Here is a 60,948-nt window from a genome sequence, read left to right as displayed (position 1 = left end):
CATCTATTACACTGTTGATACCTCTAGTGTCTCGGTAGCTGGCTATTTTTTTTCCCTTCTGTTTTTTGGTTTTTGTTTCTTTGAACTTTTGAAGGGAGAAAGTGAGGGAAAACTGAACTGAATATGGGTCATGTGCCAGTTTTCTGCAATGGATTTGGATTTTGGAAGAGGGTCTGGGATTTTTTTTTTGTCCTCGTGAGAGGGGAGCTGGGAGACACCAAGTTCCGTCCAATCAGTCATATAGATAAAAAATAGTGTGATATGAAATTTGGCTTGTAGACTGACTTAGTTAGTAAGTCAGTTCTGACTGGAGGTCAGTTGCAAGTCTTTCAAGTTCCCCGCACCTCACAAAAGCACAAAGGGACCGGTTAAAACCAAATCCGATGCGACTCGGATCTGACCCAATCAATCGGGTCGGATTGGAATCACTCAGGATCCGACCTGATCCGACCCAATCAATCGGGTCGGATTGGAATCACTCAGGTGGAAAGGAGAGAGCGACAATACTTGAGAAGCCCGAGCGGTGAAGGAAAAAAAAAACAGAAAAAAAAAAGAAGAGTGGCGGAAAAGAAAAAGAAGAAGGGAGAGCAGCAAGCGCGCTGAGGCAGCCACCAACCTCCGTACTGTCATCATTTTTTTTTTTTCCAGAAATTCAAAACAGATTTTTTCTTTGTCTTCCTCGAGTGTGGTTTTTCACATGGAGATTTAACAAATTGAGTTTCTATCTAAAGTTGTGTTGGATGTTATAGAAAGTTATACTATTCATTGGTAGAGATCTCATTACATTCTTGGGTTTATCAAATTTTGGTGGTTTGGGTAAGATCATTGTTACTCTTAGAAAGGTGATACAAGAGTGTTTCCCAATTTATTGAGCGCTCAAGTTTTGGGCATAAACTTGAGTATTGTAAATTCTATATTTATTATAGTGGATTGATCGAAATTGCCCCGTAATTTTTTTCCTCTACACTGGAAGATTTTTTCACGTAAATTTGATGATTTTTTTTTTGCTCTCCAGATGTTTGATATACCTGTGTGAATATTACTTTTAGTTGATTTAGTAATTTGGCTTAGTTTATTCTGCAATATCTTTGTTGTGGTGCCAAAGGAGCTGCTGAACTCTTTCTTTTGGTAAGGAAATAAAAAATTTATTGCTTTAGTTCCAAGGGACTTCAGATATGGCATTAAAAACATATTATTCTGAAATATCAAGAGGAGGTTTAATTTATACATGAATGTGTGTGTAAAACAGTAGACATGCACAGCTCTGTCATGCCATGTATGTGCAGTTAAGCATGTCAGTATACCCAAGACAGAAGGCCAGGTACTTTTAGCCAGTGACAGACCAATTAAAAGTAAATCTAGATCATTTTCTTCAAACACACAGAAAGTCCAAGAAGAAGAAGAGGTGTGGAAACAAATCTCATGAAAACAGAAATACTTTACTTGTTAATCCAATTCCAAGGACTCTTTCTTTTGTACATACTTATTAAAACAGATCTTCAACTGGAAAAACATGGGATAGAAAAAGAAACGACTCCTAAGTAATGACTACCAACAATCCTTATACATCCAAGCATTCACTCATCGCTATTCATATACTTAATTCAGCATGCAACCATCTTAGTTCCCATCATCCCCTTTACATCACCACCCTTATAATCTTTGAGCCCGTCTTTGGACTGGTATGAACTCATCACCCCCGGGCTTGTATCAGTTTCCTCTATTCCTTCTCCAATTGTTGGAGCAACCGTTAACATATTACACAAGCACATGGACTCTCCTCAGCAGGCTGAATCCAGTAGTACACAGTCACAGGATGTTTGTAATCCTCGTATGCTTCTTTTTTCTTGTCGCCCTCCTTCTTCGGCTCCTCTTTCTTCTTCTCTTCTTTGGCTGGTCCGACCGAAAGAATTTCGGGGTACCAGCATTTCTTTAGCTTGCCCACAACATCAACCGGGTCGACCTCTCCGGTCACCGCCAACTTCTTCTCTTTCATGTCTATGGCGAGGGAATCAATCCCTGTTGAAGGAATGGAAAAAGCCATTACTTTTTATAGTTCTTTTACTAAAATTCCTGGTTTTAGTTAGGCAATTTGAAGCAAGAAAGCTTTTAGGAGCACTTGTGGACTTGGTTACTTATGAACTTTAGAAAGCTCTCTCTTTCGAACAGATTTGCAAAGATGAAAAGATATGAATTGATACCCTGGAGTCTGGAGACTCTTGTCATAGCCTTCTTTTTGGCCTTGTCATCATGCAAATCCAATTTCAACACAATCTTCTGCAATTACCACAAATAGTTAAGTTCATTAGTTATAAACTCGATAAGAAGAATCAAAAATATTTGTTCAAAACTATGGAAATAAGAGATTCGATAAAGAAGAGAGAGAGAGAGGGGGGGGGGGGGGGGGGGGGCGAGAGAATAACAAGAGAATCCCACCAAGAAATATTCTTTGATTCCAGGAGAAAAGATCAAAAGCAAAAAGTTATAAAGGAGAGAGAAGGGAGGAGACCATCAGCCTGCAAAAGACTCCTTTTGGTATAGTGGGGGGGGGGGGGGGGGGGGGGGGAATACAAAATTCATTCATTACTCTCAAAATGAATTTTGTTGATACACATAACAAAGATGTTACCTTCTTGTCTGCAGACATCTTAAACAATCACAAATGAAGCAAGAAGAGAAGTGGAATTAAGTGGGAGAAGAGGATGGCAGAGTGAGAGGAGTTGGGAGGTAAAAAAAATCAAAACTTGGGGAGATCACTTGTGGTAGTGGGTTTGTTATATAGCGGTTGGATGGATCTCAAATTAGCGTTGCAAACTGTTCGTAGTCTTATTATTCCATGTGGGCTTGGACCAGCCACTCTCATTTGTCTTCACGTCTTGTAGGGTCTCAAGCCAATTCGCTGGCCAAGAATTTTTAGTTACGACTGGCTGACGTGACCAGCCAGTCTTGTTCTCAAAAAATCTAGCATTTAAATTTTGATGATTATGCTATCCAAAGTATACTCTTCTAAAAATTATATTTAAATTATAAAATAAATATATATTTTTTAAAAATATATATTTTATTAATAGGGCTTGAGTCGTTCGGTCAATATAAATTAATATGCTAACAAGTATCATTGGTCCTCATCATCGACGTCATCAATGTTATCGTCATCGTCCCCGCCGTCGCCGGCCAAAGAGAAAAACCAGCATAATTTCTTCACCGGTCATGTGAAGGAATCGACTGATTGGGTGAACGATGCACCTAAAGACTATGATCAACGCTTGCTTGATGTTGGTGTGACTCTAGTCACAGTCCTACTGAAAAAGTTGTGTGCTTGCATGTTAGCCATGATGGTCAGGTCTTTTTCTTGATAAATGGATGCGTGGAAACATAGCTTGTCCGCTGGCCAATTAACTGGACCAGTCAAGGAATGGGTAGTTCTTCATAATTTTTCAAGTCTAGGGATGGTGTGATGCTGTGGACAAATAAGTGAGCAGGCATGACTTGATTCTGTGTGGAACAAATAACCGCAGTTATCATTATCTGCCCAGCCTCTTTGAGCTGCTCCAGCTATCCTAATTTTCTCTTTCATAGGCGGGATGTGATGCTGATTGTTATTCTAGAAATATTGCTCATTCTTTAAAGACTCGTTTGGTTCCCAAAAATAAAAAATAAAATAATTATAATTATAATAATAAAATAATAATTTTTATATATTTAGTTGACTATAGAAAAATGGCACGAATGACTTATGTTTGGTTGAGTACGTCCACTATCTTAAGAAGAATTTCAACCACTGTACATCTTACCATCATCATAATCCATGGTTCAACACTCATTTTTTTTTACTTTTGAGCATGGGGCAAATGGCAAATATCTGTTTACTCTTTATCGTGAGGGTGTTACACTCCAGACTATGCATGTATATCGTGAGACCAATGGAGTGGCCGACTGGATAACGGCGTATGTAGCGAGCCACTCAGGAGACACCCTATGGGCTGGAGAGAAAGAGATGCCCGGAGCATTTCGAGACCTTTTGTATTCCGATTCTATTGGGTGTATTCGTACCCGTGATGTATGAAATGCCCGTTTTAGCGCGAAAAAAAAAACAAACAAACAAAAAAATTTATATATCAGTCTACTCTTTATGTCTTATATGTATGCTTATTTATATCATGGGTAGCTTAGATCTAATGTCACTCATGCAAGAATTAGTCTACAAGTAGTCTTCAATCCTTGTACGCATGAAATTTCAGAGTACTCAGGAACAATCAGCAGGCAGATCGCTCAATGAAGATTGGTGCATTAGCTGTAGCTCATTATGTGGACTTTAAAAGCCTCACCAATCTGCAAGGCTTATTGATTGATGAGATTGGAATTCTGCAGGTTTTGCTAATAACCTCTCTTGAAAAAGATTGTCATAGTTTATCCAAATTCCTTCAACATTGATGATATGCAAATTGGACCTCCAGCTTTGAGTAATGCTATGGGGCGCCCATTTTATGCGCAAGTAGAGTATGAGGACATTAGTGCAAACCAAGGGCTGGAAATAAAGTACCCAGCCAGCAAGACCCTAAATTTTAAAGGAAAATAAATCTAAGGAGGAGTTGATTTCCCCTTAAAAAGGAATCAATAAAATGGACTTAAGTTGACCATGATTAGTAGGAAAGGTTTTATTATTCCCATTTAGTGTCATATTATTGAGATTTTAATTTATAGCTGATCCATTGGAAGGAAAAACTTCTTTTTTGTGGGGGGGGGGGGGGGGGGGGTGCAGGTGGAGGGTAAGGATTAAAAATGGGGAAAAATTCTTAAGAGATAATACTGTCTCTAACTCCACATGTTTTCTTTTATTTTTTTTTTTTCCCTTACTTTTTAGTTAACTCAGCGTGTTTTCATAATGAGCATTAAACTGAAATTTTCACCTGACTGTGGGGGACTATACAGGCATGTTGGCCCCCAGAATCAAATAAATCCATCATGGTACAAAATAATAGCTTTTATAATGATTTCGAAGGGCACTACTAGCCACCAAGGTGGTAGCCTAGTGGTACTGGGCAGCAATTCTAACCACAAGGTCCCAAGTTCGAATCGCTGCGGCGACGATTAAATTGTGGACCGGAGCTCACTACTTTGGCCACTGCTTGGACTTGTGGTGTAGGACCGCTCTTGAACCGTTAGTAGCCGGGGTGGTGCCGGGTGTGACGTACTCACACGTGGGACTCGAGCCAGAGCTCAGAGGAGTAACTGAGCCGGGCCCACGGGTGGGGAGGGTATGAGTAAAACCGGTCGGGGTGCCCAACACACGGCCGAACCTGGCGGGGCGGAGGCCCAGTGGGGGCTGCTACGCGGGGATGGGCTTGTCCCTTCCTCCCCCCTACCCTTTTTTTGCACCAAAAAAAAAAAAAAAAAAAGGGCACTACTATATTATAGATATTATTCATAATGGGTATGTAAAGAATAATCATATTTGACCTTTTTCAAGAGAGTCATATCTGACTGTTGCTCTGTTATAGCAGATGTTATATAACAGACATTATAACAGTGCTGAGCATATGTATTGCCTTTTAATATAAATTATTTTTTTCACAATTCATTTTACCATTCGAGAAATTGACGATAAAAAATATTTTTCCAGGGAGTGATATGGAGAATGGCATCATTAATTTTTCTTATTCTTCTAATATTGCCCATTATTTTCTACTACAATGTTTTACAACGAATGCTACAATTATTTTAATATTGAATATTTTCAAACAACATCATGATGGGGCAAATAACAGCCCTCGCAGTCGTTATATCAACAAATAATGGTTTTGGACTAGAATAAGGCCAGTAGTGAAAACATGCAATCCACCTACCGTATGTTGCATTAAGGTGCTGTTCTTTGCCTGGTTACAGTTGCAGTTGCTGCAATTAATTCAGACATCCAAAATAGCTTTTTGGATGCCTGCAATTGCAACTACAGGCTAACCGCAAAAATGGCTCAAATCTTGTAATTGGAACTGTAAATAAATTTAGCTGCAATTCCAAGTACATGATTCATTGAAATTGGAAGCAGCCCTCAAAGAAATCCCCTCAGCATTCTCCAACTGTTGAAATTTAACATTGCCCCGAGTACCTGGAGATCGGGCAGCATACCAACCAAAGCAGAAACAATTTACATCCCTGCCAACTTTAAGGTTAAGTCCTGCAATGCAAGTGTGAGAATTAATTTCGGAAGTTGCTGATGATCTGACAATGAGAAAAATGCTCCACCTGTGTCCACACTTCAAATAATTTGTTATTTCATTTTGTTAAACACTCGTTAGCATTAGATTTTGTACTCTGTGGCAACACTTCAAATAAGCAGTGCTGCTTGGTACCATCCTGTACCCTTACAAAAATAAATACAAGACACATATACTTCATCTCCGGAAATGTATATTCACAACAGTTGGTTGCATATATGTCTGCTGGATGGAAAGAGCAAATGGTAAGTAAGGATGGAACAGGAATGATGAAATTCTCTTTGGCCTGCCATCAGAACCACCAGCCTCGGGTCCTATACAAAAGAATCAAAGTCCACTTAATTCACTAAACGATGAAAAAGATGAGTTCTGAAACAGCTTACATACTCATCACTGAGTCTGTTGTGAAAATGAGGGATGAAGAAAATATTATCGCCATGATAATAATTATGTCTTGAACTCATGTCAGTCTCCATCAACTAGCAGGCTTATGAAAATATGCAGCAGAAATTACAAAATAGTCGATGAAAATGGGCAGGTTTTTCTTATCAGATTTTTTGGGTAAAGTGCATCACATTTCTGGGGCTCTAGTAAGGAAGGCACCGGTAACTCCATTGGAAGGGAGAAGAAGCATTGATGGTAACATCCTGGATACCTCCAGAGGTTTAAAATGAAGAACAGTATAGTGGTATCTATCAGCCAAAATGCACTGCGAAACATGAGAAAGCAGTAACTGATTGTTGTCATAGGGGCTGAACCCAAGTCAAGAGTGGGAGTTGAAGCACAAGCAAAAGCTGGTTTACCAAACATAGAAAAGCACAAGCCACAGCCTGGTGCCAGAACAGGGTGAAAGAATCCAGTCACATTCTTCATAATATGACCTATTAAGGGTTCTCCCTAAAACTTTGATCCAATTAATCATCTTGAGGTGTACCTGGTTTTATCTTGAACTTAAGGATATTCGGCTGCCTCCTTGAAATGAACTTTATTGGATGTTCAGTAGAGTGTCTGTGGCGAACTGTTGCTGAAATCAACTATAAAAGGACAAAAGCAACAATCAGGCAACAGTTGTAACATAACATCAATGATGAAAAACCATTCAACCTACACATTGAGCACCTCTTATAGGCCAGTCAGAAACAAATATTCAATAACAGTGTCAGAGACAAATTTATAATCCAAAAAAAAAAAAAGACTTGTGATTTGTACTTTAATCATATCCGGATATCCAACAAGCCACATCCCACCTTACTTGAGAAGCAGACCAGAACTGACACCATACAGATAAAGCATGGGAAATGTGGGAGTATGGGCTCTCTGTCAACTAAAGAGTTGGCATAAGCTTATTTACTTTAACAGACTTGGTTTAACACCGAGTTTGAGACAACATAATAATATTAATATTTTTATATAGGGATATTCGATACCAATTTTCTATCAGATCCACAGCAGGTAATGATCCAGCTGATGTCAGGATATGCTAGGAACTGCATAGTTTATGATGTACAAGGATTCCAAATGGTTGGTTAGATATATGACAAAGTTCGCCATCTTGGTACCAGCCCCCTATTGGTACTATCTTGTTACAATGTTGATATATCTTACAAAGGTCGGTTTGGTATGCCGACACTCAATACGTCTGCTATACTATGTACCTATTCAGTACTCGTATAGTACAGTACACTCGATTCACACCGATGCTGACTGGTACAACATACCATTATATATATACACACACACACGCACACATACATACCATTATATATATTTTCATTTAAGTGAACTCATCTTTGAGATTTTAGGGTTTTGCTCTGTCACTTAGTGACTACTTCTTCCCACACTCTGAGGTTAGTAATTAGTGCTACCATAGCATGTGGCAGATAGATCAAGTGATGGCCAACAAAACCATACATACGCTGCATACAAACAGTTCTACTTGAGAAGCAAATAAAAAATTAAAAGACCATCATGGTCAGTTAGACCTAACTATTAACCTATATATTCTTTATTATATTCAACTATGACTGTTCATTGACATATATAGTTAAAAAAAAAAGCAGGGAAGGGATGCGTGAAGAAAATAAGACAATGTAATATCAACCATTTAGTACCTGATGGGATCATTGAGTGAAGATCAGATAGTAGAATTGGCAAACAAAGATTTAAAATAGAGGAGAAATTAATATAGCAAAAGAACATAAAAGTGATAGGAGAAGAGAAAACAGAGCAAGATGACCTATGATATGAGAGAGAGTGTATGTGTTGCTCCGGAGGGGCAGGGTATGGCATGTGCCTGCACGTGCATGTTATTATCCTCATGAATTTGGGAAGGTTCTTGTTTCGCAAAACTTAGTGATGGGTTATTTTGCTCAGGGGAAAAATATTACCTTCTTTATAAGTTAAAAATAGGTTTGAAGTATTTTATGATTATAAATTTTATGCTTCTAATGATAATTTAGTCAATTAAGTCTAGTTAAACAAGTATAGAAAGATGGATAATTAGACATTTTTCACCAAACAAGAAGCCCACTTTATCTCTTTTGTCCTTGATCAAGAATATAAAAAGGGAAGAAGAACAAGGAGAGTTTTTTCTCTTATTGATAACATAAAAAGGGAAGAATAATGAGAAGCAGCGGGGGGAATAAAAAGAGAAAGAAAGAGAGAGAGTGGAGGGGGGGCGGAAAGGGGAAAAGCATTTAAATGTGGCTGTTAGCTTAGGGAAGCAGCAGACCACATAGTTCCTAGAACTTTATAAGACTCCACATCTAGCTTAAAATTTGGAAGTGTTAATTCTCATTAAACTAAGTAATTAGATAAAGATAAAGGCCATAAATTTGCACAGGTGCAACCATTAATGATTTTATTTTTTTCTAATGGGTCATTCAACTTAAAGCTTAGACTCTATGTGATAGCCATACATGTCATCCGTAAAGTAAGGTTTTATATCAGTTTCAGTATCAGTTTTAGCTAGGTGGAATCAGTTTTGATTTCAACAATTTTAATTGAAAATAAAAAGGAGAAGACAAGAAAATAAAAGTAGTGAGAAGTTGAATTAGCTACATCGTTTTATTCACAGGGCTAAACAATTATTGGACAACTACAAAAATAATATCATATATATTAGAACGAATAAGTTAAAAAGGACTTATTTTTAAAATTTAATAGGCCATTCTAATGTTTTATGAATGTCTGCAAAAGTGTAGAACTAAATGCTATCAGACATAAACTATACATCATGAATTCTAAAAATTTGATAATATCACAAAAGTACCAATATAAAATTTATAAAAACATAATCCTGTAATCGTACAATTTGGCAACTGCATATAGCTCATTGATTGGTACCAATATGTCCTTTCTGCCAGGCATTAATGGGCATCATATAAGAAGGGATTCTTAAGCTGCTGGACTTTGAGTCCAATGAGGAAACCCTCCTCAAGTTGGGATTCCTATTATTTTATGCATAGTAAAAGTTATCTAGATTAAGAACCTAATACAGCAAATTAAACATAAACAATTTCAACGAGGCATATTATACCTTTTTAAAACTTATCATGCATCTAAAATCTTTAGCAACCATGTGCATTGGCACGTACATTATGGCTAGTTATTTTAAAGTTTAATAGGTCATTTTAGTGTTTTATCAATGGCTGCCAAAGAATAGAACTGCATGCTAACAGGTACAGACTAACATAAATTCTAAAAATTTGATGACATCACACAGAATACTAATATAAAATTTATAAACATAAAACACAAATAATATAAGTTGGCAACTGCACATAGCTCACTGATTAGTGCCAATATGTCATTTCTATCAAATACTAATAGTCACTATCATCACATACTTGTGGCTGTCACCACTGCTGGAGCATGGTTGCAGTACACACCAAAAATATATCAGTTTGTGTTTGTGTTTCTGTGTGCTTATGAAGCAAATTTTGTATTACAGAAAGCAATCGACACTCTCAAACGTCATTAAATGGACTAATAATTAAGTGAAATTAGAAATAGCAGGAGTTGACCTGCAAACATAGCAGAACTGCCACTTTTGATCGCAATGAAAATTACGATGATGAACAAGGTGATCAGTAAAATTAAGTAATCCTATTTTCACATATATGATAAACTCTGACTGAATAGATCAGACCTTTTCATCATACCGAAAGAGTGATAGATCGAAATATGGTGAAGGACTTTGGGACTGGCAAGTGCATGGTAACGAAGTCATCATCTTCTTCACGAACTGCCAACAACAAATAACATATAACTTAAAATAGAGAGGGCATACAAAGAGCAAATAGGTGAAACATATGCAAGCTTTCTAGCATATCCAGATCCTTAAAAATCTTCAGCCAATAATGTAGTTGTTACTAATGGATGCAAACCAGTCGACATACTGTTTCTAGGAAAAAACACTTATTTTGCCTAAATATATACAATCAGCTCCATGTTTCAGAAGTTAACTATAGGTTGTCATTCGTGTACAATGACTCAATGAGAGCTATTCTCAATCATCAATATACCAAAAATATAAAAACTGAAAAAAATAGAGACATTGCAATTATAAGTCATGCTACCGATTTAAACAATTGAACCTCCATTAGAAAAATTAAATAAGAGATAACTAATTGTTTAAACCGTACTCTCCAATCCCAAATTCTGATACAAGGAAATGTAAAATATTAAAAAAACTAAAACAGAATTAGACAAGATCAGGGTTAGAGTAGTATATGAAACAAGAAAACCATAAATAATTTAGCATCCTAAAATTACTTAGATATTTAGAACAAATTCTAAGATGGAATAGCTACATAAGCAAATAAAGTTAACAATCACGTCGCAAGCTTACAGAAAGAGCATTTGGTGAAGCATGGATCAACTGATTAAATTATATTTCTTTAAAAAAACATTATAATCCCTGCATAACTATACAATGAGCTAAAAGAGGTAAGCCCATACCTCAAGAACTGAGCATTACCTGTGAAATGTTGTTTGTTTTGTTTTTAATGCACCAAAGCTGATCGAGAGCATGGGTGTTATTGGAATGAGAAGATATAAAACTTGCATGCAAAGAATTTCTCGAATTTGCATGAAAGTAGTCATAGAATTGCTCAAACAATGAGTAAAGCTCCTCTGAAGAATTCTGCAGAAAATAAAACATCAATACAAATAATTGATTCAAAAATGCTATTTTAACAATGACCGCATTGGTATAAAGCAACTACCTGATAAAATGCAACAATCTCTGTTGTTTCCATGTTATACACAGCAAAGAATGCTGGTTGTTGATCAGTACTTCGGGCAACCTAAATTTTTAAATATATGGAAAATTGAAGATTTGATGAAAAATCACAAAAATAATATATAACCAGATTTAAGCATACGAAAGTGAATATATTTTTCCCAGAAGTAATACAATCTAATGATACTTACCCCTCCATCCACACTGCCAAACTTAATTAAAAGGTGATGACGATCCAAGAACTGCACCTGTTCAGAGTGTTCTAGTAAGCTACAAAATATTGTTGGAACAAATTCTTGAGATTATAAGAAAAAACAATCAAAAATCTCAAAAAAAAAAAAATCAGAAATTATTGGTCCAGGCAATCAACATATACAAAATTTCATAAGAAAGAATAAATTCTCATTCAAATTAATCTCAAAGTGAAACAAAAATCGTAATCTTTCAACATGTTAAACAAAACTATTGAACTTGTAAAAGGAAGCATGAATAATGCATACCTTCCACATGATGAGATCAACATAATCTTGAAAGTGAAAATAGAATTTCTTCTTTAAATGTTGAACCCTCTGGAACAAAAGCATGATTTCATCATTATCCTTTTCCAAACAACTCTTCCATAGCCGGACCAAAAGTGCATTACCAATTTAAAAAAAAAAAGAAACAGTAAAAGAAAGAAATGATGTTTCATAATTTTAAATGTTATGGAGATATAAAGCAACTAAACAAGTTGCATCAGAATACCTAAAGGTCAATATCTAAATTAGACGAAAAGAACATTCAAAAAATAAGGATACAATCATAAAACCCAGTAAGACCACATAGCCTCTTTCACCTTTGTGTTTTTCAAGATTCGTCGTCTTAGTACTGAAATCCGTATTGGTGCCATAATAGCATGGTGCCGGTACGGTACAAAATTTTTTTGGCATACTGAGTATCGATACGCCACCAGTATCAGGTACCGGTACCAAACCGGTATGGTACGGTACACCGGCCGGTACAATGTACCTTCTGTTATAAGGCCCAACACAGACAAATGTGTCACAGGTGATATAGACACAGGCATCCGACATATTAAAGAAAGCAGTATAAAGACACATGGATATGTCTATGAGCATATAGTCAACATATATGAATTCATTGAAGTATCCATCGTTGTCAATTTGTCATATAGCGTGCCTCTAGATGATGGACATAGCCTGTCCCCCAGCAGTTCGCCCAAGCACCCAACAGTTGCTCAAATAATGAAATTGGTATAGCACCATTTCATTTAACTACTTCATAAATATCATTAACCTCCATATATCTCTCAAGTAACAATTAAACATGCCTCAAGGCATAAGCAATTAATTTAGTGTATGAGTACTCATTAACAATTAAAAAACACTTTCAACATGCACTATAATTTCTATTATCCACACTAAACTCATAGATAAAAGAAACATAAGTAATAGCATACTTATTATTGTCTTATGATTCTTAACTCAAGCAGTATCTATCATTGAGATTTCTTCGCCACCCAACTTGTAAGACATGGGATCCCAAACTTAGGGTATGAATGAAAGAATTTAGGGGTCACTTGTTTAACACTTAACACATTTTTTACATGATTTTGTTTGGAGTCCAATCCAATGGTCACATTCCCTCATTAACATTCATGAATCATTTACAATAATAAATTAGAAAGAATAAAAAAAACAGAGGTTACAAGAAAATATGTAATAGGCTGAATATATAAATGTAATCGCATCCATGTGTTTTTATATATACATAAATATCTACATATGAACACATATATATTACATACATACATGTCCATATATGAACATACATATATTACATATGTAAACTAAATATATAAATACATAAATCCATACATATGAATATGTGGACAAATATACAGCATAGACTAGATCTCATCAAATCTTTTGTAGAGGATATAAAAGCTTTTTTAAGCATGATTTACATTGTTGACCCATTCTTCATCAGCTCAAGATTTTGGGGTCAAGTGGTATTTTCCAGCAAATCTTTATATCAGTCCTTTCCTAAACCCTTACTGATCCCCTTCCCTTCACTGCCCTACATCATATGGTATCAGCACTTAGATTGCCAGAGATCATTAGTTCAAACCTCCTTCAAGTTATTTATTTAAGTCACCCAGTTGTCATCTTGACTTGTTTCAGTTGTTGTGACTTGTTCTTCCTATACTTGTTTATCTATCCACAGGTGGTCCAGGCCGCACATTGAGGGCAGGTGTTAAGCCTTACATACATCATTGTCCCAATTCTTGGCAACACAAGTTTTTGGGGCCAATTAGTTGACAGACCTTTTAGTCCTTGATGCTCATCAAGATTCATGCCCCAATAGCTTTTAAATATATGCATGTCTCATGTCCCATTATTCCAAAAGGATAATACCATGGATGCACTACCTTGATTCACACCAATGGTTAAAAAGTTGTTACCTCCACTACCAAATATTTGATGGGAAGTGTGCAGTCCCATTCTCTGTCCGACACACACACATGTACCTATATGTGCATGCATAAATATATGGCAGCCTAGATGGGTTTCACTTGAGGCATCCTGGTGCCTATCTACCACCTAGGTGAACACCTGCAAGGTTGCAACAGCAAATATGTTTCCTATTATAACTATAAAGCACGGATGTGTTTTAGATACACATGCCACATAAGCCCAACTAGATTTTTTGCTATAACTAAAAAAAAATCAAAATGTCTAATTAATTATTGATTGACAAGAATAATATTATCAAGAATCCCCAATGTGAGTCTATCATGAGTGTCACACGTTGATAGGCAATGTGAAATTTATCTCCTAGCATATGAATATTTCAACTTTCATTATACTTTTTCTCTGTTTTTTCTGTTATAACAAGCAATTTGAGATTGTTCCTACCATTTGGATTTTGGAATGTGCCATAATCTCATCTCCTCCCCTCCCCACTTCTTAAAGGACAAAAACGCAATGTGATTTCTGTAAGCCCAGTAATAAATTAATAGCCATTTTACTATTTTTACTTCCCCTTGTCCATCTCTTTTTCTGTTACAATATCAGCTCAGATATCTGATGAGAAGCCTTTTTCAGATTTTTTCCCACTTTTGTTTGTGAAAAGATCGGCATCGACTCCATGATGGATTTCACCGTGCTGAAGACCCACACTTCATTCAGACATATGACTGCTCCACAACTGCTGTAAAAAGTAGGGTTACTGATGCTAATACAGAGATTTTTTGTGTGAACATGTATGCTTGCAAGGTTTGAACAAGTGTGAGAGCATGGAATGCCGTACCTGCCCGCACCGGCCGGTACAGGCTGTTACGAACCGGTCCGGAGGCAAAACGGTACCGGATCAGCGTGGGATCCGGTACCGCGGGTTGGTTTTTGGAAAACCGACTAGTGCGGCTCCTGTACCAGTTGGTACCGGTCGTGCACCAGTGACGTACCGGACAGTTTGCACCGGCACGTAGCTTTTCTTTTTTTTGAGCACAACGCCGCGCGCTGTGGTTCAAAGAAAAGAAGTGGCCATTGTCGGCCACTTCTTTTACTGTGGCCGAATGGCCATAGTAAAATTTTAAAATTTAAAAGAAGTGGCCGACAGCAGCCACTTCTTTTTAATTTTTTGTGGCCGAAAGGCCACGCGCTGTGGCCCTTTCAGCCACATCCCAGCCAAAGCGCGTGGCTTTTGGGATTAAAAAGGCCACGGCTGAATTCTGTCGCCGAAATGGCGACAGATTGTTTAATTAAAAAAAATCTCCCCCCAGACGCAGGTCATGCAGTTCACTCTCGTTTGGCTATAAAAACCGAACGAGAGCCTCAGACCCTCAGGTATCCAATATAAATGAAGTGGCCTCTGAGTCTCTTAGGGGTAACCAGAGAAGGGCAAATTTGAGAAATAGCCCACAAATTGAGGAGCATGTCCTTCCCAAAAAATCAAGCGAAGACTATTTAAGGTGTGATTTCTTTCTCCTATTTTATTTCTTTAATTTTATTAATAAGTAGCTTAAAACAAATAGTTTAGAAATTGCCAAAAAAAAAAATTATGCCAAAATTTACCATTTTGGCTTAATTTTTTGATACGTTGTAGATTTATGGTAGGAATGGAGCCATCAAGGAAAACCAACCCCACAAAGTGTGATATTGGCTGGTCTTATGGGCGAAGAGTCGGGGAGCGACACCAGTTTCAGTGCATCTATTGCGACAAGATCTTCAAGGGAGGAGAGGTAACCTGATTGAAGCAACACTTAGCCGAAAATTCCAGTGAGGTTGTTATGTGCCCGAATTGCCCAGGCGAGATTTGTGTGCTGATGAGGCAGAATCTCGCTCAGGTCAAAGAAGCGAAGGAGAGGGCTTCCAAGTAGAGAGCGAAGGTGGATCGCCGAGCAGCAAAGCCATCTTCCTATCACTCTAGGGAGCTAGAGAAGATTGAGGATCTAGAGGAGGAGGCAGAGATCCAGGCTGCCATGCAGGCAAGCCTGGATGTTCAGTGGCAGCAGGAGGAGGTGGCCAAGCATAGGGCTCAATTTGGGCCCTCTGTCTACGAGTCGGGCGGCGATTCCGGAAGCACCAGGCAAGATCCAGAGTTCATAAGGACAATCTCAGTCAGAAAGGGCGTCAGCAGAGAATATGGCCGGATTGCATCTATGTTGGGTGGTTTTGGTATCCGAAAAAAGTCATCTAGAAGGATTCCACCAGGAGCGACAATAAATAACGTAGATCTGCATGCTCTCCCCAGCAGAGATTCAAGGCAGCAGAGGATAGACTCAATGTGGATGAAGGATAAGAAGAAAACTATGTGGTGAGTTGTTGCATCCTGGTTTCACTTCAGCCATATTCCAGCGAATGTAGCAGACAATACGTACTACAGGTATGCCATTTCCGCCATACAAGCTGCCAGTCCCGGTGTAGTTCCTCTAGGCCTGAAAAACATATACGGTGAGCTTCTACACAACAATAAAGAGGAGCTGGAGAAATGGATTGACTTCTTCAAGAGCAAGTGGCCCATATATGGACTAACCATCATGTGCAATGGTAGGACCGGTCCGACCAAGCGGAGCATCATGAACTTTCTAACATATTATGATACGAAGACCTTTCACAAGTCGATTGATGCTTCGGCTCATGTGCACGACACCTAGTACATCCTAAAACTTATGGAGGATATGATTGATTTGATAAGAGAGGAGAATGTCGTGCAGGTCGTCACTGATAATGAGCTGCAATATAAAGCCGCCGGAAAGATCTTGATGGAGCGGCGACCACATTTTCTGGACCACATGTGCTGCACATTGTATCGATCTTATACCGATGGACATTGGAAAGATCCATAAGGTGGAGCAAATAGTGGAGACAGCCCAACGCAACTAGTGGTTGTGAGCGCAACCGGTCCACCTTCGCCCTCATCCACAGCAAACAGAGAAACCGTTTGACACAACAGCGCCTCAACGATTTTGTTTATGTGTACTACAATCTGCGGTTGAGGCTAAAGAGCATTCAGGACGAAATGGAGCTCAAGTATGCTGATCCGAACTACGGAACCTTCACCGATTATGACGATGATCCACTGCTCAGCTGGCTTGTGGACCAGCAGTAGGAGCCCGAGCTTGACAAACCAGGATCACCTCTACGACCAGCTAGCTTCATAGCCACCGAGGCTAGGGTCGATCCAGAGCAATGGACTGAGCGCAATATTCCACGCACTTCCAGAGCTGATCAGCTACAGGCACAGGGGAGCCAGTCACCACATAATTTGCATGAGACACCCTCTCAGAGAGCTAATCGAGAGATGCTCAGCAGATGAGGATGACATAGCCAGGCAATGAGGGCGGGAAAAGAAAAACAAAGGGTCCTAATGGAGAGTATCGAGGAGACTTTGACCAGCAGCAATAAAGGTTCTGGTGGTGATGGATCTTCTAGCCATGGAGGGAGCAGAGGACAGTATAGTACTTATGAGACACAGCCGGAGGGTGGTCTTCATTTCACCGATGAGTCCCAATTTATGGGTGTGCTACCCAGGATACGGACCACGGTCGACTATATGATAGGGTCTGAGGATATCATTGGATATAGAAGACGGGCTTCTCGAGGTTGTTCAGAAAGACATGATACAGCTGCAAATGAGGTCGCATGCAGATACGGATTCTATGATCTACAACCTCAGCCAGACGAATATAGATATGGTGCATCGGATTTTGCTTCCGCCATATTCGGATGGGCTCCTATACAGTCAGAAGACACCTCTCAGACCCAGAGCGTGAGCGAGAGATTCGACAATTCTTCTAATTTGAAACGCGCTCCTTATGATTGGGTTGATCTGCCTCCTCTTGACTATACTTATGATCCGGATATCTGTGAAAGCCATCGGCACTCATCCCGATTTTAAATATCTTAGAGTGCTTTAAATGTATGTAAATGATTGTATGTTAATTTGAAGATATTTTTTATGTGAATCATTTTATCATTTCTATCATTTCGAACGGAACGAAGTAATAAGATGCATCATCTATATTTCAACTTTCAACCCTAAACCTAAACATAGAAATATCAAAAAGCATGAAAAAAGCAATAGAAAAACGTTAAACTTCACTTAATTTCACAAAATAAGATCCAACAGCGACAGTAATTAAAAAAAAAATAACTGTCGGAACCCAAAACCCAGCCCTTCAACCAGGACCGGCACGGGACTGGTACGGACCGGACCGGTATGCCGACCAGTACCGGTACGGCGGACCTTGTGTGAGAGTGCTCTTTTTATTCTCTACAACCTGGAAGTCCGCATGCTTGTCCTAGCCAAGAGTGTTCCCAGCTGCTTCATTTGAAAGTGCAATTTGGCATGTTTCACTATGCAAGCAGGCATGTTCACCCATATGGATTTGGATCTACATTCTACAAGCCTCTAATTAAACAAGTCACTGTTTAATATTTCAAGACTGCTGCTATGTTTGTCTAATAATGTTTGTCTAATAACATCCCAAGGAAGGGTGTAAAATTGATTTTCGGTGCAATACATGGGGGTTAGAGTGTTCATTTGGGGCCAAAATGCCAACCAATGTCTGCCAAACCAGCCCAAAGCACCCGATCTAGGCCGTACCGAGCCAAACCAGCACGAGACCGGATCAGCTCGGCCGTGGAATTCGGAACTTGCCCCCAAACCAGTTAGTTTGAAGCAGAACCGACGCAAACCAGGCGGTTCCCACCGGTTCGAACTGGTTCCCCACTCCCCCTCCCTTTTTAAGTAGTGGGAAGGCCTGAGAAAGCTTCCTTCATGATTTTTTCAAATCCCCTCGCCGCTGGCCAAAAAGCATGTTGATTTCGACGATTCAAGAATAATCCAACCCAAAACAAGGTACGTTTTGTTTCTCCTACCTCATTTTCTTCTTTTTTTTCAATGCCAAAAAATTTTCAAAAAAAGGGGAGGTCAGGTCAAAAATTTCGATTTTGGCATGATTTCATGATAAGTTGTAGACCCAAGGTCCGCCAAACCGGGCCGAACTGCCAGATTCCGCCAGTACCGAATCAATTTGGTTGTAAACCAGATCGGTTCGCTAATAAGAAACGGTTTCGGCCCGTATGGGCTGGAACCACATGGGACCGGCCGAAACCTGTCCTTTTCGGGCCAGAACCGGTCGGTTCCAACCGGTTCGATGCCGACTCGGTGCAAACCGGTTAGTTTCCACCAAGTCAAGTAGTACTATGGCATTATTGCCATAGTAGCCTATTGGGAGCTTTAAAAGCCCTTCAGCAGCATTGGGAAGGCCCGAGAAAGCCTTTCCAATGGTGAGTTGCCACAGTGCCAGAGCTTCTCTAGTCCAAAAAATCTACAAACAACACCGATTCAGGCTATCGGAAGGAAGATCCAAGCCTGAATAAGGTGTACTTCCTCTTCTCTATCTCTTTTCTTCCTTTTTTGGGGCATATTAAAAAAATAGCTCAAATATTGCAAAATGAAAGAAGATCATGCCAAAGTTTTGAATTTGGGCATGATTTTTTTATATGTTGTAGATCTATGGATGATGTACACACTAACATAAACAATTTTATTTTTTAGATTTTATATAATTTTTAAAAATTAAAAATATATTTTTGGATCTAGATATCTACAAGAGCCATCTCCACTTGATCCGATTTTAGATATTGGCATGTATATTATACTTTAAATGTACATAACTGATTGTATTATTTTATATTTTTATGTCATTATTTGAATTGAAAATATTTTATATTGTTCATTTTATGATTTGTATCATTTTAAAGCAATAAGATGCATCATCTAGATTAAACCGGAATCATAGAAACATTAAAAAAACATCAAGAAAACATCAAAAAACCATCAAATTAAACTTAAATTTATAAAAAAAGTTCGAAAAGAGTTATTACCAATTAATTTTTTTGAGAACCGCAAAAAAAATTAGGGCATGCCGGTCCATGAACCGGCACGCCCTACCGGTTCGGTTCGGCATCGAATCGATACCGATCTATACCGGACGCCGCCCGGTATGGATCCCGATACCGAATCAGCAGATCTCGTGTAGATCTATAGATGAACTACACAATCCCACTAAAATTCTTAATTTTTGGATTATATATAATTTTTTAATTTAAAAAAATATTTTTGGATTAAAAATTAAAAAAAACAAAAAATAATTGTAAAATTAGAATCTTATTTAGGGGCATACAAGCTACTCTCCAGCTAAATTTGGTATCCATTTATTTAAGTTTTAAAGCAATCATGCGCATAGTAGCCTAGGACTAAATTTTTAAAAAAATGAGAATTAAGTAGTCTTTGATGCACGCCCATGAGCTTAGAAAAAATATATGTAGCATCCATTGTAGAGTTCTAGCTATCCAAATCCTCTCTCAGACGGTATCTTCGAGTGGCTGTGAGCACAACTGGTCCACCATCGCCCTCATCCACAGCAAGTAGGAAAACCGTCTGACATAGAAATGCCTCAACAACCTTGTATATGTTTACTACAATCTGAGGTTGAGGCTGAAGTGTATTCAGAAGAAAGTAAAACTGAAGTACACGAACCCGATTCATAATGCTTTTGTTGACGATGAGGATGATCCTATGATCAGATGGCTTGTGGGCCAGCAGCAAAAGCCAGAGCTTGATGAGCCAGGATCGCTTCCACAACCGGCCAATTTTGTAGCCAACAAGACTAGGATGGATGCAAGGCAATGGGCATATCGCAATATTCCACGCATCTTTGCAGCTGATTAGCTATAGCCATAGAGGTCAATGTAGAGCTGGTCCTTATATGACTTCTTGTCTGAGATATCCTTCCAGAGATATAATCGAGAGTTAGACGAGGTAACCGCGCTACCTGGTCGACTCAGGAAGGCGACATCCATCCTCCCAGCATTGTTAGACAGAGAGGGGCACAAAGAAAAGGCATGCAACTGTTTAGCGCAACAAAAAAAGAAAAAGTAGTTACAGCCTTGATGGAGAGTGTGGAGAAGTCAATTTACTTAGATTCAGAGATCAGAAAGAGCAGCGATGATAATTCCGATGGTCATAGATCTGGTGGCCAAGAAGGGAGTGGACATAAGACCACCGTTTATGAGACAGTCGCAGGGTGGTTTTTGATTCAATAGTAAGTCTCAGTTTAAGAATACCACGCAGGATAGGGACTACGATACATAATCTGATAGAGCCCGCGAGGATACGATTGTATATTAGAGACCTAGAGATCCTTTAGGAGGATACGATGCAGTGACATATGACTTAGCATATGGAGTAGGATCCATAGACATCAGGTTCTAAGACATATGCTGGATTCTATTACCCACAGCCACAGACAGTCTACGAGAGACATCGCCATTCGACAAGATTTTAGATATCGGTATATATGTTGTATTTTAAATATATATAATTAATTGTATCATTTTACATTTTGTGTCTCACTAATTGATTTTAGAATATTTTATGTTGCTTCTTTTAACATACATCTCACTAATCATTTTATGTCCTACATCACTCTAAAACATCAAGAGGCATCATTTAGGATATATCGAGATCATAGAAATATCAAGAAATATCAAATTATATTTAAAATTATTGAAAAAATTGTAAAAATTGATTACCATTAATTCAAACTCAAAAATATTGAAAAAAATTGGTATGCCAGTTCAGAACTAGCATGCCATTGTGTACCATGTGTTGGTACATACCAGTTCGGTGTCATACTGAACCGGCTGCCGACCGATACGGGTCTCGGTACCGGTTTGGTGGATCTTGACGCCAACTTTGCCTTGGTAGTTCCCACAAATCCATGATTTATAACTTTTTCAAGGACCTTTTGGGGAAGATGTATCATTTCCCATATTTTAGTATTTCATGTATTCGAAACATAGAAATAGCCTCTCTACACACAAGGATAAAGTTTTATATATCTGACCCTCTCCAAACCTTTCAATAGCGGGAGCCTCTTGCACTGGGCCACTCTTTTTTAACCATATATTTTTTGAAAAGAATATTAGTTTAGAAATTATACATAATTTAGCTAGGTCCAAACTTCAAATCAATTTGTGATTATTATGGTCCCTACGAGCTCCTAGACTTCCTAAAGTGTGTCTAAAAAAAAGTCCACATGAAAAGACCCTAGGTCCTCTTCTTCGCATGAATAAAATCAATCTTCCCAGTTTGTTTTGTATCAATATATGAGAATCACAAAAAAACACACAATAGAATGCAACACGATAATTAAAGGATAAAGAAAAAAAAAGGATAAAGAGAGCATTCTCCAATAATCTTCAGCAACTAAAAACCATGATATCAAAAATACTAAATGCAAACATCAGGTAATATACATACAGGTAGAGTGAAATGCAAATGTTAAGTACAGAAAATCAGAAAAATAAAAATCTATCTTCTCAAGACAGTGAAGTTTGCAAAACTTGAAGAAAAATAATAAATACACCACATCATCCAAGTACATAGCATACAGATTAGCTAGCACATTGTCAAATTCTAGTAATCAGGAAGTAAAAAAGAACATAAGTTATAAAAGCCTACCAAAGTTGGATCTGCTTCTTCATTCCATGTTTTACGAAAAATAAATGAAAGCAAACGCTGCTTGATACCACTAAGAAGAGAAGTCCCCTGTGTAACCTGGTGATGTTGAACGCCATTAGCTACTTCGTGGGCAGATAAATCATCTAGCTTAGATTTATCCAAGATTCCCATGCACTGAAGAAAATGAATCAGGTATAACAGATCTTATAAGAAAGATTATCACGCCACAACTAAGTATTGTGAGATCTTTAAAAATGAAAAACATAAGGAGATAAAATTATTGTCATGGCTATACCGTAAGCTGCTCTATTTCGCACATATCATAAAAGCAGATTAAGATGACAACCCTTACATCTTCATATCTTAAAGAACATTTGAAAGTTATTTTGATTAAGCAATAAGAATGCTTGCAAAACACATGAATCAAGATATTGCCTCCACACCAGCAATTGCAACAAAGTGATTGAATTATAAATGAAACTTCAGGAAGATCATATTCCAAAACAAAGGAAGGCATTAAGTACATATGCATTGCTGCGAAACACCAGCACAAATTCTATGTAGATCAAAATGATTAAATCATCCCTAATCATTTGCTTGATTTACCAAACAGCTTCGCAGAAACAACAAAAATAAGTTCAATAACCCTACTACTCAATGCCAATGCACCACAAGCTGTAATAATCCCACTGATCAAACTGACATGATGACAAATAAAAATGCTAGATCTTAAGATGCTTTTACAAATCAAAGAAAACAAGAACAAAGACCATGAGCTTTTTCTGTTTGAAGAAAGGTGAAAATAGAAGACCTGAAATTTTACTATTTGTAAAATTTGGATGTAGAAGGAAGAGGGTAAGTAACTTGTCACCAACCCAAAAGAGATGCACATAACAAACCTCAAAAAAATTATGCATTCGAGAAACAAAGGTTAGGCAAAACATGGAGGACAGGGAAGACATGACAATTGCATAGTTATACATCTAAAGCCAAAGTAACAACTTCATCCTCTCTACGCTTAAAGCAGGTAGTGGAGGGATACATGAAATCTAACCAGGCCCAATGGGGTACACAGCATGCAAACAGAAAGAGAGAGAAGAAAGTATATTTTGATCATCTAAAAGGAGCACTAAGTAGTTTCCTATCTAAATATGCTTTGTCCTTGAGAAAAAAATATACGACAAGCAAATAATCACATCCAATTCTATACCTCCTACACATGCACAGCCCCATAGATTGGACCTTATGTGTTAATAAGAGATGTGGCTATTAGTATTCCCAAAACAATATGACAAGAATCATTTGTTAATAAATACATATTCATGTTTCTTCATCTCTTTAAAACAAAAAAACAATACATCCTAATAGAGCTGGATGTGGGTCTGAAATAGACATGAATTTAACTAGACTCAGCAATATAATTCAAACATTATATGCTTCATACTTGTACCTAACATGAACCTGATCTAGTAAGAATTGCAACACTGTTAGACGACCAAGCAACTGGACCAGGTCATGGTTTAAAAGATAGATTTAAAGCCATTCTAGGTCTGCTCTAGCTCAAGCAATACTAGGTCTGAAACAACTCATTTACACCATTTAGCATCACAAATAGCACGATCCAACCTAAAATAACCCAAAGATGTTATTTATTTCTTTTAGAGAAACAAAAAACACCTATTTTGCATCATTGCAATTATAGTTGTTGTAAGCACTGGTTAAAAGAAAAGTCATGACAATGCATTGGTGGTAGGACGGCGTCTTTAAAGCACTAATGCCCAATGTTGTCACGAGCAACTAGTGAGGTGCCTAGGCATGACCACCTAGGTGCTTGGACAACCAAGCACTTTCCAATTCTGAAGCCGTCATTCAACCAGAACCCTGGACAACAAAAAGGAACTTATATCCAAGTACATGCTTGCATTTCTAGTTATGAATCAAATCTTGATTCTGAAATCTGTATATAAAGAGAACAAAGAGGCAGAAAACAAGGTATACACACAGCAAGAAACAGATAATTGTCATAACCATGATGAAGAAGGCTTATTCATTACCACACAAAAAGGATATAATTCATTTACAGAAAAACAATATGGTAACACTTATGTGTGCAGCCATTGTGTGTTTCTCAAATTCGAGAACCGCTACAAAACGGTAGGAAAGAGAATGGGATCTCTCTTTCCAAATTTGATCACGAGATTACTTCGGACACAGAGTTCAGCACATTGGCATGGGACTCAGCAGCCAAAACAAAATAATAGCCACTGATTTCGGTTAATAGAAAAGACATTTTTTGGTGGGGGGGAGAGGGGAGGAAACTGGGTCATGTATGCCCTTCATAAAGGGGTTTCTTAAACCTTTTCTCATTAGTGAATTTCTATTGGATCACCTTCACCCAGCTCCATGGTAGGTTAACCTTGTAATATCCTATGTGCTATTTTCTTTTGTTATTATCCTCTAAGATACTGTGTTATTTGTGTGCACGATCTCTTGCATCAGGAATTCGGTTTCATATCGGGTTCGTCCAGGGTTCCACTCAGGGCACTTCCATGTAAAACATATCAGATGAGAGTAATCCATGCCTTCATTTTTTTTTCTCCAAAACAGCAGTAGTGCGATCTTAATAATTTTCTAAATAGAAAATATAGAAATTTATTCCCTAAAAGATTTATAACATAATACCAGATGCAACTCTTATCAAATCATATGATATTTTGAGCAACGTACAAGAGACAAATGGTAACTAAGTATAAGTCCGATATATTCCTCCTTAGTAATAAAACCATGATAAAATATGAAAAAAAAAAAGAAGAATTTAATCTGCATTATATGCAATACCCAATGTCTATTTAAGTTGACTATAATCTCATCAAGCTTGGGAAACTTATTTTTTTTCCAAGTAAGAAAATTACTTACGTGAGCATGGGAGTTAATAAATAACTCATCATCTTCTCGGCAGAATATACCTATATTTCGTACATCAACAAGGTTTCCAGAATCCCGAATTTGTAGTATATGTATTGTTTGATATCGAAGAGACATGATACACAACAGATCCTCATACAAGAAAACACCCATGCTCTGGGCCAAGTTGACAAAATCATTGCAAAAGGCTTTCTCATCTAATATGACTCCATCTTCCAGTCTGACACAAAAGTTATAAATATAATAATTATAAAAAGGAAAAATGGAGAACCCTTATGGAAAGCACACATGGTAAGTATTAGCATTTTCATCTACCTCACAAGGTAAAATGTTATCCTTTCTATTGAAGGGACTCCATCTATTGCACCCTCTGTGGTAGGTGCATCATGGCTTTGTGCAGTTGAGGTTGCAAACAAGCCGAACTGGCGGCTCTCCATATAAAGAAAGAAGTCCTTGCAAATAAACTCATTGCTGGATGCAAGAGACACACAGTAGAGCTGGGTGAAAAAGCTGTCGAACCTCTTTGCTTTCTGGGGCAGACTATGTGAATCGCAATCTTCTCCCTCGCACGAAAACGACAACCATGTGGGTCTGTAAACAATCAGATCCTGGTGATTCCTGCTAAAACTCACAAGGTATTGACCATCATCTGTAAACTTGCGAAAGGAATGGTCTGGACAATCGATATCATATATAGTACAGCTTGGAACCAAATTCTCATAAAAATGTCTAACAAGATTAACCTGTCCACATTAAAAAATCTGAGGTTTTTACAGATTCAAAGCAACTAAACATAAATATAGAACAAGATGGTCTCATTAACATCAAAAAATAGTGAATAATATGGAATACATTAGTCAAACTTAACAACCCTTAAATGCAACAATGACAGCCAGTGTAGTATAAAGTTGGAACCAAGAATAATATGGAATACATTAGTCAAACTTAACAACCCTTAAATGCAACAATGACAGCCAGTGTAGTATAAAGTTGGAACCAAAAACATTCAGCTGTCAGATCCTCACTGTGATTTCTCACCCTAGAAGATCCTTCTTTATTTTCAATGATTAAATAGTATGGAAAGGAACAAGAAATTCAGACCAGTTATCAGAAAGCATCTGATCATATGTTGATCAAGAAGATTCATGAAATATAACATGCATAAAGTTATTTAGCACAACAGTGTGCATTTCCTAACTAATATTTCAAACCTTATAACATCTTCTCAGGAAAGCTGGGTCAATCTGACAACCTCAAGGTACTTGCATAACCAACTGATATATACAACAGAACCAGATCCAAGTGGTAAAGTTTTATAAATCCCAATCCAATGAGGCTTTTCCCCTCCCAAATGCTGCTATTCGTAATAAGTACGTAACCAATAAACTTAGTTTCTAGTCTATAGTTCACTTGGTTGACCGGAAAATTTGCTATCTTCTTCACATTCTGCATTCAAACTGAATTACCCATAAATTTAAAACATTCAGGAAAAGAATTACACCTTTTCATCAAATAGGGACTAGGTAACAGATCAAGTCCAGTTCAAGGCCAATGACCAATCTAATGGGACTTAACTCCTTGAAACCTATTTCAAGGCCGATGACAAATCTAATGGGACTTAACTCCTTGAATCCTATTTCACCAATCTAACAGGACTCAACTTCTTGAATCCTATTTACCATCTGCCTCCGCAAAGGCTTGCATAATCCATCAACACAACCTTCACCATCACTTCATAGCCTCAAAAAATGATAAGTCGCCCTTTCCCGTCAACACACTACTTTATCAGCCTTCTTCATCCGAATTACGGAAGTTGTTCCAAAATCCATGCGAGCAAAGAGGAATGTCGATGCCAAGAAGGCACTGAGCAAAGGGAAACTCATGCATTGAACCCCCGCGTAAAATCCATACTCCTCTCATCGATCCAGCCAACCTTGAAGCAGCAGGCAGCTCAACAATCGATCGCACACAACAGATTTGCAAATTCCGTTTTTATTCAGAACTCATGGCTCAAAAATCTCTGCTTGTTACAACCATCTTTACTTTTACGACTCCCCTGCTTCTTTCAGACACTGGAAACTGACATGCATAGACTTACATGGTTGTTCAGGAACGATTAGTATCGAATTGGGGCGGTTAAACAAACGATTTGGACAAAATGTTTCTTTGATGCTTTACCAATTACATGATGATTCATAAGAAGAAAGCAAAGAAAGAGAGAGAGAAGAGAGAGCAATCAATTGCAAAGAAGATGAGGGCAACAGGAATGGGGAGAAAGAGAGAGGGAGGCGTACACTGGCCCCAGGGCGAGGGGTGAGGATCTGGCGCTCGAAGACCCTGGCAGCGAGGTTGTTGCTCCTAAACATCGGTACGGCGGACGGGAGGAGGCGGCGGGCGGCCAAACCGAGGCGAGGGAGGGGTGGCTGCGGCGGAGACGGGCATGCCTCTCCACCATCCAACCTTTTTTAGAGAGAGATGAAGGCTGTCCCTCCGCCTATGGGGTGGCAGCACGTGTGGTCTTGCCTACTTGCCTGCCTTCTTCACTCGCCGCCTTCGTCGCTTTTGGCTGTCGATAACACCGCTCTCTCTCTCCGGGAAAGTTTGTGAGGACGACAAAGGGACACGAAGAGGCAGGGGCGAACAAGTGGGCCCCAAACCAGAAGTTAACAGGCTCGTTTCGACAAAGAGATTCTTTTTTATTTTTTTTGTTTTTCTATGAATCTCCGAATATTAAAACATCCAGCATGTTTTTCTAACAAAATAAAAAAAAATGGCATGAACATCCTTCTAAATATTGAATTTTGTATGAATACCCTTCCAAAATTGATATTTATATGTATGACCTCGTAAAACTCTATTATTGTACAAATACCCGTAATATAACAGTTGTTTTAATGGTATTAAAAAAATCATATTTATATTAATTAAAAATAAAATAAAATTTTAAAATTATGCTATTGTCCTTATCTTTTTCTATTTGCATGTCTACCTATTAAGGATATTTTAGTCATTTTAATTTGAAACTGTTAATTTTTTAACGTCATTAGATAGCATTGGTATATATGCAAAAACAAAAATAAAAAGGGTAGAATGCCAAAACAAGTGTTTTACAAGGATATACATACAAATATCAATTTTGGAAGGGTATTTATGTAAAATCCGATATTTAGGAGGGTATTCATGCAAAATCCGATATTTAGTATAGATTGACTATTGTATCCTTTAATATATTTTTGAATGTTTGATGTAAAAGATATCTAAATTATGATACTTGATTTGTTATTTTTTAAAAAAAAAATACTTAAACCCATTCAATTTAAGGCTAGTTTCGTTATGTATCTCACAACTTTAAAAAAAATTCATAATGATCTATAAAATTTGATAAGTGGTTCAAAATAGTCCCAATATCCATCTCCGTTTACTTGAAGTTATTGGATTCCGTTATATGATAATTATGTGAGATATGTAGGATTGAATTGTGTTGCTGACAGGCTCCCTATAGGTGATATTTATTTGGTACCAAGAGAAGAAGTTAGGACTTAGTTTGGAAAAACTTGTTTCTTCTCTATAACCTAATGTTTGATTGTCTTCAGCCACATCTCAGGTTTTTCTCCTTTTGGATCCAATTCTATCATTATGGAAGGAGGACTCATTGCAAAATGTCGTGGATGGCGCAACCCTTGATGGGCATTTTTATAGTTGTTCAATGTATGAAGTTGGTTTTTTTTAGTTGAATTCACCTTCTTTTGCACTATACAGATCTCAAAGTATTCTAAACTCCATTATTTATATGCTTGTATAGATTTTCAAAGAGACCGTACTAAAAAAAGATGAATACTTCTTTTGTGTGGAAGATACAAACCTTTCCTAGTTCCTACGCCATCAGAATTTGCCTTCAATCTTCATCCAAGACACCTGAGGTGGCTCCCAGGGGGAATACATTGGACCCATTGCTGCATGGGAGGCTTCCGTGCCAATGTAGCACAGTGGGCAGCCAAGCCGAGCCTTCCTGATAACAGTATTAGTAGTACCACAGTACGCTGCAAAACAAAGGAGTTTCTATTCTTTCAAGGAAACCAAAGAAAAACAGAAAATAAGGAGATGAGGGTCTCATGAAAAAAAAAAAGAAAAAAATTGATAGAACAAATCTTAAAAAATCCAATCCCCAAGCGAGCTTGGATTCAAACTTATGATCTGGGACTAGGCATGGACAATGCAAAGGCCTAAACTTTCATCAACAATCCCAGCGGTAGGAGTGTGCTTTGTAGCCAACGACATCCCTAGAGATCAAAGGAAAAAGTTTTGGTGGTTACAGATAGAAATTAGGAATAAAATCGAGAGCTGGTATGGCATTTTAATAAAGTATTTGATTCTATTAGCATAATTTTAGAAATCACATAACAACTTGTATCAGCTTATATTATTTTTTTTATTAGCGTGATTCTGTATCGATCGGTATTTTTTTTCTTTCTTAGCCTGGTCTTGTTAGAGTGATTTTAGGAATCACATAACTACTTATATTACCAAGTATTATTTTTCTTTATTAGCATGATTCTATATCAATTTATATTATTTTTCTTGTCTGGAATCTATATCCGAGTATTTATAAACCCTGAAATTTACTGAATATAATGGAACAGAGAAATAAAATCATTTTTCTCTCTCTCTCTTTTTGTTTTTTCTCTTCTTATGCAAATATTTTAACATGGTATCAGAACTACCGATCACATAATCTACCGCCAGCATCTCTTCTATCTTTGTTGTGGTCGTCGTTGACATGTCTAGAAGCTTTGAAGACCCCATTGTTGATCTATCAGTCTTTGTTTCTGGGTGATCAATACTTAAAAATCCATTATTTTTCGATGGATTTGCAAATTCTCTGTCTCCCCATATATCCTCTATTTTTGATAAATTAATACTCGAAGAACATTTATTTTCTAATGGATCTACAGCTCCTTTCCACTACTTTTTCTCTCAGCTTCAGATCTTCGGTCGTCTCTCCTCACCGTGGCTCGGTCTCTTTCTCTCCATCTTTGGTTTTATTTGTTGCTTTCAATTTCTTCACCATCCAGTTCGAAGTCTCTTGGTCATCTTCTATGGTGCCTCCATCTACGAGAATCATCGACCTTCGGTTGTCTTCTCTTTGAGCTTTGTCCTCGCTGCAATTGTTATCTTTTATGTCTTCTCGCTGCCACATCAGACCAATCAATCAACCAATACTCCTCTTCCATGGTATCTCCATCTACGAGGATCGTCGACCTTCAGTATCTTTCTCTCTGAATTATGTTCTCATTGTAACTATCATCTTCTATATGTCTTCTCGCTGCCGCATCATCAGATAAGTCAATCAACCATATCGACAGACATGTCAGCCTGCTGCATCAGTCAGATACATCAGTCTGTTATATCGGCTTTTGAGTTTTATGTCAACTCCTATTATGCTACATCAGCTTCTGAGTTGCTATAATAGCTACATCAGGTTCTATGCTGCCACATTAGCTCTTGATCTACCGATACGTTAATCTTTGAGCTGTTATGTCAGCTCCAAGTCTATCATGTCAATTTCTGAGCTGCTACTTCAACCCTTGATCTAGTATGTTAGTTTTTATGCACAGTCGTGATCTAGTTTTCAAACTCAAGTTGGCACTTATAGTACCATCTTAAGTTTGAAAAGGGATGCTAGCATAATTTTAGAGATCACATAACTTATATCAGCCCATATTATTTTTCTTTGTTAGTATGATCATGTATCGGTTAGTATTATTTTTTTTTGTTAGCATAATCTTGTTAGAATAATTTTAGAGATTACATAACAACTTGTATTAGCGAGTATTATTTTTCTTTATTAACATGACCTTATTTTAGTCTATATTATTTTTCTTGTATGAAGTCTGTATATGAGTATTTATAACCATTAAGATGTATCGACTATGATGAAATAGAAAATTAAAATTATTTTTCTTTTTCTTTTTTTTGTTTTTATCTTCTTTGCAAATATTTTAACAGACTTGATTTCATTAACAAGATTATTTTATTAAAAAACAACATGTATGTAGTGCTATCCACAATATTTACACTTGATACCGTTACTCTTAATATTGTCCTCCATGTCGCAGAGGTAGTACCCCTTCTTGAAATCCATATCTGATAATTCTGAGAATGGAAAAGCTGTGAAATCCATATCTTGAAATCCTACATCACTTCAATTCAGCTCATGAAATGGAACTGACCAGTGCGTCCCCCTAATGGACATTTTGGATTAAACCTTCAATTCTTTCTGATCATCTTCGGCAGGATCTTACTAAATAAACTCAGAGCAGCAGTCATTCACCGAAGAGAATTGTTTAAGAAAAGGTTTAATTCCGAACTTCTTAGAAGGAACTCATGCTACCCTTAGGCCTATTCTAACCACAAACCTCAGTCTTTGAAGCTGGATGCATTAAATCCTTCATGGGCCTACCTGCATTCATGGAGGGGACATTACAAATTATATATAACTCAGAGAGGTTGAAGGGTAATTTTGTCGATTACCCAGGAAAACATTGAGCTGTCCAAATGATATTATAAAGTGGAAGACTACAAAGTCTATCTTCATCTCAAAAGCAGGATAGGACCTCCAAGATAATCTTGTGCTCACAATTGTCAGCTAGTCCTATTTTCTTATAGGAAAAGGACTTAAAAGCCTCATCTTGAAACAAAAATCAAGTGCAATGGCTGCAGAAAGAAAAATAAAAATATCCTCCAATACATAAACTGCTCCATCAATAGAATATGCAATGAAGCTGACATTGTTGAGTTCCAAAGGCTTCCCAGCATCTAGTGCAGCAAGGCCTGAAAATTCAGGAAACATAGTTCAAAATTCGACTCTCATAATTCATTACGAAGTTGAGAAATAAAAACATTGATGAGCAACTAAAATGCCTGAATATTGGAACACACACACAGATTGATACCTCTAACAAAGCCAAAAGCTGCTGGGGCCCCTGTTTTTAGCTGAATATTGTCCAGATCTCTTCTTATTGCGTAACGGAAGGTAACTCCAAACAAAGCACAGCTAATGAAAACAGTTGCCAAATGAAGAAGAAGTTGAGAAAAGCTGGTTGCTTGATATAAATAAATGGGCAAACCAGCAAGCATGCCAGCTACAGATGAAATTGATGCAGCTTTTAGGGACTCCAATCTCTCTACATTTTGGTCAATCTCTTCAGGTAAAACGTCTCCAGAGTTGTTTTCATCAATGTCAGATGACAGAGAGCGTTCAGCTTCTTCCACCATAGTTCTTGCTTCTAATAAGTCCCTTTGTGATTCTGCGATCTATAATGGAGGATAAAAGCAATATCATAAAAATATAGCCACCAAATTGTATAAATAGGAGAGATGTGTAAGAGATGAAGTTTCAAACTGGATGTGCTTCCACACTTTAAAGAGTATAAATAGCAACTATTAGAGACAACTGTGTCCTCCAACAACAAATGGGAAGGTGACGAGAGGAAAGTGCTGAGGTGCAGAGGAATTGCCAAGCTGTAGTCGACTACTAAGAGGATTTTTGTCCTTAGGAAAAGAAGTTAGATATTTGTTACCTCTCCAAGCTTTAAGAAGAATCACTGCTCGAGGAACTAGATGGTAAGTAACCATGTAAGCTTTATTTTCAAATGCAGCATCAGTTTTAATCTACAAACAGCAAGCTTCAGTTGGACGAGAGATGCCATCTATATCATTTAACATGACAAGCACTCGAGTTCTAAAGAAGATGAAAGTGTACTATCCTTCTATGTTCAGATGTAAAATGGTAAATTGTGACATGCTGATTTTCATATAATATAGAAGATGCAAAAAGATGCTAAGCCTGCCAACCTGAGCAAGATATCATGTTTGCAGTCAAGTAAAAATCCCATTAAGAACTGCATTAATGAAAATGAAAAAAAGGACCTAGTGATCTGCTAAAAAATGATCTTGTTGACTCAAAGAATCAGACAACTCCTGGAAGTGTTCTACTGCTTCCATTATTAACTACTTAAAGTACCTGTGTGTTTCCATTGCATAGAAACTGTAAAATTGCAAATTGTTTAATTTCACATCAGGAAAACAAGCAATTCAAACAAAGCAAGGCATTCATCAAACTTTACTACTGTTTATTAATCTTGATGCTTTTAAGAAAACCGATACACATCTGCTACCTAATAATATTTCAGTATGTTACAGTCTTGGGATCTTTTATTGTGCCCTTTTGATGTTAATTTTGTAGGTCTTTGCAGGACCATAACAATTCTCCACATATTAATCAAGAAACATTTTTACATCTAAATCTAGATGATTCAAGAAAGAATGTTGAAGGGTTGATCTTCTTCTGTCGGTTCATAAAGAGAGTTCATCTTAAACCCCCTGAAACTGTATTGTTTCACCTCCATGAATTACTAATAGAGCATATCAAGTTGCTAAGGCCTATAACAGTGTTTGCATCACGCCCCAAACAGGAATCTTGTTTCTCTGATGAGGTTGAGAAGCGGAACTTGGGTAAAAGGGTAGTCAAAATTCTCTACTGTTTGACAAAAGCTTTCTTATAAAACTCATTCGTGAACAGCTATAAGCTTTCAGTTCTTCCCAAACATATTCTACATGATTTCCAACAAAATTTTCACAAATATGTTCTAAGCTATCATAATTCATTGAGCAACAGTATGACAGCACTAGACTTGAAAAACCCCGATCCCTGATCCCCATAATTCTTGGTTTGAGCAAAGAATCGAACACAAAGCGAGCGGCCCGAAGCTTACCTCCAACTCCCTGCTCTCGAGCTGGCGGACGTACTCCTTGGCTCGCAGGGCTTCGGCCTCCTGCTTCTCGATGTCGGCGAGCGCCTGTCTCGCCCGGTCCACCCTCCGCGACGCCTCCTCGAGCCCGTCCAAGAGGGCCCGGTTCTCCTCTCTCCTCAGGAGCTCCTCCACCCGCTCGCCGACCATGCCTGACAGCACGTCCTTGGCACGCGAGGGCTGCTGTTCCTCCCTCCCCTCCCCGTCGCCGGCGCTGCAGCGCGGCCGGCGGAGGGAAAGGAGAGGAGGTGGGGAAGGGATGGAGCCAGCGACGGGAAAGGATGGCGTCGAATTCGGCTGGCGGCGGAATTGGGGGTTGGTGCTTGCGGAGATTTTGGGCGAAAATGGGAACGATTGTCGTAGGGAGAGGAGAGGTGGATGCATCGCGCCGCGCAATACCGTATCGAGTTTTTCTTAGAAAAACGGTAGAGAATAAACACAGATTTTGTTCATTTTTCGTTGAGGGGTGACGGTGAGACATCTCCCACCACACCACACCTGCTTCTTCTTCTTCTTCTTCTTTTTCTTTTTTTAATTTTTTTTTAATTTTTTTACAAAAGCAGATGTATGATAGGTATATCCAATAAATCAAAAAACAAAATACTACAAAGTGCCAGAGGCAACTCCCTATCCTCAGTCCACAGGGTGCTACCCAAGTGACTGACTATATAAGAAGCCATCCAGTCCGCAGCCCCATTAGCCACCTACTTTTTGTAAAGCCAGCTGAAATTAGTGGGTGTCACACCCTTGGATTAAAACAAGAATGTTATCATCATTATAATCGTTTTGTTTTTAAAACCCCTGCTTAGATTTTTTTTTAAAAAAATAGAATCTAAATAATTTAGAATGTCTAGGAGAAATTACGTAAAGGTGTAAACCGATATCTAACTTCTTAATCATATTCTCTCATAAATATTATTTTTTATTAAAAATTTTGATGGAGGAAATCTAATATGAAATATATCTCTTTTAGCTAATATTATAATATAGATTTAGCATTATAATCATCTTTTAGAATATAAATAATAGTCATTAGTTTTACTTGTATCTTTCTTTACAATTTTTTAAATTCATATTTTTGTATTATTTTTTTTAAAAAAAATATTTGCCATATAAAAAATAATATTTTATTGCCTAATAAATAAGGATGGAATAATTATGTTGTTATTTTATTGTTTCTGTATTTTTTTAATTATGAAAATGCTTGTTTAATATTAAAACTTGAAATATCATTTTTGGAGACAAATAATGGCCACTGTAGCCATTATAATAGTTAATAATGGTTTTGTTAGAGGGTCTATTATAATAGGTAAAATGATTTGAGGCCTCCGTTATGCACATGTTAAAAATTTATTGAGCCCGTAATAATTGACTCAACAACTCTATAATCAACCAAGCTGCTGTATTTCGTAACAAATCCACGAGTTGTACCAATTCTCTCTCTTGTCACGAGGCAAGAAAATTATTCATGTACATATAACAGGAGCAATGTTTCGTTACTTTTATAAACGAATGATGCAATTACGAAACCTTGACATCCACCTATTCTTCCTCTTAAATGGAAGTGAGGGAATGATAGTGGGGCTCTTCCTTGTCATTTACAATAATTTTTTTCTCCTCTGAATTTCTTACTCTCCATTGACCCCACCACTCTTTATCTCATATGATCTTTAAAATTACACATTGCTACATATTTCAGGATTAAGAGAGGTAGGCCGAGCAAGCAGAAACAATTATTTGTTCAAACTTGCAACGTGGCGATAGGAATCACACTTCCTAGATTGCCCTAACAATATACACTTCCAACTATTCATCAAATGAACTGACGATATAATGCTTATCTCATATTACTTGCATCAAATTGTTATATGAGAGGACTCCATATTACTCATAGTTATTGCTGACAACCTTCTTGGCTCAAAATGCGCGGATTTTATGCTCCAATTGGACACAACATGTGCTTGCTCGCAGGCTTGGGAAATTTTGTAGCCGATGGAGTCATATGCTTAGAAGCTATTCTCCCTTGCTCATGAAATTCTCATAGTGGTTTTCCCTCTTGGTGCAGGATGCTTCAAACCTTCGATTATATTTTTCTCTCCATGCATGAAATTTCCTTTGAATTTCGTGCACACCAAGGTCGGTCTTGGTTGGGTAAGTTATGGGCCTCCATAATTCCATCGGCCCAATTATGGCAACCCACATAAATTTCTAGGCTTCAGCCCATTTAAGAGTGGGGTGTCATCGGATTACCACTCTCTCTATCTCTCTTACGCTGATACCCATCGATCCGACTTCCCCACCGTTTTCCTAGAGCGGAAACCGATGGCGGCGGTCTCCTCCTCCACCACCATCGCCGCCACCGGCAGCCAAAGAAACCCCCTTCTCTTCTTCCCCAAAACCCTAAATCCCACAAAGCCCTCCTTTCTCCCCTTCAAATCCAATCAAACCCTCGCTCCCGTCTCCATGTCGATAACCTCCCAATCTTCCAAGAAACATGCCTCCTTTTCTCGAATTAGAGCTGCCGCCTCCTCCCTAGTTCCTGATCCCGGTTCCCACAACCCCGATTCTCGGACCCTCAAGTCTCGCCTCGCTGCCGGCGAGACCCTCTACGGCCTCTTTCTCCTGAGCTTCTCCCCGACCCTAGCCGAGATTGCCGGACTGGCCGGCTACGACTACGTGGTCGTTGACATGGAGCACGGCCCCGGCGGCATCGCCGAGGCCCTCCCCTGCCTCCGCGCCCTCGCCGCTGCCCGCACCCCGGCCATCCTCCGCCTCCCGGAGCCCTCCGCCGCCTGGGCCAAGAAAGCCCTCGACCTCGGCCCCCAGGGCCTCATGTTCCCCACGATCGAGACGCCGGCAGCCGCCGAGCTTGCTGTCTCCTACTGCCGCTTCCCGCCGCGCGGCGTCCGGGGGTCCGCCCACACGTTGGTGCGCGCTTCCGCCTACGGCATTGACGACGGGTACCTGGCACGGGTGGAGGAGGAGCTGCTGGTGATGTGCCAGGTGGAGACGACAGCAGGGGTGGCGGAGATCGAGGCGATCGCTGCCGTCGAGGGGGTGGACGTGGTGCAGATGGGGCCGCTGGATCTGAGCGCGAGCATGGGGTATCTGTGGGATCCGGGGAACCGGAATGTGAGGGGGGTGATGAAGGACGCCGAGAGGAGGGTGCTGGGGATGAGGAAGAAGGTGGTGCCTGCGGAGGGCGGCGGCGGCGAAAGGGGCCCTTACCTCGGGGGGTTTGCGATGCCGCACGATCGGCCGGAGGATCTGAAGTTGAGAGGGTATCATATGGTGGCAGGGGCGGTGGATCTGGGAATATTCCGGCAGGTGGCGGTGGAGGACGTGCGGCGGTGGAGGAGCGCGGAGGTGGAGATCGGGGAGGAAGACGATGAGGACGAGAAGGCCAAGGACGACGAGTACTGGAGCGAGTGAAGTGAGTCGAGGGACGCGTCAGCCTGGGATGGAAGTGAGTCGGCACGGCAACTTTTTTGCCTCTTTTTTGCTCTTTTATGTTTTTAGGGGTTTTTTTTTCTATCGTTTTATTTGGCTGGAGGAGAATTCAAATAATAAGAGGTTATTTGCAATAAAATGAAAAAGGTTTGCTCACGAGCCCATTTGCGCATGTCTGCTTGACCCGGGCTAACGTATAGCAACAAGCAAAATCGATATTCCCAAAGCTTAAGGCCAAAGGTCAAACTTTTGGCAAACGCGGTATGTTCCTGAGATTTATGGTGGATAATGCCCTTGTATAGACGGCGGAGCTCAGTCACACTATATTTGTTAAAGGGACTCTGACAGCTCAGAATATCTGAAGTATTTTTTACCAAATATCTTCAGCAGTATTGCATACGATGTTTTTCACTTGAAAGCCTACACCTCCGCATTTCCTCAAGATCAACTTCGATGGATCTGTCTTGAATGGAGGTATGAGGGATGGTGCGGGTTTTGTTATTCGGGATCCATCTGTCAGAGTTGTGGCTGCAGGAGGCAGTCAACTCTTCGACATATCGGTTTCGAGTGCGGAGTTGAGGGTCGTTTGGGCAGGCTTTTGTTACGTGCCTGGTATATTTTACGGGCCAACTCTATTGTCCTGGAGGAGGACTTGGCCACGATCATCAGTTGGATCCGGAGTCTCAAGGGGTAATGGTTGTGTCCACCTTTTGCTCTGAAATATCTGGATAATAGTGAGGGATGGAGGGGCCTTCCAGGTCAAGCATATTTTTCGTGAAACTAATGGGATTGCAGACTGGGTGGCTGCTTATATTAGCTAGTTACTCCGGTAGTACCCTGTGGGCTGAAGATGGAGAATTGCAATAAAAATATAAAGATGTATATTATATTTTTGGATGGCCTTAAGATTATTTTGGCCATTAAAAATTTTTCTTGGCATCTCAGATTCTATTTGAAGTTGTCGATGTGATTAATATTTTATTAAATTATAGATTAAAGTGTTCGATAAAAAAAATTAGAAAGATAAATATAATTTTTTAAAATTATTAGACATAAGTGTAATTATTTTTAACTTCATGAGGGGTTTTATAATTTAGTTTAAAATTTAATGACTTTCTCTGGTTTCAGCTTTTGGAGTCTGAGAAAATGTGCAGGTTTACTAATCTGGCTATTTGCTAGAATTTGGGAGATTAAGAATATTCTGGATAAAGCTATACTTCATTGTATAGTTCAATTGCTCGCAATGTCTCTTAAAAATAAAAATAATAAAAATTTGGACTCAATACCAGGTCCTATCTGCTAGTCATGTCGTGCAATCTTTCATTCCAATATGAAAATTAAAAATTATTCAATGTAAATTAATTTCAAAATATTTAAGTTTGTAGTTCAGGATTAAATTGAGGAAGTCCAGTAGTACTAAATCATAGGCCTTCTGCCAATGGTAGAATTGAAGAGGTCCACATTTGAGAGCTGTGGAGGTGCAACTTGCAAGGGAGAACCAACACCACCTTGGGGTCAACCACCCAGCTTATAAGTTGGTGCAAATCAGTCTCTTGACCTATCTTGATATGAAGTCCAATTCCAAGAACAATGGCCATGTCCAAGAAAATTCCTTCCTAAAAGAATTATAATGTAGAAGATCCATGTCAAAAAATTCTGTTTTCTTCTTTTTGACTGCAACAATACTACTAGTTATAGTTGTTGCAGTTCAGTGACTTTAGTCTAATATGGAAAGATGAGCAGTTTGAAAATCTCATATAAAGATTGACTAAATCCTGGATGTGCTAAAATATTCTGGTGTATCTTCTTTTTTTTCTAAGTTTTAAATGAGATCATACAAATTAACAAAATTAGAGTCTCATACTCCTGCAAGCAATGCAATTTGGCAAGAAGAACCAAATTGCATAACCAAAAAAAAATCAAAGAATCAGGGCACTATGCCACTCATGGCATTTATTAAGGTTCTGGATTCAAGGTTGTTATAACATCTTAGTATCTCTCATGTGCAACACACCCAGAGTCATTCAGGAATGTTTGGTTTACAAAGCTATCTGATATCTTCCACATAGAATAGGTTTTGCTGCATAGATAAGTGGAGGAAAGGAATGGTTGGAGATATCAGAGGAGTTTGTTGTCTCCTTTCCCATCCCCAACAACAACAACAACAACAACAACAAGGTTGAATAGTGTTATTTAAAAAATTATCCAGGATTTTGCTAGCTATGACCTTATCCCACTAAATTTTTCTATTATCCCACCCCTACCCACCAAAATTAGAAGACTCTTCTGTCACTTAACCATCTCCTCCCCACCTTTTTCTTCATCTTCCAATGTGTACATGATTTCACATAAGCAAGGTCCATCATCCAAGTATCCAAATAGGCCCTCAACGTATTTCTTATTACTTACATAAAACTTAGAAGTGTAGCATGGAAGAGCTTCTGCATCAATTGATGCATGATTTCTGCCATCACTAGGTCTCTACTTACCAAGGGGACATAATAATGCAGTTAACATAATTAATGCGTATCAGAACCACAACATAATTGATGGTTATCAGCAAAGTAGGACAATGAGCTGTATGGGAAGTATGGGGGAAGAGAAGTCACCAAGTTAGGTTGTAGAGAAATTATAATCAAGCAACAAATTGACTTATGTCAAGGTTTTTCTGAATGATAATGGATTAGGTCTTGGTTTCCAGGGTCTACCTCGGTGCAGCATGAGGTATGGTTGGGTAAGAGTTTGGGAGAGGCTAGATAGAGTAGTTGCTGCAGAACAATTGATTCATTTGCTCCCAAATGCAAGGTTCCCTATTTGCCAAGGAATGCTTCAAATCATTGCCCTTTATGAATCAAAGTTTTCGGATGGTAAAGCCAATAGAGCTAGTTCATTTAGTTTGAGAAAATGTGGTTGTCACATGAGGGTGTTGCTGAGAAGGTTGGAAGAGCTTGCAATGGCAGTGGTTACCATTTTCTCGGGGACTATGGTTTCCTAGCTGCTAAAATCAACAAATTTGCACTTAGTAAATGGAATAGAAGTATAGTTGGGAACAAAGTAACCGAGATGAAGGATGACATTTTGAGGTTGCAAACTTCGGGACACCTTGATCATTATAACTATATGCAGTTATTGGAGCTAATCAAAGAGCATAACAAGAACTCGGAAATGCAAAAGTATTTTGGAGGCAGAAGTCAAGAGTACAATGGCTAAAAGGTGGAGATTCACGTACTTTTTTCTCCCGATAGAATCACTATTTTACAAAGAAGAAGGAATAGAGCTATTCTCATTTATAAGGTCTAGATAGGTAGTGGAGGATTTGTATAAAGTCAAAGAATTACTAGTTGATAATTTTAGGAACAAATGGAATATATTTTTAGCCACTAGTCCCTTTAAGCTTCTTTCAATCCCTAATAGTCCTAATATGGAGGACAATCAGTTGCTTATGGCAATTGTTACAGAAGATGAAATTGAGAGAACTATGAAAAGAAAAATTGCTGATAAGTCACCGAGACCTTATATGGATTCCAACATTTTTTTTCAAAAGACATTTTGGGCAAGCATTAAAAATGAGGTCATTCCTATAGTGGAAGATTATTTCAAGACTGGATAAATGGTTATGTATTGAAATGTCACTTGTATCGCTTTAATTCCAATGAAGAACAATGCCATGATACCCGATGACTATAGACCAGTAAGTCTGCTTAATATGCTTTATAAATATTTGTGGCTAAGAATTTCTATCTAAAATCATCTATGAGAATCAAGGTGCTTTTGTTCATGACGGTAACATTTTAGATTGTATCTATCTGGCACAAGAAATTATTCATTCTTTAGAAGTGGCTCCTAAAACTAGAACTCTTTTGGCCATGAAAGTGGGTAGGGAAAGTGTTTATGATGGGGTTAATTGGCACTATCTTTAACAAGTCCTTTCACCTTTTGGTTTCTCTACTAGATTCATTGCATGGATCAAAAGGGAGTTACCCTCTTAAAGTTCCCCTTCTAGCAGCAGAAATATTAGCCCACTTGACACATTTGATTAAGTCATGGTTTTAAACAATGGTGTTATGACCATTATAACAACGATTACAAAGATTTAGCAATATAATATAATATAAATATAAATATAATATTATTGTAATATAATATAGCAAGACAATATAATATAACAGGTTAGAATCTAGTCTATGATCATATTATATTATTATTAAATATTATTATATTTAAATAATAATATAATATTATAATAGAATATAATATAATGTAATATAATCTAATATATTATCTTTTATATTATTAATCATATATTATAATATTATTATAATATTAATATCATATATTATTATAATATAATAATTAATATTTTAATAATAATATAAAATTATGGTTGTAATAATATGTTATATTATGTATATAATAAAATATAAAAAATATATTATATTTTAATTATGTATTACTATAATAATAATACCAAAATAACTTTCCAACATAGGTCAGAAAGCGCATTTGGGAGAGCCAAAATAATTTTTTGATTTTTTACCAAACATCTTAGAAGAGTTGGCCTTCGATTATTTTGGATTCATCGAAACCATACAAGTAGATGTAGGCAAAAAAAAAAAAAAAAAAAAATATTTCGATGTATATGTCTTAGATGTAAAATTATATCTATATCTATATAAAATTATATCTGTATACAACTTTATACGATAAAATTTATATGATCAAGATAATAAAATTTATATAAAAAATATACATATGTGGCAGAAAGAATTATATTATTTTATCTTTCCCATATTTCACAATAAAAGAAAAAAAATGAAAACCAGAACCATTCCACGTGGCACGGGAGAATTGGTGCTTTTGATAATTTTAGTACTATGGTTGGGCCAATAACGTACCGGATTACAGGAATAATTCATAAGCCTAATTATATACATTAATTAAATAACGACCACCAGATTAGCGAATCGATGTTTATACACACCACCCCCGGATCTCGACACCCCCTCCGCACTCCCCTTAATCTCGGCGACGGAAGAGAGAGGAAGAAAGAACAAGGCTCCCCGAGTCCCAAAAGCATTCTCTTCTCTCCCTCCCTCTTCCACTTCTAAGGAGGCATCTGAGAGGAGGAAGAAATGGAGGCGTTGTACTACCTGCTCTTCGGAGGGCTGTCGGTGGTGGTGGCGCTGCTGGAGTTCAGCAAGACCAGCAAAGACCGCATCTCCACCTCCGCCGCCTTCAACTCCTTCAAGAACAACTACATCGTCGTCTACTCACTCATGATGGGTACGTCCAAATCTTATGACATTTCCCACCGACTTCCAGATCTGATCCGGAGGAGAATTTTTGGTCGTTTTGTAATGATTTGGAAGTTTTTGAAAGGCCCGAATCTCTTTGTTCCTACATCTGCCGATCTAATATTTCTATCTGTAGATCTAGCCTTTTTCTTTGATATAGTTGAGTTAAAATTACTTTTTATTTTTCAAAAATGCCGATTTGTGTGTAGATCTAATTGTTCGAAACCCAATTGTTTGCTTTGTGGGAGGAAAAGCGAAATCGAATTTATGTATCGATGAGTTCACCTTTCCTGTTTGACTAGTGAACAGATTAGATCTTTAGATTTGTTTTTGCTAAAATTATGAGTTTTTTTTTTTTGGTGTCGGCAGCTGGAGATTGGTTACAGGGTCCCTATGTCTACTACCTCTACCATACGTACGGTTTCGGGAAGGGAGAAATTGGTCGGCTCTTCATTGCCGGATTTGGATCCTCCATGATCTTCGGGACGATTGTTGGATCTCTGGCCGACAAACAGTGAGAATTCCCTTCTGAAACTTGTGAATTATATGGTGCTTTGCTGTTGATTGTTGTTGGATTTAGATTTTCTTGTTTTGGGTATAAAATTGCAGGGGTCGGAAGAGGGCTTGTGTGACATATTGCATAAGTTACATACTAAGTTGTATCACCAAGCATTCTCCAGAGTTTAAGGTGTTGATGTTGGGCCGTATATTAGGGGGAATCGCTACATCGCTCTTGTTTTCAGCTTTCGAGTCATGGCTTGTTGCTGAACACAACAAGGTGATGTGTAACTAGTTCCTTCAAAGAGTTCTAGTGCAGTCAAGATATGGAATATTTTTAAGGAGAAGATTACTTTCAATAGGAAAGTTTCTCGCCGCTTATAACATGTTACTTAGCTACTGGATCATGTTAAGAGTCAATATTAATCAATATTTTTTGCTGAGATGTAAACATCTGAATAGGATCTTCCAGTTCATATATCACCAGGCCTGTTGTGCTTGTTTACTTGCTATCTAGTTATGCTTTGATTTATATTTTAGCCAGGATGCTCCTTGTATATTTTTTGCCATATATTTTAGCCAGGGTGCTCCTTGTATATTTTTTGCCTTTTCCATGTAGGGGATACATGGCTCCCACAACCTACATCCGTAATGATTGTTAGAAGTTTTGAAACCCTACCTCAGTACGTCTGTTTTTTAACTGTTGCAGAATTGTCATTTAAATAATATCATTACTGTGAATTTTGTGGGCAGATATTTGGTTTCATTCTTTTTTTCTTCCACTTGATGCATCAACACCATCGTGGCATACTTCTACTTTGAGATTTTTTTCTGAGGGAAATAATTTGAGATTAATTTGAAAGGGAAATTTACTTGTAGCATGATTCTAAGAAAAATCTAAAAAATATTGTGTTGGTTCAGGGAAAAAAAATAAACAGAAAGAAAGGGATATGTGACTAACATGTTTATACAAGTGTCTATGAAACTTTGGAGACCTTGATAAAGAGTCAATTGATAATTTATGATACTTTCAATATTAATTGAAATATGCACACTGGTTATTTTCACAAAACTACAGGAAAAACCTCAGATAAAAATTAAAGGTAAGCCAAGAATTATACAATTATCTGTAGATGTATGGAACTTGCTATATAGATTCTTTGAGCTAGTAGTACTGATGTTGCATATGCAATGACACTGTTAAAGCGTGATATATACTGTTGACCCCTTTTCCTAATAGCTGAACTGCTGAGGCTTTTGGATTCTAGTGGCTAGTTCACTTCGCATCAAAGTAAAAGGACATGGGTTCAAATCTCCATTTAGGCTAATTTTTCATTATACCACCATTTGTTATCTTTTATTCTCTTGATTTGTTCCTGGTCGGGTCATTCTTGACTTGTTCACACCTTCATGTTCTTGGTCCGGCAACACTAGGGGATGGGGTGTGTTAAGGCTTGATAATTGTTAACCCTTTCCCTACCAGCTGAAGCTTTTAGGATCAAGTGGCTAGTTAACTATATTGGGTAGTAGTTAACTATATTTGGGATTCTTCTAAATAAAGGATCTTCATTTTATATTATAAGATCTAAAAATCCTGTGGACTAAATCCCTGAGAAGTTCATATCTTCTTCTAATGTTTTGCTATTTTTTATCCTCTAAATTTCTGAAACATATATCAGAAATCTGAAGTTTTTAGAAATACTAAAACATAATTATGAGAAATAGTCCCCCCAGGTTCATATGGATTTATGGCTATTAGTGGACATTTGCATTTAAATGTCAACTATGCTACCTTATTACTCTCTTTTGCTTAATTGATGATAGATATTTTATAGATTTGTATGTTTCATCAATTATTATTTTGAATTTGCAAGAAGCATGTGGAAAATTAATTTACTATGATAATTAGATAATCTTAAAACATGCATATTCATGAACATACCACATGCAGGTACATAAATAGATTGTTAGGCCTATATTTTTGGAATTCATAGAATTCAGTTTTGAAGCTGTTGAAACTTTCACCTGAAACTAAATCCAAGCAACAGAAATGATAAGAACCGATACTATTACATATTTTAAGTGTATGATCCAGATATTGGGTCGCTAGACTAGCAAATTGTATTTGTGAAGACTTCCAGAGAATTTCCTGAATTTTTATATGGAAGCATAAGCTCTCTTTCATAGCTTTGCGATCAAATTTTGTATTCTTCATGCTGATGTCCCTTTCATTAATCTTGTACAGAGGGGCTTCGAACCACAATGGCTCTCCCTAACTTTCTCAAAGGCTATATTCATTGGCAATGGTCTCGTAGCCATTGTCTCTGGGCTGTTTGCTAATTTGCTGACTGATACCTTGGGTTTTGGTCCCGTGTCCCCCTTTGATGCTGCTGCATGCTTCCTAGCAATTGGCATGGCGATTATCTTATCAACATGGGGTGAAAATTATGGAGATCCTTCAGAAAACACGAATTTACTTAGCCAATTTAAGGTTGCTGCAGTCGCCATTGCTTCTGGTAAGTATGCTTATTATTCTCGTTTGAAGGAGTTCTCTTACTATTATGGTTACTGAGGTCGATATTGTGATGATCTGTCATTTCAGATGAGAAAATTGCTTTGCTGGGTGCGATTCAGTCACTGTTTGAAGGCTCAATGTATACCTTTGTATTCTTGTGGACTCCTGTTTTAAGCCCAAATGATGAGGGCATTCCTCATGGTTTTATTTTTGCAACCTTCATGCTGTCTTCAATGCTGGGAAGCTCCATTGCATCTCGGCTGATGGCCCGAGCGACACTTAAAGTTGAAAGTTATATGCAAGTTGTTTTTGCAATCTCTTCATTCACTCTTTTCCTTCCTGTTATCACCAGTGTAAGTCTCCTGTTTTCTTCCTCTTCTTGAAATTCTTTTCATGTAATCATTCTTTGATTTTGCTGCCATTTTGAACAGTTCTTGGTAACATCTTCATCTGTAAAAGGCGGGAGCATCTCGTTTGGGGGTTCTATCCTGCTATTTGGTTTCTGTATCTTTGAAGCATGTGTGGGGATTTTTTGGCCATCTATTATGAAGATGAGATCTCAGTACATTCCTGAGGAGGCTAGAAGCACAATCATGAACTTCTTCCGCATTCCCCTGAACATATTTGTTTGCATTGTGCTTTACAATGTAATCATCTAACTGCTTTGTGTTCTGACATTTTTTCATTATAACATAGCTCCGTACATGATATGGTATTGCTGTTGCAACTTTAGGTGTAGTGACCATCAGTACTTTGACTTCAGCAACTTGCATTATGTGCTAATTCATATTAACTGGGGTTATTGTAGAGCGATTACTATTTGCAGTATGTGCTTATTCATTTTTCCTGCTGCATCTTTTTTATCATACTTAATTTGATTTGAAAGGCAATGCACAACATTTCAGTTATCTTATTGATAGTTCTACTGCCATTTGGAAGGTGGATGCATTCCCTATGACTGTCATGTTTGGCATGTGCGGTATTTTCCTTCTCATTGCCGCTGTATTGCAAAGGCGGCTGATGGTGGTCGCTGAGAATCACCGATCAAGTAAGTTCAGCATATCACTTGTTTGTATCACCAGAATTCATAATACTTATTCTCTCAACTATTAACATTTAAGGGTGCCTTTTCAAATATATGCTATCTCAAATTTGAATAAACACAGTTCTGGATCTTTGGCTTGGCCCTGCAAAGATCATGAGTTAACTGCACTTCCTAAAATTTTACACTTGCAAACATACTACGTCCTCCATCCACAGTTGTTATATAATCATTGAGCTTCGTCCCGACTGTTTGTGGTCCACTTTCGACTCAAGAGAAACTCCTTTGCTATTTGAACGTTTTCTTCTCGTGATTTCTAAAATTTAAACTGGACAAATATCATAACTATCTCGAAGTAAAACCTCTGATCTCCTAAAAGCTAAAAACATTGCCTTTTCCTCCTGATATAAAATTCCTCAAAAGGAAGAGAACCTAATTGCAGAATTTTGCTGTTTATGCATATGGAAATCAGAAAGCAAAAGGATGAACTTAACCACTTAATTGACAGCTGTCATCTTTAATCCCTCTTCACTTATTATCCGGTTGCAATGCCTGCAACTTTTTTATGTCCAGTCACTGGTTTGCATTTCCTCTCATACTTTGCACCTCAAAAATGGATGCTGTTAGCTATAAATGAATGCTGTTTGCTATAAATGAATGCTGTTTGCACCTTAAAGACAAGCATCCTCCCTGATTTTATCACGGGCTCCTCCATTAACCAGGTTTTCGGCAGCAATCCTTAGGGGATTCATATGGAAATCCATAGAAGTTCTTTAAACTTGATAGGTTATAAGTCATCCATATATCCAAGTCCATTTCATTGAGATAAGGCTAGTCAATTCAGATTAAGGTAACTCGGTGCTTTTTGGTTGACATGTTTGGGAAAATGAAGATTTCTACTTCATAAAACCAATAGTTTTAAATTGTGATCGTTATGAACTGGAAGAGCAAGGCAACAACTTGTTTTCATTTGGAAATCCGGGTTCTTTTTTCGATAATAATAATAAAATGTGATTTTTGGTGTCCAATATCTAACTACTTAAATGCTTCAACTGGCATGCTGTACTTCTAAAAAATAGTGAAAAATTTTGAAACAACCCTGTAATATATGCATTTTTTACCTGTTTCTACTTCTATATCAGCACATGAATGTGTTCCTTATAAAGTTTTGAAAAACTGCTAGTTTCTCATTGTTATTAATTTTAAGCAGGGCCACAAAATTGGACAGCAATGAAGGAGAGGGATGATGAGGCAGCGCCACTGAATATCTGAGTAGCAGGCTGATGCTTGGTGCTTGCACGGTAATAGCTGCAGCCTATCACGATAATATAGTCCAACTGTGTTGTACTTCCTGTCATCATGGATCTGATTAATAATTTGAAAAGTATGCTGTTGCCGAAGTGTGCAATCAGACAGAAAGCATTTACGTAAAAATGCTCCAAGTGATGTTCCTTCAGTCTTAGATTAGCAGTTAAGAGAGTTCTTCAAGAGGTAGGTTGTGCCAAAGTATACAAACATCTCTACAAAGTTGTGGGAGCTAGTTGGCTGATGGATGGCCTGTTTTGTAATATTTAGCCTCCTGTTTTTCCTTTGCCTTTTTTTTTTCTTTTTGTTTAAGACATATGTATCGTTGGAATTTATTCTTCAAGGCCTTAGTATCTGCAATCATGGAGAAAGATGGACATCTAACTTGTATTCTTATATATTTATTTTAGCTGACAAATGGACTATTGGTACCATGGTCATATCATTTTAATAATATAAGGTCTTTGTTCTTTCGTAGACAAATGGACTATTCTGATGTTTTGGTTGTTTAGGTTTCATCTAGTTAGCATGATTACTTTGTTTTTTTTATTCTGTGTTCAAGGAACCAGTGCCATTTATGCTTCTATGATCATAGTTCGTGAGCTCTGATTATTGGAGTGTGCTGGACCTTAATATTCTAGTTCAGCATGTGGTCCAAATGGCATTTATATCTATATTTTTTATAGTAAAATGGCATCCATGGTCCTTCGCCACAAATTTATATATTTAGGGTGATTTTTTTTTGCTTAGTGGATATTGGATCATGTTCATTAAATCAATTCCTAGTCTTGTTTTGTGGTGAATATTTTTCTGATTATGAATGGAAACTTCTGTTATTTGAGTATTAGAACTTGGACCATTACAGGTAACTGTTTGGCCCCAGCTTTCCGCTGCATGAAGCATCAACTCTCCTCCGTGGACATTGTCCAGCCAACCAGTGAACCACATGGCTTCACATATGAAAGTTGCAGTAGAATATCTGGTTGACTAGCATCCGGTCGTGGGATAAAGTGGAATAAACAGAAATAGAATACGTAACTCGACGTAATTGTATTAAAATGGTTTATCATGGCTTTTGTACCATAATTTGATATTGATGACAATGTCTGTTGGGTTTGAAGACAATACAATTTTCTTCTCTAATATGAAATCAATGTTGTAATTTCATGCTTATATGTGTGCACTGAAATCTCTTTTTTCTGGGCATATCATGATCATATCGAGCATGGCATATATGTTCTTTAATGTATAACAGGAGGGTAGAGGATAGGAAGTGGGTGGCTGCAAAATTTGTAGACGGGCACAACCATGACTTGATACAGTTCCTTCAAAGCTTGCTTTCTTGGATCTCATTGGAAAATCGGGAAGGAAGTGAAGCTGATAGACACTTTTCACAAGCAGAATATTTGGATGCAGCAAATCATGGGTGTCATCTCTTCATTGTTTGGCGGTCCAGAAAACGTGTCATTCACAAGGATGTCAGCAATTGTCGAATAGATCTCTGCAAACAGAAACCATCATCAGCGTTGCTGTCCAACGCATTGTGCAGAGAAATGCTGAAATTGGCTGTTGTGGCTGAAATTGTCTGTCCGAGGACTTTTCACATCCAATTTGCTCTCACAAATAGATTTCTTCTGGTTTTGCAGCCACCACAAAGCTAAGTTAGATCCTTGTGTTCTTCCCTCTAGAAGTATTTCAATTGTTTTTTTTAAACTTACTATTTTATTTTCCTATGTTATGATTTTTTTTAAAAACTTTTAATTGCTTGTTTACAGGGAAGCGCTGAAAAAAATAAGTGGGACTCTAGGATGGCAAGGTTCTTGCAGAAAGAACATTGTCTGCTTCTGTTAAACTATTTTTTTAATGTAATGAGCTAGAACTATTTTTCATGTTCTTATATGGCGTGCTCGAGTTAATGGATCTAAGAAAGCTGCACTTGATTTTGGATCACTTTTGGAAGCATAGCTGGTGTTGGGGGAAAAACCCCAAAATCATACCACTACGGAGGCGCTCGGCCAAAAAGCGCCGACCAGAAAGGAGCTCGGCCAAAAAGCGCCGACCAGAAAGGAGCTCGGCCAGAGGGGCGCTCGACCAGAGAGAGCGCCAATCTGAAAAGATGCTTGGCCCAAAAGTGCCGACCGGAGCGCCAAGAGGCGCTCGGACCAACCAACGTCCCAAAGTAGGGATGTTCGGCTAGAAAGAGCCGACCAGGAAGACGCTCGACTAAAGGGCGCCGACCAGAGAGAGCGCCAAGAGGCGCCCAATCAAAATAACCAAGTAGAGATGCTCGGATAGGAACAACCGACCAACGGACGCCGACCAGAGAAGCGCTTAACTAGAAAGCGCTGACTAGAGAGCGTCAAATAGAGGTGCTCGGCTAGAAGGTGCTCGCCCAAAGGGCGCCGACCAGGAGTACTTGAAGCAACCCCGCCACAGGGCGCCCCATTGGGCGACCAGCTCGGCTCGGCACCCTTGCCGAGCCGATGCCTTAACCAAATGTTCAACCTCCGCCTAAAGTCCAAGGGACTTGACAACTCCTACGGCTTGCGACCTGCCACTATCTCCAAGTCATCAAGGCATAAGATCTCCGCAGGCGTTCGGCACGACCTGCCATTAATGCATGAGACTCCCTCAAGTCTTCGATGCACTCAGGCATTTAATGAACACGGCCCAAGACGATCTCCGGATCACTGAACCATCAGAGCGTATGGCTCTACCTGGCCGCCGGTTCATTCGGTAATAAATGCACTTACCATCCACAGACCCCAGGCCCGCTACGGCCGGCGGTTCAACCACTCCAACAGGTCCGATCGACCGTGACAACTCCCTGGTTCCGGTCTGATTCGGCCCCGTTCTCCACTATGCCATAAATGGCCAAATCGTGCCCAATTATCACAGACAGGGACAAATCCCCCGGTTACCTCCCAGGTAACGTAATCCCCTCCTATAAAAGGGAACCTGGGAGAACCAAGAGGAGAGGACAACAAAAAAAATGGAAACAGATCCCCGGGACTGAACCCGCCGGGAAGCACAGACACAAGGGAGGACATCATCCTCTTCGTCTTCTTTATCTTATCCAAATGTTCTTGCTGTTTTCTCCAGATACTCTCTTCCCTGCTCTCTCCACATATTGGCCCCCTCTGACTTAAGCATCGGAGGGCCGGCGCCGGGGAGCCCGGCCACCGGCTTTTTGCAGGACTTACACCCCTCCAGGAGGACGTCACTGGCCGGCGCGCCGCCGTCCGCCCTTCCGGTAGCGGAGCTCCTCCTCCCCCTGTCCTGGCTTCGTGGTAGCCCCCGGGTCCAATTTCCAGCAACAGTTGGCGCTAGAGGAAGGGCCCGAGTTCGCTGCCATGAAGCTAAGAAGCAAAGGGGCTTCCAACGCCTCTCGACGTCCACTACCCAGTCCTGAGCATTCCGTCCGAAACTCACCACCTCCGGCCGAGTCAACCCCTCAAGTCCGGCCGGAGCAGTTTGATGCCCTGGTGCAACAAGTGCAAGCCTTGGCTACCGCTGTCCAAAGCTTGCAACCCAGGGGCATCCCAACGGCACCGTCTCCTCCAGCTCCAGCTCAACCGGAGCCTCCTACAAGCGGACTTCCCCTTCGAGGCCAGGACTCCCAAGTCCAGGCCTCCCTCTGGAGAGAGCACCCAGCCAGAGGCTACGGAGGCTGGCCACAGCCTTCAGAAGCTGAGTCGGTTCCAGGGCAACCTGCGCTCGAACGAACCGCTGCAGCGATCCTCCAGAATGATGAACTCGACAAGAAGGTCGAGAAGTTGGAGCGCCAAATCCAGGCACTCCACGGGAGAAAATCAGGACGTGATAACGACTTCGAGTTCACTACGAAGTCTCCCTTCTCCCCGGAGATCGAAGATGAACCGGTCCCACCACGGTTCAAGATGCCCCAGGTGGAGCCTTACAACGGCAAGGCAGATCCCTTTGACCACCTGGAGAGTTACCGGGTCTTGATGGCCCTACAAGGAGCCTCGGAAGCCATGATGTGCAAGGCTTTCCCGGCGACACTCCGAGGACCAGCCCGGCTTTGGTTTACCGGGCTGAAGTCGAGTACTGTCTCTTCCTTTGAGCAGCTCGGCAGACAATTTGCTGGCAACTTTGCCGCCAGCCAGCCCCAGCGGCGGACATCTGACTCCCTCCTTGATATCAAACAAAAGGAGGGAGAATCCTTCAAGGAATACTTGGACCGGTTCACCGCCGCAACATGGGAAGTCCGGGAGCTTGACCAGTCAATCGCCATGTCGGCGCTGAAGACTGGAGCCCGGTCCTACAGATTCCTCTTCTCGATTGAGAAGAATTTCCCAGCGGACCTTACAGAAATGTTCGCTCGAGCCCGGAAGTATGCCAAGGCTGAGGAAGCCGTGGCCGTCAGGCGGGGCGGGACCGAGCAGAACCCCAAGAAGAGGCGCCGTGAGGAACGCAGCCGACCCAGAAGCCCGTCTCCACGACGAGCTAAGAATCCGCCCCGCCTGAAAAGTCCACCCCGGTTGAGAGGACCGCCGCTGCAGAGGTCACTCCGCCCGAGGTTCCCACTGCAGGCCCGTGCACCTGAAGGGAGGTATGAAGAGTATACTCCCCTCAATGCTCCTCGGGCTGAAATCCTCATGGAGATTGAGAGTCGGGATTGCATCCGGCTCCCCCCTCCAAAGCCAGACACCAGAATCCGGCGTGATCTCCGGAAGTATTGCCGTTTTCACCGGGATCACGGCCATGATACCGAGGATTGTTATCAGCTCCGAAATGAGATCGAAGCACTCATTCGCCGAGGGGTGCTTGATCGGTTTGTACAAGGCCGGCGTGAAGGAAAGAAGCCAGCCGAAGGAGCAGCACAGCCTGAAGGTTCTAATGCCAACAGGCCCATCGCCGGCGTCATCAACACTATCCGAGGAAGGACCTCGGCTGGGGAAGCCTCAGAGGAAGGAGCCTCCTCGAAGCGCCCGCGCACCTCTGAAGCCATCTCCTTCTCAGATGACGATCTAGAGGGAGTCGAAACTCCCCATGATGATGCCATGGTCATCTCCATGATCATAAATAAATTTGATGTAAAACGCATCCTGGTTGATAATGGAAGTTCGGCGAATGTTTTGTATTTTGATGCTTATTGTAAAATGGGGATGACAAAAGAACGGCTACGGAGGATGAATGCTCCGCTAGTTGGATTCACTGGGGATTCAGTCCCAGTAGAGGGCGAGATCGACCTTCTGGTCACAGCCGGGCTCGCCCCTCGTGAAAATACCGTGGGTATGAGCTTCCTTGTGATACGCCTGCCCTCGGTTTACAACGCCATCCTCGGAAGGCCAGGACTCAACGCCCTCCGAGCAGCGGTCTCAACTCACCACCTGCTGATGCGATTCCCCACCAGCCAGGGAGTCGGTGAAGTCCGAGGGGACCAAATGGTGGCAAGGCGATGCTACCTAGCGACCCACGAGGCAAGACGACCAGCCGAGGTGCCCGCCCCAACGACTGACCAGCCCTCAACTGAAGTTATGGAGGCACGGGTCAACCCCCAGAAAGAGCGGGTAGAGCCTGGTGAGTTGTTAGTTCAAGTTCCCTTACGAGAGAACTTTCCCGAGCTAACCATGCAGATCGGCTCTGGCCTCGGCGAAAACGAGAGGAGTCGCCTCGTCGACTTCCTACGGGACAATATGGATGTCTTCGCTTGGTCGCCTGTAGATATGCCGGGGATAGACCCGGAGGTCATGGTCCACCGGCTTCAGGGGAAGCCGACCTGCAAGCCCGTGCGGCAAAAGAAGCGAGGCGCCGCCCCTGAGCGACAACGAGCAGCAGCCGAGGAGGTCGGCAAGCTCCTTGAAGCCGGTTTCGTCTGGGAGATATCCTACCCGGAATGGCTCGCCAATGTGGTCCTCGTCAAAAAAGCTAGCGGAAAGTGGCGTATGTGCGTGGACTACACCGACCTGAATAAAGCCTGCCCGAAGGACAGCTTCCCACTTCCCAGCATTGACCAGCTCGTGGACTCCACCTCGGATCACGAGCTGCTGGCATTCATGGACGCCTTTTCCGGATATAATCAGATCCGCATGGCGCCAGAAGACGAGGAAAAAACAGCCTTCATCACCGACGGGGGAACCTACTGCTACAAAGTGATGCCATTCGGTCTAAAAAATGCCGGGGCGACTTATCAAAGGCTGGTCAGCCGGATCTTCAAAGACCAAATAGGCCGAAACATGGAGGTCTACGTGGATGACATGCTGGTGAAAAGTAAAGCGGCGCAAGACCACATAGCCGACCTCAATGAAGCATTCTCCACACTCCGAAAGTACCAGATGAAGCTCAACCCAGCTAAATGTGCATTCGGGGTCACCTCCGGCAAATTCCTCGGCTTCATCATTACACAACGAGGAATCGAGGCCAATCCAGAGAAGATCCGAGCCCTCCAAAGGATGACGCCTCCCAGGACGGTCAAGGAGGTACAGCGGCTCACGGGCCGAGTGGCAGCCCTCGGGAGGTTTATCTCCCACTCAGCCGAGCGCTGCCTTCCATTCTTTGCAGCCCTCAAGAAGCCGAAGAACTTTGTGGTCGGACGAGTGCCAGCAATCTTTTGAAGAGCTCAAGCACCTGCTGGCTTCCCCTCCCCTACTCACGAAGCCTCAACAGGGTGAGCTCCTCTACTTGTATTTAGCTGTCTCTCCTGTAGCAGTAAGCTCGGTCCTGGTCCGAGAGGAGGGAAAACTTCAGAAACCGGTGTATTACACCAGCCGGGTCTTAAGGGATGCTGAGACCCGATACTCCAAGCTTGAGAAGACCGCCTATGCTTTGGTCATCTCAGCTCGGAGGCTCCGACCCTACTTCCAAGCTCACACAGTGGCTGTGCTGACTGACCAGCCGATCAAGCAGATCCTGCAGAGATCAGATCGTGCGGGTCGGATCACTAAATGGGCCATTGAGCTCGGGAAATTCGACATTGAGTACCGGCCCAGACAGGCGATCAAAGCACAAGCACTCGCAGACTTTATAGCCGAGTGCACCATACCAGACGAGGTCGAGCCTGAACCTGAGCCACCGCTGGAGCGGACCCCGAGTTTTACATGGGCTCTACATGTCGATGGCTCTTCAAACTCGGGGGGTACTGGAGCAGGATTTATTCTCACCAGCCCGGAGGGGGTGGTCGCCGAGCAGGCCCTGCGCCTCGAGTTTTCTGCTTCCAATAACATGGCGGAGTATGAAGCGCTCGTCGCCGGGCTTAAGCTAGCCAAAGAGCTAGGAGTGAAGGACTTGAAGGCCTTCAGTGATTCTCAGCTCGTCAACCAAATTGTGGGCGACTTCGAAGCCAGAGACCCGACCATGCAGAAGTATCTCCAGAAGGTACGGGATCTCGCCTCGACCTTGGACTCTTTCCACATTCAACATATTGCCAGGTCGGAGAATCTCAGGGCCGACCAGCTATCAAAGCTGGCGTCCTCTCGCATGAGCGAGCTTCCCAAAGAGGCAGTCCTGGAATATCTCCAAAAGTCCAGCACAGACGAGCCCGAGCAGACCCTCTGCACCGAGCTCGAGCCAAGCTGGATGGATGGACTCATCAGCTATCTGCAAGACGAAACCCTCCCTGCTGATGCACGAGAGGCTCGCCGAATCAAGCGCCTCGCCACCCGATACATACTATACGAGGGAAAGCTCTATCGGAAATCCTTCACCTCTCCCCTTCTCAGATGCCTTCGCCCAATGGAAGCTAATTATGCCTTGCGCGAAGTCCACGAAGGAATTTGTGGAAACCATCTGGGAGGACGAGCCTTGGCCCATAAAATTCTGCGCCAAGGATATTATTGGCCGACACTCCAGAAGGATGCTATGGATTTCGTCCAAAGATGCGACCGGTGCCAAAGGAACGCCAATGTTCAGCGCCGGCCCTCGGCTCCTTTGACTTCTATCAGCTCCCCTTGGCCTTTTGCCCAGTGGAGAATTGACATCCTCGGGCCATTTCCTCTGGCCACCGGGCAAAGGAAGTTCCTGGTCGTCTCCATCGACTACTTCACTAAGTGGGTGGAAGCTGAGCCCCTCGCCCGGATCACCGAGCAGAAGATGCGGGATTTCGTTTGGAAGTCCATCATTTGCAGATTTGGGCTCCCCCGCATCCTTATCTCTGACAACGGTCGCCAGTTCGACAACATCCATTTCAGAGAGTTCTGCTCCGAGCTTGGCATTGACCACCGCTTCACCTCGGTCGCGCATCCTCAGACAAACGGAGAAACCGAGGTAACAAATCGTACTATTTTGTAGGGTCTCAAAACCAGGCTCGACAAATCCAAAGGACAATGGGTCGAAGACCTATACAATGTCCTGTGGGCTTACCGGACTACGTTCCGCGTCCCCACCGGCGAGACTCCCTTCAACCTGACATATGGGACGGAGGCCGTCATTCCACTAGAGATTGGGCTCCCCTCTCTAAGAGTCGAGCACCACGATGCTAGCTCCAACTCTTCGCAGCTCAGAGGCAACCTCGACCTGATCGAGGAAACAAGGGAGGTCGCCCGAGTGCGTATGGCGAGGTACCAACAAAAGACAGCTCAGTACTACAACGCCAGGGTCAAAGTCAAATCTTTCAGACCAGGGGACCTTGTCCTAAGAAGAGCTGAAACCTCCCGACCAACTGAGCGAGGGAAGCTGGCCCCGAATTGGGAAGGACCATACCGAGTCACGCGCATTCGCCGACCCGGAGCTTATCAATTGGAGTCTCTAGATGGGACTCCCATTCCGCGGAGCTGGAGCTCTGAAAATCTCCGCGTGTACCACCAGTAGAACCCTAAGGGGTCCCTCATTATTCAACCATTAAATTTCATTCTATGAATTTCACTCTATGAATTTCATTTCACGGTAAACTGATAGTTTGCGAACTTATTCCGAGCTCACCAATTTTTTTGATTATCTCATGGCATCAGGTTTATTCTTCTTCCCTAACCACGGTTGGGATGCCCTGACACCTCGAGATGATGGAGTACCTGCGTGGACTCCCTAAAGATGTCCATGGGTTTATGGTGCGCTCTCCATCAACGAGCTCGGCTCGTTCTCCTACTCTGGCCACGGTCAGGATGCCCCGAGACGTCGGGATGCCCCGGTTACCGGAAAGCTCGAGGCGTCGAGACATGAGTAGCGGTCCTCTCTGACCGGACGAGCTCGGCTCGTGCTCCATCGACTATTGAGTAGCGGTCCTCTCTGACCGGACGAGCTCGGCTCGTGCTCCATCGACTATTGAGTAGCGGTCCTCTCTGACCGGACGAGCTCGGCTCGTGCTCCATCGACTATTGAGTAGCGGTCCTCTCTGACCGGACGAGCTCGGCTCGTGCTCCATCGATTATTGAGTAGCGGCCCTCTGACCGGACGAGCTCGGCTCGTGCTCCATTTGTTGAGTAGCGGTCCTCTGACCGGACGAGCTCGGCTCGTGCTCCTACCCCGACCTCGGCCGGGATGCCTCGAGACGTCGAGATGCCCCGGTTTATCGGGATGCCCCGATACGTTGGGATGTTGTCTTTATTGGCCAAACGAGCTCGGCTCATTCTTTACCAGCTTCAATTAACGAGCTCGGCTCGTTCCTTTATCGCTGGATTTCTCTGCCGACGTCCTCGAAGAACGGAGTCCGAGCAGAGAAGCGTCTTCAGTCGCCTCGGCGCAAGGACGCACACGGTACAAGGTACCCATTTATTTAATGTTTTTTACATTATCTATTCTTCTTCTGGATTTCTCTGCCGACGTCCTCGAAGAACGGAGTCCGAGCAGAGAAGCGTCTTCAGTCGCCTCGGCGCAAGGACGCACACGGTACAAGGTACCCATTTATTTAATGTTTTTTACATTATCTATTCTTCTTCTGGATTTCTCTGCCGACGTCCTCGAAGAACGGAGTCCGAGCAGAGAAGCGTCTTCAGTCGCCTCGGCGCCAGGACGCACACGGTACAAGGTACCCATTTATTTAATGTTTTTTACATTATCTATTCTGCTTCTGAATTTCTCTGCCGACGTCCTCGAAGAACGGAGTCCGAGCAGAGAAGCGTCTTCAGTCGCCTCGGCGCAAGGACGCACACGGTACAAGGTACCCATTTATTTAATGTTTTTTACATTATCTATTCTGCTTCTGGATTTCTCTGCCGACGTCCTCGAAGAACGGAGTCCGAGCAGAGAAGCGTCTTCAGTCGCCTCGGCGCCAGGACGCACACGGTACAAGGTACCCATTTATTTAATGTTTTTTACATTATCTATTCTGCTTCTGGATTTCTCTGCCGACGTCCTCGAAGAACGGAGTCCGAGCAGAGAAGCGTCTTCAGTCGCCTCGGCGCCAGGACGCACACGGTACAAGGTACCCATTTATTTAATGTTTTTTACATTATCTATTCTGCTTCTGGATTTCTCTGCCGACGTCCTCGAAGAACGGAGTCCGAGCAGAGAAGCGTCTTCAGTCGCCTCGGCGCAAGGACGCACACGGTACAAGGTACCCATTTATTTAATGTTTTTACATTATCTATTCTGCTTTTGAATTTCTCTACCGACATCCTCGAAGAACGGAGTCCGAGCAGAGAAGCGTCTTCAGCCGCCTCGGCGCAAGGACGCATATGGTACAAGGTACCCATTCATTTAATGCTTCTACATTGTCTTGGATTTTTCTCTGCCGATGTCCTCAAAGAACGGACGCCGAGCAGAGGAGCGTCTTCAATCGCCTCGGCGAAGGAGTGCTCATGACACCAGCATATCATTACACTAAGTCCGGTGAATTCCCGTCACGAGTTGACGAGCATTCGACCCATTCGTTGGAAACGAATCTGGTCCGCCCCGGCAATGCGAGGGTCGAAGTTCACTAATTACGCAAAAATTTTAAGTCCTAGAGACCGCCTTAGGGCTTGGTCGAATTCTGGACTGAGCTCGGAAAGACTTTCCGAGCCCAAATCCTTGGTATAAGCACAAGCGTTGCTATACCACTGGTTGAAGGACCGAGCAATGGAGCTCGGCAAGCCAAACTTAAACTCAAAACCCTGTGGCGGGTAAAGCTCAGGCCCTATCCTCGGAACCTAAAACGGATCCGAGCAGAAGACGAGTTTTCGGAAGAGAATGTATATTCATTTCAAAAAGGCCCGTAGGCTAAGTACAAAATTTGGGTTCGGCCCTTACAAGTACGGGAGGCCATCCCGACTTCACAAAACAAAACAGAATTACACTAAGACCCGAGCTCGACCACCTCGGCTTCGGCAGTGTCGGGAGCGGCGGGCTCAGCAGTCGGGACCTCGACCTCAGCAGCGATGAGAGTAGCCTCGGGGGCGGCTTCGGTCGCCTCGGCCTCCGGAATATCTGCCTCCGCATCCGGCCTTTCGACCCCTGCTCCCGGTTGGAGCAAGTTCACGTCAAAATCTGGGAGGAGCCGCCGCAATTGATTGCGGAAATCCCGGAAGCCCTGGATCAGCCCATTCACACCCTCCTCCTCCAGGAGGTCGCGGAACTCCTCCGACTCGCGAAAGAGCGCCACTGCGCTCTGAGCTTGCTCCCGAGCCTCGAGCTCCCGAGCCTCGTGGTAGGCGGCCTTCTTCTCAAGTGTTTTTATTTCCCGCTCAAGCTCCGAATGTCGGAGACGGGCATTCCCCACCTCTTGCTCGCGGGAGGCCATCGCCTGCTCGATTTCGGCCAATCGAGCCTCAGCGGCGCGCAGCTCGGACCTCGCCAACGCATGCGCGCCCTTCTCCTCATCGAGCTCGACGGTAAGAGCTCGAATTCTTCCCTCAGATGCTCCGACCTTTTCTTGGAGCACCTGTCGTTCGGCCTCAGAGGCCTGGTACTTCGCTTCGGAGGCCTGGTACTTCACCTCGGCGGCCGTGTACCTCCTCTGGGCCTCGTCATACCCGCGCTGGCACCTCCGGGCCTTCTCCCGGTATTCTTGGACTAGGTGCATCAGCATCTCCGTCTCGTGCAAATGCTGTAAAAGAGACGAAAAGAAAAGTATTAAGGCGCCACTGGTAGAAAATCTATACGGATTACACAAGTGGAAGATTTTACTTACCCGGACGGCGTTGCAGTGAGTGTAGTCCATGAAAGCATTATAGCTCATGGACTGCATCATTGCCCGGTCAGCTGGGAGCAGCGCGACCCGGAATACCTCCAGCGCTACTCGAGGGTTCTCGAGGGCTGAATCTCCCTCGAACACCGACCAGGTGGGTGCAAGGGGCACCCGTCCCCCCGAGCCCGATGGGCCCGAAAGGCCAGCATCGGCTGGCCTAGGTAGAGCCGACCCCGAAGCTCCCTGACTGTCCCCCAGTTCGGAGCTAGGGGGCTGGGGTCGGATGAGCGGCCGATCTGACCGCCGCACAATTATAGCGGGGCGTGCAAGCACGGGACCCGCTGAACTCCTCCCCTGGTCGGCAACTGGAGCGTCCTGCCGACCAGGGACCTGTGCCAAGGGCGTCGGGCATGGGGGCGCCATCGGGGCTCCTCTGGAGCCCGAGCCCCCGGAACCCGGGCCCTCTCCTCGATCAGCCTCAGGGCGCGTGGGCTGAGAAGGACCCGCCTCAGAATCAGCAGGGCGAGAAGGCCCCGCCTCGGGATGCGCAGGGCGGGAAGGACCCGCCTCGGCCACCGCTGACGCCGAGGGAGTCGAGGTTGCCGAGACCT

The 60,948-nt window shown here is 41.1% G+C and overlaps 3 protein-coding genes and 1 pseudogene across 25 annotated transcripts; 1 reads left to right on the top strand and 3 right to left on the bottom strand.

Moving 5' to 3' along the window:
• Positions 1-1,423: 1,423 nt before the first annotated feature.
• Positions 1,424-2,647, bottom strand: LOC113462254 (heavy metal-associated isoprenylated plant protein 39 pseudogene; annotated as a pseudogene). The gene is made up of 3 exons (XR_016396611.1): positions 2,630-2,647; positions 2,202-2,277; positions 1,424-2,019 (listed from the first exon to the last, which is right to left on the bottom strand). The product of XR_016396611.1 is annotated as a heavy metal-associated isoprenylated plant protein 39 pseudogene (transcript).
• A 3,133-nt stretch (positions 2,648-5,780) lies between these two features.
• Positions 5,781-28,054, bottom strand: DET1 (light-mediated development protein 1 / deetiolated1 (DET1)). Of its 22 annotated transcripts, none has more exons than XM_088705609.2 (11): positions 27,717-28,012; positions 25,738-26,165; positions 25,414-25,642; positions 22,498-22,593; positions 11,961-12,029; positions 11,652-11,708; positions 11,444-11,524; positions 11,197-11,361; positions 10,366-10,461; positions 7,150-7,249; positions 5,781-6,175 (listed from the first exon to the last, which is right to left on the bottom strand). In XM_088705609.2, exons 1-11 carry the CDS (start codon positions 27,786-27,788, stop codon positions 6,003-6,005), a joined length of 1,566 nt encoding a protein of 521 aa, XP_088561735.1. In that variant the 5' UTR covers positions 27,789-28,012; the 3' UTR covers positions 5,781-6,002. The 22 variants fall into 22 exon arrangements, 18 of the variants coding, with proteins under 18 accessions (XP_088561735.1, XP_017700586.3, XP_088561733.1 ...); XM_017845097.5 differs by having other exon boundaries at positions 11,961-12,074; positions 22,498-22,671; positions 27,717-28,008; XR_605579.6 differs by lacking the exon at positions 5,781-6,175 and adding an exon at positions 6,247-6,529 and having other exon boundaries at positions 10,379-10,461; positions 22,498-22,671; positions 27,717-28,054.
• Positions 28,055-31,929: 3,875 nt separating this feature from the next.
• Positions 31,930-34,758, bottom strand: LOC103716725 (homer protein). The gene is made up of 3 exons (XM_008804842.6): positions 34,197-34,758; positions 32,376-32,736; positions 31,930-32,253 (listed from the first exon to the last, which is right to left on the bottom strand). The coding sequence occupies exons 1-3, from the start codon at positions 34,614-34,616 to the stop codon at positions 32,075-32,077; spliced, it is 960 nt and encodes a 319-aa protein (XP_008803064.3). The 5' UTR covers positions 34,617-34,758; the 3' UTR covers positions 31,930-32,074.
• Positions 34,759-42,625: 7,867 nt separating this feature from the next.
• On the top strand, positions 42,626-49,509 carry LOC103716723 (uncharacterized). The gene is made up of 9 exons (XM_008804839.6): positions 42,626-42,965; positions 43,346-43,490; positions 43,586-43,754; positions 45,720-45,990; positions 46,077-46,342; positions 46,421-46,636; positions 46,929-47,037; positions 48,242-48,332; positions 49,202-49,509. The coding sequence occupies exons 1-8, from the start codon at positions 42,815-42,817 to the stop codon at positions 48,301-48,303; spliced, it is 1,389 nt and encodes a 462-aa protein (XP_008803061.3). The 5' UTR covers positions 42,626-42,814; the 3' UTR covers positions 48,304-48,332; positions 49,202-49,509.
• Positions 49,510-60,948: the final 11,439 nt, after the last annotated feature.

This window comes from Phoenix dactylifera, chromosome 10, assembly GCF_051530095.1.
Source record: "Phoenix dactylifera cultivar Ajwa chromosome 10, Ajwa_hap1_PhDact_Kaust_v1.1, whole genome shotgun sequence".
NCBI classification, from domain to species: domain Eukaryota; kingdom Viridiplantae; phylum Streptophyta; class Magnoliopsida; order Arecales; family Arecaceae; genus Phoenix; species Phoenix dactylifera.
Note: the sequence above shows the minus strand (reverse complement) of the source record. Positions and strands in the feature narration are given on the sequence as shown.

Bases quoted from the DNA above. Each gene is read 5' to 3' on its own strand.
- DET1 (XM_026808312.4), bottom strand. From the start codon at position 27,788: ATGTTTAGGAGCAACAACCTCGCTGCCAGGGTCTTCGAGCGCCAGATC. The intron at 26,166-27,716 runs GTACGCCTCCCT...TAATGTGGACAG, and splicing joins CCCCTCGCCCTGGGGCCAGT to GTTAATCTTGTTAGACATTT. The intron at 11,525-11,651 runs GTAAGTATCATT...TTAAAAATTTAG, and splicing joins TTGGCAGTGTGGATGGAGGG to GTTGCCCGAAGTACTGATCA.
- LOC103716725 (XM_008804842.6), bottom strand. From the start codon at position 34,616: ATGCATCCACCTCTCCTCTCCCTACGACAATCGTTCCCATTTTCGCCC. The intron at 32,737-34,196 runs GTAAGCTTCGGG...CCTCCATTATAG, and splicing joins TCGAGAGCAGGGAGTTGGAG to ATCGCAGAATCACAAAGGGA. The intron at 32,254-32,375 runs GTATCAATCTGT...CTGAATTTTCAG, and splicing joins AGCTTTTGGCTTTGTTAGAG to GCCTTGCTGCACTAGATGCT.
- LOC103716723 (XM_008804839.6), top strand. From the start codon at position 42,815: ATGGAGGCGTTGTACTACCTGCTCTTCGGAGGGCTGTCGGTGGTGGTG. The intron at 42,966-43,345 runs GTACGTCCAAAT...TGGTGTCGGCAG, and splicing joins CGTCTACTCACTCATGATGG to CTGGAGATTGGTTACAGGGT. The intron at 43,755-45,719 runs GTGATGTGTAAC...AATCTTGTACAG, and splicing joins TTGTTGCTGAACACAACAAG to AGGGGCTTCGAACCACAATG.